Raw genomic sequence first — 72,089 nt, forward strand, 5'->3', positions numbered from 1 at the left:
TATGAGGGACTTCCCTGGTGGTCCAGTAGTTAGGACTCTGTGCTTCCACTGCAGGGGGCATGGGTTTGATCCCTGGTCAGGGAGCTAAGATTCTGCATGCCTCACAGCCAAAAAAAAAAGGAAAGAAAAAATTGATATAACAAAGATGGTTTTCTAAATCAATGAGAGTTTGCTAGTTTGTCCCATAAGTAGTGCTGGAACAATTTCCTAACCACTTGAGGAAAAGTTGTTAGAATACTGTCTCATAAAATAAACGTGAGATGACTTTAAAAATCTAAATGAAATGATAACGTGCTAGAAACATGGGCAGGTGATTATTTTTTATAACCTTGGGGTGGGGGGAACTTTGCCAGTAAAAAATACAGGGTAAGTATGCCCCCACGCAATATTTGGAACATACTTAAAAAGTATTTCTTGTTTATCTGGAATTCATGTTTAACTGGGCGTCCCGTATTTTTATTTGCTGAGTCTAGCAACCTGGGGAGAGGAGACTTTTCTCAGGAAAATAACCAATCAACTGCACTGACAATCAAATAAATGAAAATAAAAATAATGAGAAGGAAGTTTTACCTTATCAGGTAGGTGAAGAGTAGAAAATGGTCAAATCCAGTATTGGCGAAGGTGTGGGGAAATAGGCAGGGCCACTCTAGCCGGCACTTTTACTCTTGCTTCCTCAGTGGTTCCAAACCCACAGACACTTGGCACTTGGCATCTGCTTCCTCACCCTCCATTCCTCAACCCACTGTAGCCCAACTTCTGCCACTGTCACGCCATTAAACTGCTCTTGCTCATCTGGAAAGCTGAACAGGCATGTCTCAGTTTGTCTTATTCAACTCCTCTGACACTGTTCACCACCTTCTCCTTCTTGAAGCACCCTCTTCCCTTGGCTTCTGTGGCCCCTCATGCCCCTGATTTTCCACTTATTTTCCCATCCCTTCTTCCCAGTCATCTTTCTCTGTCCATCTCTTCAGTGTTGGCACGTCTCCTGTTTCTCTAGCAGGTCTCTTCCCTCACGGTCTCCAGGAGCGGAGCAAGGACTCTCCCACTCACATCTGTCTTCAGAGCTCCAGATCTACAAACCCAACTGTTTACTAGCCTTTGATGTTCCACAGGGCACCTCAAACTCAAATGGCCAAAAGGAAAAACATCATCTTCACCCCCAATCTTCCCCATCGCAGGAAAAGCTACCCACCACCTAACCAATTGTTGAAACCAGAAACCTGGATGTCATTGTTAACTGCCTTCTCTCCTCTCCTGCTCTACCCACATCCAGACCATCACCAAAACCACCATGTAAACTTAAACCACTTAAACTTCTCTCATATCCATCTACTACTTGTCATTTCCTCTGCCACCGCATCACCCAAACCAACTTCAGCTCCTCCCTCCATCTCCCTCCCTCACCTCCTATGACCCAACAGAAAAGCAGGCAAAGTGTGAGAACCGGACATTTGCAAAAGAAATTCAAATGACCAACAAACGTGAGAAAGTGATCAACTTGTGAGCCATTAAAAATACATCCAACTTAAAAATTAATAAGAAAAAAGTGAGACACTATTTTTGCCTTAAAAAATCAGCAAAGGTAAGGAAAATGATAATACACTGTACTAATGAAGTTCTGGAGAAATGGGAGATTCTCAGATTGGTATAAACACTTTTGGAGAACAATTTTCAGTATGGTCAAAATTCGAAATGAGCAGAAACTGTAACCCAGAAATTCCTCTTCTAGGAATTTATCCTAAGGAAATTATTAGGTGTGATATGTGTGGACCATAAAGTTCATTACAGCCCTGTCTGTAAGAGCTAATACCTACTGAGCACTTACTCTGGGCATTTTCTCATTTAATCCTTACAGCGATCAACCCTAGGAGGTTGGGAATATTGACCTCATTACACAGATGAGAAAACTGAGAATAAAATGAATAACTTTCCTCAGGACAGTTGTAAGTATCAGGGCTCAAACACAAGCCTAAAAGCCCACACTCTGCTATTTCCTCAACATGAAGGCCTTGACCTATGGAGGGAGCAGGTTCAGGAGAAATATCTTCTGCGTACCTCCTGCTTGGGTGGGTCAGTGGGGAGGGGTAGTGCAGCACGTGCCAGAAGGGACATATATGGAACCACGAGGGCAGGTCCAGAGTCTACATAGGGGCCTGGAGGCAGTCATCAAGTTGTGGGGAGGATGCCTAGGGCTTTTGTACTTGCATGGAAAATATGTTTTTACTTAACTGACTTGGGGAAGGTGATGGATATTATAGAGAAGTGTTTCAGTTAGGAATTGGTCAGGTAGTAGGTAAGCCAGCTAACAGTGGCTTAAGCTAGTCGAGGGATTTTATTTTGTCTCCAGTGTCCTTATGGTGGCTTCTTCTGTCTCCTGTTCTGTCATTCTGCTGCTCTGTCATCACAGCTACAGTAAGGAAGAATGAGGAACGGGTTTGGAAAATACAACTAGCAGAGTCTTCCAAGGGGGCAGGGGGTGGGTGCGTGGTGGGTGGAGATAAAGTCATCAAGCCATGCCTTGTCACCACCACTATGGAGCTTTGATTAAAGAAAAAAAAAGTCTAAGAGCTTTCAAAGTCAGCTGGTAAGAGGAGACACTGAGGGAGGTTTTCAATAAAACTTCAAAGCTCCCCTCCATTTCTGTACCTCCTGGATAAGCAGTCCTAAATTTAACTCTTGGCTCCCTGAGAGTATATGATACAGCCTTAGCAGGTGCGTTGGCCTTGTCTGGATGGGCCGTGGCACTAGGCAGGGCTCTCCAAGAGCCTTCCATGGGGGGGGGGCCTCAGCTGGAGGACAGCTGATACCACTTGGAGATAATAGCTTACTAATTAGTTTGGGGAACCTCCTACTGGTAAACTGGCTCTACAAATTTTTTTTTATTTAAAACACCACCTTGATTTATAGCATTCTCTGATTGCCAGTGTGTAAGTACTTCCACTCTGACCAATTTCAAGCTACCACAGTATGACAATCAACTTACAGAATTCCTGAATATTTAACAATCAGCTCTTGGGAGGCTATACATGCCAACTCTAGTACATCACTCCTGCGAGCCCTTCTGCGGGGACCCCCAGAAATAACTGCGGGGACCTTTGAGGAAAGACTGAGGATTTGCCATCACATGAATGGGACTGAAGTCATTACAAGTTGAATATGAAAAGGCAATCAGGGCCTCCCTGGTGGCGCAGTGGTTGAGAGTCCGCCTGCCGATGCAGGGGATACGGGTTCGTGCCCCGGTCTGGGAGGATCCCATATGCCGCGGGGCGGCTGGGCCCGTGGGCCATGGCCGCTGAGCCTGCGCATCCGGAGCCTGCGCATCCGGAGCCTGTGCTCCGCAACGGGAGAGGCCACAGCAGTGAGAGGCCCGCATACCGCAAAAAGAAAAAAAAAAAAAAGAAAAGGCAATCAGGCAATTAAACCCAACTTTGTAGTAACAAGCTGATGAGGTTAGATACTTGGGCTATATCTGCATTAAAATATTTTAATATGCATTCTCATTATAACACAGACAACTGTGCAGATCCATTTATTCAGCAGGTATTTATTGAAAACCTCCTCTCTGCCAGGGACTATTTGAGACACGAGGGACAAATACAATGAATAAAATAAAGTTATTGTCCTCCTTGAGTTTATACTCTAGTACATATGACATAAGGTCAGGTAGTTATCATTGTTAGGAAGAAAATTAAAGCAGAGTAGAGGATAGAGAATGAGAGAATTTTATTTTAGGGAGTTCGGGGAAACCCTCACTGATGAGTTAACATTTGAGCAGAGGTGGGAATGAAGTGAGGGAGGGAGGCGGGCTCCCTCTGGGGGGAACACTCCAGGCAGAAGCAGGAGCACCTGGGAGGATCCTGAGATAGAAGCAAACTGGGCATGAGTGAGGAACAGCAGGAGTCCAGTGTGGCTGGAGCTCAGTGAACAAGGAGTGTGGTAGGAAATGAAGTGAGAGAGGTAGGGAGAAGCCACAGCATGGACACTATGCACAGAGTTTGAATTTGATGCTAAATATGATGGGAAGACATCGGAGGGTTCTGAGCAGAAAATAACAATATCTCCTTTGCATTATAAAAGGATGTTGTGTCAACATCATGTGGGTGGTAAGAGAGGAAGCAGAGAGACCAATTAGGAAGCTATTGCTACAGTTTGGGTGAGAGATGACAGTAGTTTAAGCTAAGGTAGTAGAAGTGGAGGAAGTAAGAAGCGGTAAGATTGTAATAGAGTTCACAGGACTTAACAGGAAATCAGGATATGAGATGAAGTAAAAAGAAGATGAGTCTTAGATTAGCTCAATATCTTTGTGCTCTCTGCCCAAATTCTTGGGATTGGTAGGGAAGAGCAGGTGGAAAGAACTAAGAGTTCAGTGGAATGATGATATGTCTTTATTTTGTCTTCATTCTTGAAGGATATTTTTGCTGGGTGTAGAATTCTGAATTGACATTTGTTTTCTTCCAACATGTTAGGCATTGAGGAGAAAACCAACCATAAAGGTGACATTTTCAGACAAACAAAACTGAAACAGTTTGCCACTAGAAGATCAAATACACTAAAGACATTCTAAATGTTTTATTACAGGCAGACAAAAAATGATCCCAAGTAAAAATGAATATTGACTGTAAATAATGGTAAGATTATCTTCAGGTTTAAAAAATAAATATTTCATTTGAAAGGCAAAGATTGACAGAGTAGATAATAAAAATCCAACTATATATTGTCTATAAGAAATATACCTAAAGAATAAATATACAAAAAAGGTTGACAGTGGAAAGTTAGAAAAACCATGTTATACAAATACTAAACAAAAGAAAGCTGACATGGCTAGATTCGTTACAGAATAAAATAGACTTTAAAGCCCAAAACATCTCATAATGGAGAGGGGTGGTCATTTCATAATGATAAAAGTCCAATTTACCAGGAAGATACAACAATTCTAAATTTGTATGAACCTAACAACATGCTTTTTAAAAGGTATAAGCAGGGGGAAGCAGGTTCTGTACGGAGACGAGCAGTTGCCCAACTGGGTAGTGGACAAAGAATCACCTCTTAGTGGCTGCTGCTCCCAGGGATGTGTACCCAACGAAGCCATGGGCCTGGACCCACCAGGGCACCTGCGTTGTTTGGCAAAGAAGCACAAGACTCCAGGTTGGACTGGCAACCTCTAAGCCTCAGCTGGAAAGAAAGCTTTGTGGGCCCAGTGTGCTTCTCTTGGGGCTGAGCTGACAACAGGCAAACCTGCAGGTCAAGAGCACGTGACATCAGATAGTGCTGGGCCTACTCTCTTACAGAGATGACCCAGATCTCAGACCTCCTGGACATTCCCCAGGGAAGACTTGGTATTTAGGTTTCAAAAGAGTTATATGAGGGACCTTCCAGGCCCCTTGCCCACAAATCCCTCCCACTCTGTGGCTGCAGGAAAGGGAATTTAAGGAGCCCTATTTCAGGAGTTGGGACACAGCACAATTTAAAGGAAAGAGGATGGGCTGTAGTACCAGGCAGAGCTCCATTCAAATCCCAGTGTTGTCAGTCACTTGCTGGATGATGTTGACAAACAAGCTTTGTGAATTGCAGTTTCCTCACCTATAAAACAGAGATTATAACTGTATTACTTTATAGGATTCTTGTGAGGATTAAATTAAATAATGCTTGTGAAGAGTTTAGCATAGAACCTGGTACATAGGAAAAATGTTGTACCATTATTATTATATTTGCCACAAGCTTGTTTATAATAACAAGAACAAGAAAAAATGAAAACAACCTAAATGTCAATCGATGGGGAGTTGGTTAAATAAAGATGTTACTTCCATATATACAGGTGGTGTCTGTGAAGCCCTTTAAAATTACAGTGCAGGGCTTCCCTAGTGGTGCAGTGGTTGAGAGTCCACCTGCTGATGCAGGGGACACGGGTTCGTGCCCCGGTCCGGGAAGATCCCACATGCCGCGGGGCGGCTGGGCCCGTGAGCCATGGCCACTGAGCCTGCGCGTCCGGAGCCTGTGCTCCGCAACGGGAGAGGCCACAGTAGTGAGAGGCCCGCGTACCGCAAAAAAAAAAAAAACTTACAGTGCAGATCTATACTTGTTAATGTGGAAAACTGTTCATGTTATTTATTATTTTGTAGGGAAAAAAACAGAATTTTATATCAGTATATATAATATGACCTGATTTTATGTTTAAATGAAGTTTGTATAAAGGTATATAGATGTATGTATAATTATATGTATAAGTGCTTAGAAAAATGTTTGGAATGAGATATATCAAACCGTAACCAGTGGTTATTACTGCAGTGTGAGTACATGGGTACATTTCTTTTCTTTCTGCTTATCTGCATTTTAATTTTTTTAATAATGACCATGTGTGATGTGTGTAATAAAAAGAATAATAAAGGAAAAGATAAAAATTTGTGGTCCAGAACAAGAAAGGACTCCAAATGAGGTCGGCCCAACATAAAGCAGAGTAAAAAAAGGAATGAAGGGTTTTTTTGTTTTGTTTTGTTTTGTTTGCGGTACGCGGGCCTCTCACTGTTGTGGCCCCTCCCGTTGTGGAGCAAGGCTCCGGACGCGCAGGCTCAGCGGCCATGGCTCACGGGCCCAGCCGCTCCGCGGCATGTGGGATCTTCCCGGACCAGGGCACGAACCCGTGTCCCCTGCATAGGCAGGCGGACTCTCAACCACTGCGCCACCAGGGAAGCCCGAAGGGGTTTTTTTTTTAAAGGAAAAGGAAGCTTCATCCAGCTTTTAAAAATTGTGATAAAATACTTATATGTGGAATCTAAAATATGACACAAATGAAACTATCTATGAAACAGAAACAGAATCAGAGACATAGAGAACAGACTGGTGGTTGCCAAGGGGGAGGGGTGTGGGGGAGAGATGGAGTGGGAAGTTGGGGTTAGCAGATGTAAGCTTTTATTTATAGAATGAATAAACAACAAGGTCCTACTGTATAGCACAGGGAACTATATTCAATATCCTGTGATAAACCACAATGGAAAAGAATATTTTAAAAAGAATGTATATATATGTATAACTGAATCACTCTGCTGTACAGCAGAAATTAACACAACATTGTAAATCAACTATACTTCAATTAAAAAAATGTTGATTGAAAAAAAGAGTTCAGGTAGAAAAGACAGTACACAGAATGGGAGAAGGTATTTGCAAATCATATATCTGATAAGGGACTTGTAGTAGAATATATAAGGAACTCTACAACTCAATAATAAAAAGACAAATGATCCAATTTTTAAAAATAAATAAAATTGTGATAAAATATACACAACATAGAGTTTACCGTTTTAACCATTTTTAAGTGTACAGGTAAGTGGCATTAAGTACATTCACACTGTGTGCAGCTATCACCACCACCTTCCATCTCCAGAACTTTCATCTTCCCAAACTCAAACTCTATACCCATTAAATCTCCCCATCCCCACTCCAACCAACCCTTGGCAACCTCCACTTTACTTTCTGTCTCTATGAATTTGACTACTCAAGGCACCTCATATAAGGAGAATCCTATATTATTTGTCCTTTTGTGTCTGGCTTATTTCACTTAGCATAATGTCTTCAAGGTTCATCCATGTTGCGGCATGTGTCAGAATGTCCTTCTTTTTTTGGGCCAAATAATATTCCATTGTATGTCTACACCACATTTTGTTTATCCATCCATCCACTGATGGACATTTGGCTTGTTTTCACCTTTTAGAGATTGTGAATAGTGCTACTGTGGACACCGGTGTTTATCCAGCTTTTTAATGGAAGGCCTCCCTTCGTCAGTCTGTGTCTGGCCTCTCTCCAACTGCCAATCAGGTTGAGATTCACCTAGCATTTCACAGGCAGCTACTGAGTTCCAGGAACTAGGCTAAGTGCTTTCAATCCATTGTTTATGAAAATCCCCCCAAAAAAACCCTGTAATTGAAGTAAGCACAGTTATCCCCATTTTACAGATGAGGCTACTCAAGCTCAAAGAAGTCAAGTAACATGCCCAAGGCCACTGTAACAGAGATGCAGGATGGGCTAGATTATGCTATAGTAACAAATGATCTCAAGATCTCAGAGACAGGTGGTTTTTTCTCTGACAAATAATCATTTCTCACTCATGTTACATGTCATCATAGGTCAGCTTGTCCCTACTCTGTATTACTGTCACTCCAGGCTGAAGGAACAGCCCCTCTCAGGGACATTGCTGGATTCATGGTAGAGAGAAAAGAAAAAGATAGCAGACCACAAGCTAGCTGAAAACATCTGCTTAGAAGTGACATGGCCATTGACACCCACATTTTATTGACCAAATCAAATCTTATGGCCACTCCTGAATTCAGTAGGGCAGAGATGTAGTATAACCCTCCCCCAGGATGGACAGTGAATGGTTTAAACAGAAATGTAATCTACTGCAGCTCCACAGCTGGGGATGCTCCTGGAGCTGAGAGAAAGGACAGTAAATCTGCTGGGGAAGCTGTCAGGTGTTCAGGCTGAGTCTACTTTGCAAAAGTAGAAGCCAAAGTCTGTGAGCGCCCCAGAAGTGTTCTATCTCCAGAGGACTGACCCACATTAACCAAAAGCAAGGGAGACTATAGACAAACAGGAGGTCACGACGTTTGTTTACAGTGAGAATTGGAAAGGCCACAGGGATCGGACATGTGGGTCCTTTGGAAACAGTGTCTTTCCCGGAGTGAGGGCTCCTGAGGATCCTGCTGTAACCAGGAGGCTGCTGGTGACCCTGCATCAGCACTGCAGAGTAATAGGTAGGGCTGGAGGCTTCTGTGATAAAACACAAGACAGGTCCAGCCCCCCTAATTCCCTGAAATACTGCCATCTTTTTACTTTCATGTAGAAAAAGCAAATCAGTGTGTGCCTGGCACTGTGCTAGCAAAAATTCCCCCAGGACCTCCTTGGAGCCCTATAAGTGGAGATTATTCAGCCTGTTTAACAGGGGGAAATGGGAGCGAGATGGACAGGGATATATATACATCAATACACACATTTTATATGGGTACATTATATCATATATTATATGTAATGATCTTGCCTGCCTACATTTTATATATATACATAATATATATATGTTATACATAATATATTATATATGTGTGTGTGTGTGTGTGTGTGTGTGTATAGTAGGCAGACAAGATGAGAGAAAGGTCAAAAATGGGCAGAAAAAAATCCAAAAATGGGCAGAAGACCTAAATAGACATTTTTCTGAAGAAGACATACAGATGGCCAAGAAGCACATGAAAAGCTGCTCAACATCACTAATTATTAGAGAAATGCAAATCAAAACTACAATGAGGTATCACCTCACACCAGTTAGAATGGGCATCATCAGAAAATCTACAAACAACAAATGCTGGAGAGGGGATGGAGAAAAGGGAGCCCTCTTGCACTGTTGGTGGGAATGTAAATTGATACAGCCACTATGGAGAATAGTATGGAGGTTCCTTAAAAAACTAGAAATAGAATTACCATATGATCCAGCAATCCACTACTGGGCATATACCCGGAGAAAACCATAATTCAAAAAGACACATGTACCCCAATGTTCATTGCAGCACTATTGACAATAGCCAGGTCATGGAAGCAACCTAAATGCCCATCGACAGATGAATGGATAAAGAAGATGTGGTACATACATACAATGGAATATTACTCAGTCATAAAAAGGAATGAAATTGGGTCATTTGTTGAGACGTGGATGGATCTAGAGACTCATACAGAGTGAAGTAAATCAGAAAGAGAAAAACAAATATTGTATATTAATGCATGTATGTGGAACCTAGAAAAATGGTACAGATGAACCGGTTTGCAGGGCAGAAATTGAGACACAGATGTAGAGAACAAACGTATGGACACCAAAGTGGGAAAGCCGCGAGGTGGTGGGGGGGTGGTGTGATGAATTGGGAGATTGGGATTGACATGTATACACTGGTGTGTATAAAATTGATGACTAATAAGAACCTGCTGTATAAAAAAAAGGGGGGGTTTTCCTGGTGATGTAATTATGTATATTTAGATTTTTAAAAATTATCTTCTGATCTGTATTGAGCACACATCAGTCTATAATTGGGAAACACTTATTAAAAATTAAAACAATTCTAAAATAAATTAGTGGGCTGAAGAATTGCAACAGTTATGGGAATTCACCCTTCCTGGATTTTCCCCAAACCCCATCACAGCAGTCCTTTTTTGGGTGCCTACTGTATGCCCAGATGGCAGGTGTTGCATCTACAGTGAAAAACAAGATGCAGACACGTCCTCACAGAGCTCCCAAGGTGGGAAAGACAACGAATGTGTGGTTTCCATCAAGCGTTATGGAGGCCGGAGAAGTAAGGGTGGTGAAGAGCTTTTCCCCAAATGCCCAGTGACCAAGAGTTTGGTCCTCCAGACAGAGTGTTTCAGAGCAAGGGTTTTAGACCTGAATTCAAAATTCTAGTTTCATTACCTTAGCTGTGTGAGACCCCCACTCCCACCGCAGGCAATAATGAAACCTCTCGGCTTCAGTTTTGCTCTCTGTAAAATGGGTCATTGTAAGATTAACTGAGATAATGCATGTAAAATCCTGAGCTCAATGCCACAGGGAGCTGCTGATTTTTGTGTGTGTGTGTGTGTGTTGGGTTTTCGTTGCTGCGTGTGGGCTTTCTCTAGTTGCAGCGAGTGGGGGCTACTCTTCGTTGTGGTGCGCGGGCTTCTCATTGTGGTGGCTTCTCTTGTTGCAGAGTATGGGCTCTAGGCACGCAGGCTTCAGTAGTTGTGGCACTTGGGCTCAGTAGTTGTGGCTCGCAGGCTCTAGAGCGCAGGTTCAGTAGTTGTGGTGCACGGTCTTAGTTGCTTCACGGCATGTGGGATCTTCCTGGACCAGGGCTTGAACCCGTGTCCCCTGCATTGGCAGGCAGATTCTTAACCACTGCGCCACCAGGGAAGCCCAAGTCGCTGATATTTAAGACATTTGACCCAGGACTCCCAAATCCAAGTTTGTTGCTCTTCTCAGCCCATTGCACTGCCTCTAACTAGGAGCAAGGCGTACTTCCTCAGTCACAATGGTGCTCCCTGCAGTGTGGTAGGGACTTTATGTCCTTGCAAAATAATGACTGGCAAGAAACTGTTGTCTCTAAGAAGACAGAACTGGGAGACAGGGCTGGGGAGACTGCATAGCCTTCTGAACCATTTGAAAAAATCATTTTCTTGTTCATGAATTCTTCTCAGGCTTAAAAATATGGGAATGAAATTATTTTAATAATTTGAATTAATGAACTCTTTAGTAACTCCTTCAGTGGAAAGCTCTTTTCCCTCCGCAGAGCTTGGTTCTCCTCAAAGCTGAGTCTGAGGACCACCTTTATGGGAACCTGTGCTCCGCCCCCGCCCTCCACTGGCTCCAATGAATCAGAATTTCTGGGGCAGTGGAGGAGGGAGAAGCCTGCTTAACCTCACTTTTAATTAGCTCCCCTGGTAATTCTGCAAGACACCAAAGTTAAAGACCCACTGCTTTATGAACCCTTTGGCATATCAAGTGCTTAGAAATGTTACTTTCCCCTCAGTCTCCTTTCACTGAGATGATATCACAGTCCAGCAGGCCAAGAGAATCCACCTGTAACTTTGACATTATTTACTGTGCAAACTAAAATTATTCACCCTGTCATCCGTTGTCATACCAACACCAGTGGTCAAATGCTGCCTCAACGGGTTAAATCAGCATAATGGTATTCTCTGTAAATATATTGTTAAAAAAATGAGCAGGCTCTTTCCACTGTATTGCAGACAAGCTCTAAGATGTGTAAAGTGAAAAAAATCAAAGTGTACAACGATATGCTTCGCCTGCTAGCACTGTAAAGAAGTGCTACACACACAAGATATACACATATGTACTGGTATATGCAAATTTTAGTGTATGCAAATCTCTGGAAGGATAAACAAGGAACTGGGGTGGGAGGAGTTGTGGTTGCCTCCAGGAAGAGGAAGTGGGGATATGGGTAAGAGAAAGACTTTTCACAGTGCTGTGTACCTACCCTAGCTCTTGAATTTTGAACCATCTGAATGCATTCCTTTTTCAGAAATACACTCAAATGTGAAAGCATGCTGCCCGCGTGACGCTGTCTCTAAGCTGCTCTGAATGCATAAGCCTCATTCTCAGCTCATCCCTATGGCTCCCTGTTCTTCAGACTGTCTTTTCATCTAAGGTTCTCCTTCCACGGAGTCAATCACTGACCTTGTCCATCCGCAGACATATTTTGACCAGACTGTTAAGCCAGACAACTCCACTGGCACTTAATATTCCAGTCCGGAGGCAGCACGCTTGCAAAAGATTTCATGATTTTTGATTCTGGCAAGAGGCAAGAGGTCAGCGTGCTTATGTAAGCCAGCATCGCTTCTCCATCGAGACGTGCTCAGGAAGATAAGGTGCCCCTCAGCCTGCCACTGCACCACAGCTCACATAGGACCAGAGGCAGCTCTGAGACCCTTGAGAGGGAGGGAACTGAGTCCCCATCCTGATGAGGGGCCTTGACCAGTCCTAAATTGATTAGTTTCAGCCAAAAAGTGAAACATATTATTAAGAATAACATAAGGGAGGGAATTCCCTGGCGGTCCATTGGTTAGCACTCTGCGCTTCCACTGCTGGGGGCCCGGGTTCGATCCCTGGTCGGGGAGCTAAGATCCGCAAGATGCGTGGCCAAAAAAATAAAATTTAAAAAATTAAAATGCTGTTAATGGACACTTTACAAACGCGTCCAAGTTTAAAAAAAAAAAAAAAAAGAATAACGTAAGGGTAACAGGATCCAGCCATTCCACTCCTAGGTATTTGCCCAAGAGAAAAAGAAATATAATGTCCATATGAAGACCTGTACACGAATGTTCATAGCAACTTTATTTGTAATAATCCCAAACTGGCAACAACCCATGTGTCCAACAAATTGTGGCATATCAATCCAACGGAATACTACTCAGCAATAAAAAAGAATTAACTACTGATACTTGCAACAACATGGATGAATCTAAAAAAAAATTTGCCGAATGAAAAAAGCCTGACCAAAAAGGAGTGCATGATTTCATTTATAAAAATCTCTAGAAAATGCAGGCTGATCTATAGTGACACAAAGCAGATTAGTGGTTGCTCGGGTTGGGGTAAAGGGGGATGAGCGGGAAGGATTACAAAGAAGCAGGAGGAAACTTTCAGGGGTGATGGAGATGTTCACTATCTTGATTACAGTGATGGTTTCATGGGTGTATACATATGTCAAAACTTATCAAATTATACACTTTAAATATGTGCAGCTTATTGTATATAAAACCTCAACAAAGCTGTTTTTTTTTTTGTTTTTTTTTTTTTTTTTTGCGGTACGCGGGCCTCTCACTGTTGTGGCCTCTCCTGTTGCGGACACAGGCTCCGGACGCGCAGGCTCAGTGGCCATGGCTCACGGGCCCAGTCGCTCCGCGGCATGTGGGATCCTCCCGGACCGGGGCACGAACCCGTGTCCCCTGCATCGGCAGGCAGACTCTCAACCACTGCGCCACCAGGGAAGCCCCAAAGTTGTTTTTTACAAAAAGAATCATGGAGTATCATGTGGAACTCAAGTTCCATAGGTTATGCTTTTTGGGTTGAAGGAAATGTTCTATATCTTGATTGTGGTGGTAATTACACGACTGTATACAGCATTAAAGTTCATCAAATTGCGTACTTAAAATCAGTGATTTTTGCAGCATGTAAATTATGCCTCAATGAAACTGATTTTTACAAACAGGACATACACGTGGGCACATCCACCCACACACACAGAGACGAGGTTAGCAACTGGACCCCAGGGACATCTGATGCCCACCAGCCACTGCTGCAAATATACTCTCTTCAGCTTTCTCTCTCTCTTTTCTCTGGCTCTCCATATGCTTACATCATTCTTCTCTCTCTCCAGTTCTTTGGCCTGAAAGGCAGAACATTCAGCAGCCAGTGCTCTCTGAGCTTTATATTCTAAGGCCCAGGTATCAAAAAAAACCAAAAAGGAACTTCTCTCTGAGTCAAGTTGCAAAATTCATGGAGAAGGATTCTGATTGGTCCGTTCTGAGTTGTGTGTTAGGCCTTTGTTCACTTATTCAAAAATTACTGATCAGGGCTTCCCTGGTGGCGCAGTGGTTGGGAGTCCGCCTGCCGATGCAGGAGACACAGGTTCGTGCCCCGGTCCAGGAAGATCCCACATGCCGCAGAGCGGCTGGGACCGTGAGCCATGGCCGCTGAGCCTGCACGTCCGGAGCCTGTGCTCCGCAACGGGAGAGGCCACAACAATGAGAGGCCTGTGTACCACAAAAAAAAAAAATTACTTGTCAGCACTTACAGACACTGTGCTAGGCCCCAGGATCCCTCAGAGAATGAGACTAATGGAGTCTCTGCCCCAGTGGAGCTTACAATCTAGTGAGGAGGCAGGCAGTAAACGAGCCAACAAATAAACACTCCCACTTCAAATCATGGTAAGTGCTTCAAAGAGCAAAACTGAGAGAAAGGGGATAGAGAGTGACGGGGCATGGGGTTATCTTAGATAAGGTGGCCAAGGATGGTTTCTAAGATGGTGACATTTGAATAGACATGAAGGATAAGGGGTCAGCTCTCCAAAGATCTGGCAGAAGAGAAGTTAGAGGGAACAGCATGTGTAAAGACCCTGGGGCAGGTCTGTGAGGCCAGGTGGCTGGAGCATAGTCAGGAGAATGGAAGGAGATGAGGCCAGACCATGTAGGGCCTTGCAGCGCAGGGAGAGGAAGTTGCATTTTACTCCCAGTGTCTTGGGAAGCCTCTGGGGCAGTTGAAGCAGAGGACTGGCTTGATGTGATTTTTTTTCAAAAGCTCCTTTGGCTGCTATGAGGATAGGTTGTAGCAGGGCACCAGTAGAAGGCACATATTGAAGGCACACCAATAGGACTTGCTAACGGGTTGGGTGTTAGGGAAGGAGAGAGAAGGTTAGGGGAAAAAGATGGTGTATAGGCAAAGAAAAGAATAAAGTGGATAAACGTGGCCGAGGTGGAGTCCTGCTTACTATCAAGACATCTCCCACCGTGATCACATGGCTGAAGGTGTGGATGGGGTGAACAAGCAGTCAAAGTAATACACATCTATTTTAAATTCCCTCTCTAAGCCCCAGTAACCTGGTCTGGAAAAGGAGATGGTTGGAATAGCTTCAGTGGTTCTCAGTGAGGAAATATCTATTACAGAATGATGACATTTAGAGGAAGGGGCCAGGGGTTCTAGACATCTGGAAAATGTAGGATATCCCACATAATACAGAATGGTCCCGTGATCCACTTTCAAATGCCCCACTGCACATTTATAAAGATGAAAAACCTATAAAAATATCTGAGCCTAGAATCTATATCCATTTGACATACAAGCATGGTTTTTAAAAATACTTCCCAGGAGTGCAACTCAAATGAAAATCAAGGGATTTGATCTGTATAGAGAATTGCTTTTGGAAGAGCTTGTCACCAATAGCAATACTCATAGTTTTTGAAGTGCAACACATAGCCATCAGCCTACATTTATAGCCGTGGCCTCCAGGGTGATTCTATGTGTAGATGCAAACATCTATTGCAGTCACTTCTAGGGTAATCACGCTTAAGTATTTACAAATTTAAAATACATTTTATTGTACATTACTTTCTTTTATTTCTTTTTTTTTATGGGTAGGAAATTGTAATCCTAAGAATATATATAGGGCTTCCTTGGTGGCACAGTAGTTAAGAATCTGCCTGCCAATGCAGGGGACACAGGTTCGAGCTCTGGCCCAAGAAGATCCCAAATGCCACAGAGCAACTAAGCCCGTGCACCACAACTACTGAGCCTGTGCTGTAGAGCCTGCGAGCCGCAACTACTGAGCCCGCGTGCTACAACTACTGAGCCCACGTTCCCCAACTACTGAAGCCCGTGCACCTAGAGCTCATGCTCCACAACAAGAGAAGCCACTGCAATAAGAAGCCCATGCACCACAACGAAGAGCAACCCCCTCGGGCTTCCCTGGTGGCACAGTGGTTGAGAATCTGCCTGCTAATGCAGGGGACACGGGTTTGAGCCCTGGTCTAGGAAGATCCTACATGCCGCGGAGCAACTAGGCCGTGAGCCACAACTACTGAGCCTGCACGTCTGGAGCCTGTGCTCCACAACAAGAGAGGCCGCGATAGTGAGAGGCCCGCGCACCACGATGAAGAGTGGCCCCCGCTTGCCACAACTAGAGAAAGCCCTCGCACAGAAACGAAGACTCAACACAGCAAAAATAAATAAATAAATAAAAAGAGCAGCCCCTGCTCACCACAACTAGAGAAAGCCCGCGTGCAGCAACAAAGACCCAACGCAGCCAAAAATAAACAAATAAATAAATTTTAATATACATATATATACATATATATCTACACTAATTTAGTCCTCAAACAATCTTATGAGGTAGACACTGTCATTGGCCCCATTTTATAGATGAAAAAACTGAAGCACAAGATAGTACCCCAGTTCACACAGCTAATAAGCAGCAGAGCAGGAATTTGAAGCCAGAATGTTTACTCCAAAAATCATATTGTCTGAAGCACTACATTATATAAACTTTAGGTAGGTTATCTACAAATTTTATTTCAGGATAGTAAGGTTGTTATTAATATTGGTCTGATGAGGATGAGATTCAATGATCTAGATGCTCTAGGTCTCTCCCAGCTCTAAAATTCATTTATTTGGCTATGTTCCTAAACAACTCTTCCTACTCAATTTAGCCTTATAGTTTGAAGCACGAGGAACTTCCCTGAAGAGGAACAGTGCTATGTCAAATTAATGAAATTTTTTGCTTTTTAACACAATACCAAAGTCTAGTGAGGACACAGTACAGACTCTCGCAAACATTGCTGGTGAGAGGGCAATGAGTGACTGCTTCTCAACAGAAATTCAGCAAAATACCATATCCTTTGACTCTGATGTCATTCAGAAAATCTTTCCTAGGGAAATATACTTTTATGGTGGTAAAATACACATAATATAAAATTTACCATTTTAACCATTTTTAAGTATGCAATTCGGTAGCATTTAGTACATTCACAATGTTGTTGTGCAAACATCACCACTAACTAGCTCCAAGATATTTCATCACTCCAAAAGGAAACCTCATATCCATTCAAGTCACCCCTCATTCCCCTCTGCCCCAACCTCTGACAACCACTAATCTGCTTTCTCTATCTATGAATTTATCTATTCTGAATATTTAATATAAATGGAATCATATGATATGTGACCTTCTGTATCTGGCTTCGTTCACTCAAAATATTGTTTTCAAGGTTCATCCATATTGTAACATGTATCAGTACAGTATTCCTTCTTTGTTTTAATTTTTTTAGGTAAAATTCACATAACATGAAATTGAACTTTTCTTATTTTATTTATTTATTTATTTTTGCCTTGTTGGGTCTTCATTGTTGCACGCGGGCTTTCTCTAGTTGTGTCAAGCAGGGGTTACTCTTTGTTGTGGTGTGCGGGCTTCTCATTGCAGCAGCTTCTCTTGTTGCGGGCTCAGTAGTTGTGGTTCGCTGGCTCTAGAGTGCAGGCTCAGTAGTTGTGGTGCATGGGCTTCATTGCTCTGCGGCATGTGGGATCTTCCTGGACCAGGGCTCGAACCTGTGTCCCCTGCATTGGTAGGCGGATTCTTAACCACTGTGCCACCAAGGAAGTCCCGAAATTAAACATTTTAAAGTGTACAATTCAGTGACATTTAGTACAGTCACAATGTTGTGCAATTACCACCCTATCTGGTTCCAAAACATTTTCATCATCCCAAAATTAAACCCATACTCATTAGACCATTAATTCCCATTCTCCCCTCCACCCCTGACACCATCAATCTACTTTCTGTCTCTATGGATTTATCTATTCTGGATATTTCATATAAATAGAATCATATACTATATAACTTTTTGTATCTGGCTTCTTTTTACTGAACATGATGTTTTTTGAGGTTCACCCACATTGTAGTATGTATCAGTACTTCATACCTTTTTATGGTTGAGTAATATTTCACTGTACGGCTATACCACATTTTGTTTATCCATTCACCCATTAATGGACATTTGGATCATTTCCATCTTTTGGTTATTGTGAATAGTGCTGCTATGGACATTTGTGTACAAATTTTTGTTTGAACACATATTTTCAATTCTTTCAGGTATATATATATCTAAGATTGGAATTGCTGGGTCATATGGTAATTCTTAAGAATGTTTTTTTTTTTTTGGTCGCGCTGCATGGCAGGCAGTATCTAGTTCCCAACCAGGAATCGAACCTGTGCCCCCTGCAGTGGAAGCACAGAGCCTTAACCACTGGGCAACCAGGCAAGTCCCAAAGGGTTATATGTTAATTCTAAGTTTAACTTTTGAGGTGTCACCAAACCAAACCATTTCCAAACCATTTTCTACAGTGGCTGCACCATTTTACATTCTTACCAGCAATCTTCCAATTTCTCCATCTTCACATTCTCTTAACGCTATTTTTTTGTTGTTATGGCCATCCTAGTGGGTTTGAAGTCATATCTCATTGTGTGTGTTTTGATTTACATTTTCCTAATGACTAATTACATTGAGCATCTTTTCTTGTGTTTATTGGCCATTTGTATATCTTCTTTGGAAAAATGTCTATTCAGATCTTTTGTCCTTTTATAAAATTGGGTTGTTTGTCTTTTTTGCTGTTGAGTTGTGCCTGAGGAAATAATTTTAAATTGGAAAAACTATTTAAACATAAAGATATTTATCACAGTATTATTTACAATAGTGAAAAAATTGAAAATGACACAAATGTCTAACAATAGGGGAAACAAAAACAGTCCCAGCCCTCAAGGGCATTCTGTCTTGTCAACAAAGCACAAGAAAAACAATAAATTCAGTAAGATCCATGTTTAGGGTGTGTACAGGGTACCAAAGATGCTCAGAAGAGGGGTTGGGAGCATGTCAGGGGCATCTTCCCCAAGCAAGTGAAGAAACGTGAGGGTAAGTTTATGCAAAGCAGAAGAATGGCATGCATCCAGAGTTGCAAAAGAAAATGATACAATTGGGGAACTACAGAGTTTTTTGGTCTGTGCTGTGAGGTTCAGTGTAGGGAAGCAGGAAGGAGCTGGAGCAAGAAAGTTCTTCTGTGCTAAACCTTTACCTGAAAGCTCAGAGAGCTTCAGAAGGAGGCAACATGATGAACTTTATGTTTTGGAAAGATAACTCTGACAGTCACATGAAGAATTGTTGATGGTGGGGCCAGACTAGGGTCTAGTTAGGAAGAGTTACAAGACAGAATGAACTAAAACAGTGGCTGTAGGGAGAGGAGTTAAGAAGGTCAGGGATAAGATATGATCCCTATGTCATAGTTCCTGCCTGTTATGAATTAGATTGTGCCCCCCCCGCAAAATAGATATGCTGAAATCCTAACCCCCCCAATACTTCAGAATGTGACCTTCTTTGGAAATAGGGTCGATGCAGATGTAATTAGTTAAGATGAATGAGGTCATACTGTAGTAGGATGAACCCCTAATCAATATGACTGGTATTCTTATAAGAAGACAGTCATGTAAAGATAGAGGCACACAGGGAGAACTCCATGTGATGATGAAGGCAGAGATTGGAGTGATGCAGGTGCAAGTCGGGGAGTGTCAGAGGTTGCCAGAAAGCCACCCGAAGCTAGGAAAAGGCAAAGAAAGATTCTCCTACAGGTTTCAGAGGGACCGTGGCCCTGCTGACACCCTGACTTTGGTCTTATAACCTCCAGAACTCTGAGACAATAAATATCTCTTGTTTAAGCCACCTGGTCTGTGGTGCTTTGTTACAACAGTCCTGGGAAACTAATACACGCCCACTTATTTAGGATGATGTCCTGGCATAATTATGTAGCTCAGTAAATACAATAGCTAACATTTCCTGAGCAGTTACTCTGTGTCAGGCTGTGTTTTAAGTCCTTTCCTCAGAGCAACCCATTTCAACCTCTCAACTCCCTGTGAGGAAGATTCTATTATTATTTCCACTTTATATTTAAGAAAACTGAAACACAGCATAGTCAAGTCAATTTCCAAAGGTTACAAAGCTAGGTAAATGGCAGAGCCAGTATTTCATGTTTGGCAGGCTGACTCCAAGCTCTAGTGTTCTTACACAATATACTATGCAGCCGTTCTAATAAATATTTGCTGAAAGTTTCGATGGATGGATGAATGAATGAATGATTGAGTAAATCTGGATTTGTTACCAGGGTGATGAAGAAGAGAGAGGAATCAAGCCTGATGCCAATGTGTCTTGCTTGGATGACTTAAATAAGGGATCTCCATTTATTGAGGCAGGAAAAAGAGGGGCAAAGTCAGATTTGGGGGATGGAGGTTGAAAGCTGGAGAAACAATGAATACATTTTTTGAAATGCTTAGTTTGAACCACCGTGAGACAAGCAAGTGAGATGTCCTGTAGACTGTTGGACAAATGGATCTGGAGCTCCAGAGAGAAATGTGGGTTGTAATTATAGATTTAGGAGCCATCAGTGCACTTAATGTCAGGGGTTTGGATGAGATCACCAAAGCAAAATATGTAGGAAGAGAAAAGCAGACCACCTAAGACAGAGCTTTGGGGAAAACTGGAATTCAGGGGGCCAGTGGGGGTAAAGGAGCCTTTACTTACTAGCATAGGGTCTGTCATGTAAAGGACAAAAGTCAGGTTATAGTGGGTTGAGGAGTGAATAGAAAATGAATCAAAGGGTAAGCATACATGCTGCAAGTGAAAAAATGAGAAAGATGGATGATGGGCTGGGGCAGAGAGTAGGTGCAGAGGCAACTATACACAGTGCTGTGCCGGGGCTGCTCATACCAAGTGATTGTTAAATTTCAGGAATTTTGTAAGCTGGTTGCTAAATACAGCCATTATTAAAAATTAAGTTGTGGGGACCTCCCTGGTGGTCCAGTGGTTAAGACTTCGCCTTCCAATGCAGGAGTGTAGGTTTGATCCCTGGTCAGGGAGCTAATTCCACATGCCTCATGGCCAAACAACCAAAACATAAAACAGAAGCAATACTCTAACAAATTCAAGACTTAAAAAAAAAAAACAACTAACTTAAAAAAAAATTAAGTTGTAAACAACAAGGTCCTACTGTATAGTACAAGGAACTATATTCTATATCCTGTGATAAACGGTAATGGAAGAGAATATGAAAAAGTATATATGTACAACTGAATCACTTTGCTGTACAGTAGAAATTAGCACAACATTGTAAATCAACTATCCTCAATAAAATTTTTAAAAATTAAGTTGTACAAACATAATTATATTTAAAAACAAAGGTCATTAATTTTTATAACTCATCACTTTCTAATTATTTTACTACAGTTTACTATTATCTATGGTATCTGTTTGATGGAAATTTTATAATGGTGTGCCACTGCACGTCTCTTCCCAAATCTATGTTCAGTGATGTCTACTGGTAGCTTGAAATTGTTCATGGCAGTACTTATACCATGGAAATTGGAAAACGCTACAGATCAGGGCTTGTTTCATTGTTTTGATGATTGTGTACATTTAAGAAATTAATGGAGGGCTTCCCTGGTGGCACAGTGGTTAAGAATCCACCTGCCAATGCAGGGGACACGGGTTCGAGCCCTGGTCCGGGAAGATCCCACATGCCGCGGAGCAACTAAGCCCGTGCACCACAACTACTGAACCTGCGCTCTAGAGCCTGTGAGCTGCAACTACTGAGCCCACGTGCCACAACTGCTGAAGCCCGCGCGCCTAGAGCCCGTGCTCTGCGACAGGAGAAGCCACCACAATGAGAAACCCGCACACCGCAAGGAAGAGCGGCCCCCTCTCGTGGCAACTAGACAAAGCCCGTGCACAGCAATGAAGACCCAATGCAGCCAAAAATAAAAATAAATAAGTAAATAAATTTTTAAAAAAGGAAATTAATGGAGAAAATGTTAGGAATGCATATTAAACTTAAAAGTGCATCCTGTCTGTAGCCATTACATTGTAAGCAGCACCAAAAAAATTGAAGAAATAGTCCTCCAGCATTCAGAAACTATTTTCCAGTTCCACAAAGAAGTCACATCATTGATGAATGAGTGAAGTTCTAACATAAGTCTTCACTGTTTTACTTTTGTGTCTTTAACAAAAAAAGGGAAAATATCGACCATCATTTATGGTGGGTCTGTCAATTGCAACCATAGGTTGGCTAGGATATAACAGTTTGGCAAAAATCAACAAAAGCATTCTGTGAGAATTAATTGGCTATATGGAATTTACAATAAAGAGTAATGCATATTTTATTACTTTAAAATTGTCGGGCTTCCCTGGTGGTGCAGTGGTTGAGAATCTGCCTGCCAATGCAGGGGACACGGGTTCGAGCCCTGGTCTGGGAAGATCCCACATGCCGCAGAGCAACTAGCCCCGTGAGCCACAATTACTGAGCCTGCGCATCTGGAGCCTGTGCTCCGCAACAAGAGAGGCCGCGATAGTGAGAGGCCCACACACCGCGATGAGGAGTGGCCCCCACTTGCCTCAACTAGAGAAAGCCCTCGCACAGAAACGAAGACCCAACACAGCCAAAAATTAATTAATTAATTAATTAAAAATTGTATGTTACACATCCTTTATACAGTCAAATGTATAGTAAACATATATGTGTATATGTATATACGTACATGTGTAGATATACACACATACACATGTACACACAATTGATTTCCCCCCAGACATTGTTCAACCTCCTGACTACATCAGAGGAAACAGTCTCACTCCTATGGGAATGGACCATTGGATTTAAGGTAGTAAAGGCCTTTGATGCGGAGCGGCTGGAGGAGGCACTGAATCTGCCAAGGACGAGAGAATGACAAGGGTGGGCCTTCAAGGCCCAAGGAACTCCATGCATTGAGTGACGGGGAGGGCAGCAGAGGAGAGCAACAATGAGGGGTAGTGGTTGTAACAGCTTGAACATAACTGTCTCAAGCTGGTATTACCCAAGGGTAGAAGAACAATGGTCTGGACGTGGCCACAGAGAGCCGACCCCCATCTCCCACTGGCCTTTGTAGTACATGGGTCATGGGAGAATGAGTAGCTTCTGTTTTTTGAGGTTGCAGAGAAAACAGTGCCCTCAGGGGACAACTTGGCTTCAGTTAATAGTAACAGCTTCCACTTACTGAATGCAAGGGGAGTATAGCACAGTGATATAATCAGGGTTTCTGAGTTAGACATTTCAGGTTAGAATTCTAGCTCTGCCACTTACTAAATGTGTGATACTGGGCAAGGTACTTACCCTTTCTGAGCTTCCATGTCCTAATCTGTAAAATGAAGGTAGTATTATCTACCACTCAATAGATAATACACTTAAAACACTAAGCACAGTGCCTGGCACATGGCAAACGTTCAATAAATTGTAAATACTATTTTGGCTTTGTAAGTGGAAAAGGAAGATACATAATTATTTAAATACAATTATACATGTGGGTAAGGAGGGGGAAAGACATACGATATAATAATGGTTGTCCCTGGATGTCAGGACAATGAGGGTTTTTTTTCTTCACATTCTCTGTATTTCCCAAAACGCTACAACAAGACAATTTTGACTTTCATTTTTTTAAAAAAAAAATTTTAAAGCAAGGGGTGTGCATAGGAAGAAAAATCATTAAAAAAAAAAAAAGACCAGTGTTATCGCATGGCATGAGAAAATAAAAGTCTTCTGCAGGATACGCAGGCCTAGCATCTGGGCAAATTATTGCAAAGGGCAGAAAAAAACACTTGCAGGGTTTAGTATTTCCAAGTCATCCTTTTTCACCACTAAAAAAAATTGATAAGTTCAAAGGCTGTCTCCTCTTCTCTATTTTCTGTCTCATCCTGTGATTTTTAGATTTCAAGAGGATTTGCAGTAATGAATAAAGGTGCTATAAATTAATCTAAACATGATTCAAATCTCTAATTTATGTATTCATTAAAATTTTACCTGTTATCAATCTTTTTTTTTTTTTTTTTTTTTTTTTTTGTGCTGTACGCGGGCCTCTCACTGTTGTGGCCTCTCCCGTTGCGAAGCACAGGCTCCGGACGCGCAGGCTCAGCGGCCATGGCTCACGGGCCCAGCCGCTCCGCGGCATGTGGGATCCTCCCAGACCGGGGCACGAACCCGTGTCCCCTGCATCGGCAGGCGGACTCTCAACCACTGCGCCACCAGGGAAGCCCCTGTTATCAACCTTAGGGTTCCAGGTGTTAATGGCAACTCTAAGTGAAAGTCAAATATAATCATTTGCATAAAAGCATTAGAAGATGATTGGTATTTTCATGCAGCTGTGATCTGTTCTGCACTTCTAGAGCTGAAAAAAAATGTTTCACGAAAAACATTTACCTATGCTAATCCTCATGAAATTGCAGAACATCCTCCAGTTTTCCATGTACTCAGTTACGTTTATAGCATTTTCATTACTGGAGTCACATTTCATATTTCTGGATTTTAAAAGGCATTACAATTGTGCACGCTTGAAAATTAGGCTGATTTCCACACCATTCCTTGAATATTTCTGTTCTGTTCTGACAGGAAGATAGAGATTAACTCTACTTGTGTTAACAAATTCCTGTTTGTGTGTCTTAGCATGATTTGGGGAATATATTCCAATTTCAAGGGGCCTAAACTTGAGGTGTCCTAAAAAATAAGTCACAGGGCTTAAGCAGAAAAGAGTTTTCAGAAAAGTGATTTATCTATGCTGAATAAAAGCTGTAGCACTGCCAGCTCAGATCCAGTTACAATTGCTAAAGCATGTCCAGGCTGGTTATCTAATGGCTCTGCAAGAATTTAGGCCACGCATTAATGCACTGAAGATAAAATCAATTTGAAAATTTCTTAAATCAAATACCAATCCTGGAGTAATACTCTCTGTGCAGGAGAATCAGCCAACAGTAATAGGAAGCCAATTATAAACTATAAACCACTCTGCTCAAATGTCCTGGTTTGTTAGTGGTGGGGCCCATTACACACAGTTTGCACAAGTTGAAGCCACTGGCTAGACAGAACTGCTGTACACAGACACATGTGCTCCTCTCTCCCCCGCCCCCAACATTTAACATAAAGACGCAGCTCAATTAATAGGGACTCACTGAGTACAAAAACCCACAGCAACATGCTGAACATAAACATCTCGCCATTCTACTACAGCAGTACAGTCAAGCAGTGAGCAAAGAGCAGAAGCCTATGAAGATTAAATGAGATAATGCAAGTGAAATTCTAAGTCCAGTCATACTCAGCAGAAATTGGCTAGTAATATCTCCTTGTTCCTCCATCTTCCTGACTGCCCCAACCCCAAATTAGCGAAGGAGACAGAGGCCCCAACACTAAAAACACCTCTCCTGGCCTACTGCAAGCCATCATCAACCTACTACACATAAATGGTCTCTCAGCTTCTACTCTGTTCAATACATTCTCATTCATTCAACTGTCATTTATTGCATGCATAGTATAAATCAGTCACTGAGTTTATGTAAAAGGTATGGCCTCTAATTTAAGGATTTCTTGAATAAGCTTTTTAAGCATAGATCTGACCGTGCAATTCTTTGTTTACCAACCTCCAGAGGCTCCCCATTGCCCAGAATAGATTCCCAACTCAAGACTGATTCAGAATGACCTTAGTGATGCCTGGACATGGACACTTTGAATAAACCACATAGTTGAGTCTGATGTTTCCTCGATTGAAAACAGTAAATAAACTTAAATTTCTTGTTATGATATGCAATACCCTCTACAATATGACTCCAATGTTCCCAGCCTCCCAAAATCCACACAATTTGGCCTCTGCCTGAATTTCACCTTCATGGGACTTCCCTGGCGGTCCAGTGGTTAAAACTCCACGCTTCCACTGCAGGGGGAGAGGGTTCGCTCCCTGGTGGGAGAACTAAGATCCCACATGCTGCGGGGCGCAGCCAAAATATAGATTTCACCTACACTGCTTGGAAAGTGCTTCCACTGCCTTCACATAGCATTTGCACATAGTAGCCTCCTTCACCTTCCTCAGAGATCTTCCCTGACCATCCCACCTAACTCCACACATAACCCGTCACTAGCCCCTTACCTATTTTACTTTCTTCCTAGCTTCACAGTACGAACCACTATCTGAAAGTTTATTACTTATGTGTACCTATTTATTCTCTATCTTCTCCACTAGAATTTAAACCCTGTAAGGGCAACATCTGTCTTATTTGCCACCATATCCTAAGTGCTTAGAATAGTGTGTAGGATGTGGCAGGTGCTCAAATACCAAGTAAATCATCACTCTTCCTATAGGTGCTATAATCACAGCACTTAACATGATATTTGTATAATCCCTTCTAGTTAAGGCCCTACTGGTTATTAAGAAACTGATTCAGGGGCTTCCCTGGTGGCGCAGTGGTTAAGAATCCACCTGCCAACACAGGGGACACAGGTTCGAGCCCTGGTCCGGGAAGATCCCACATGCCACAGAGCAACCAAGACCATGTGCCACAACTAATGAGCCCGTGTGCCACAACTACTGAAGCCCACGTGCCTAGAGCCCATGCTCCGCAACGAGAAGCCATCGCAATGAGAAGCCCGCGCACCACAACGAAGAGTAGCCCCCGTTCGCCTCAACTAGAGAACGCCAGCGAGCAGCAGAGACCCAACTCAGCCAAAAATAAATTTAAAAAAAAAGTGACTTCAAAGTACTTCCAACAAAGATGCGATGGTAGAAGCCTGTGGAATTTCCTTGTTTCTATTTTCTAAGGTGTTTTTTTTTTTAAAGTCTTAAGTGCAGAGTGAGGATGAGAAAGATGTTAAAATGTAAGCGTTTTCAAGGGGACCAAAAGAGTAAATGGGATAGAGAAACACAATAGGACTGTCAGATGGTACTAAGGTCTACTTGAGATCATAACTTTAAACACAGAAACTGTGCTTCCCTGGTGGCACAGTGGTTGAGAGTCCGCCTGCTGATGCAGGGGACATGGGTTCGTGCCCCGGTCCGGGAATATCCCACATGCCGCGGAGCAACTAGGCCCGTGAGCCATGGCCGCTGAGCCTGCGCGTCCGGAGCCGCAACGGGAGAGGCAACAGTGAGGGGCCCGCGTACCGCCAAAAAAAAAAAAAAAAAAAACATAAACTGTTCCAGCAAGTTCAGTTGCATAAGTGCAGAGAAGGCGGCATACTGAACTTAACCAAAACTGGAGTTCAGCCAGACAAGTATAATGAAGCAAGAGTTGGGGCAAAGGAGTTTACTATGTAGCCAATAGTAACTCTAACACTGGACCACAGAATCTAAGCTGCATAATGAAGAACATGAGGTGAGAGGATCAGTGAATTATAAGTCACATAGTTGTGTAACCACTCACTCTGTTTAAGAGTCTACATATCTGGCTCCTCTTCGGGACTGAGGTCCTCCAAAGTGGGATCAGTGTCTTACCTTTTCATTCTTTGTACCTCACCACATGAATGTGTTATCTGGATGGATGATGTTTTACCCATGGTTTAAAGGGCAATTTCCCACCCCCAAATCCGATATATAAACTTCCTCCTTTCTCACTGTTCTTCAAAGTGTTCAAGTAAAGTTTCAGTGCTTCATCAAAACCCTATGGTGGGCTTCCCTGGTGGCGCAGTGGCTGGGAGTCTGCCTGACGACACAGGGGATACGGGTTCGTGCCCCGGTCCGGGAAGATCCCACATGCCGCGGAGCAACTAAGCCTGTGTGCCACAACTACTGAGCCTGCGCCCTAGAGCCCACGAGCCACAACTACTGAGCCCGCCCGCCACAACTACTGAAGCCCACGTGCCTAGAACCCCTGCTCCGCAATGAGAAGCCACTGCAATGAGAAGCCCCCGCACCACAACGCAAGAGTAGCCCCCGCTCGCTGCAACTAGAGAAAGCCCGTGCGCAGCAACGAAGACCCAACGCAGCTGTAAGTAAGTAAATAAATAAATAAATAACCCTATGGCATAGGACTTCCCTGGTGGCACAGTGGTTAAGAATCCGCCTGCCAATGCAGGGGACACAGGTTCGATCCCTGGTCCGGGAAGATCCCATGTACCGCGGAGCAACTAAGCCCGTGTGCCACAACCGAGCCTGCACTCCAGAGCCTGCGAGCCACAACTACTGAGCCTGCGTGCCACAACTACCAAAGCCTGCACACCTAGAGCCCATGCTCTGCAACGAGAAGCCACTGCAATGAGAAGCCCACGCACCGCAACGGAGTAGCCCCTGCTCGACACAACTAGAGAAAGCCCGCGTGCAGCAACGAAGACCCAACGCAGCCAAAAATAAAATAAAATAATTTTTTAAAAAAACCTGTGGGGGCCTCCCTGGTGGCGCAAGTGGTTGAGAGTCCGCCTGCCGATGCAGGGGATACGGGTTCGTGCCCCGGTCTGGGAGGATCCCATATGCCGCGGAGCGGCTGGGCCCGTGAGCCATGGCCGCTGAGCCTGTGCGTCCGGAGCCTGCGCATCCGGAGCCTGTGCTCCGCAACGGGGGAGGCCACAACAGTGAGAGGCCCGCATACCGCAAAAAAAAAAAAAAAAAAAAAAAAAAAAAAAAAAAAAAAAAAAAAAAAAAAAAAACCTGTGGTATAAACACATCCTTTGAAAAGAGACAAGATGCTGAATTCCTGCAGTGTTGTGTCCAAGAACTGAACCAGAAAATGAACCAGATGTATCCCAACTACTGCTAAGTCTGCCCTTACTGAACACATGGGAGGCATGAAATCTTCGAACTTCCCAACTTCTAATTATTTCACCTCCGAAGTAATTATCAGTGGGATCCAAAACAGGCCTTGAGAATACCAAGTTTTCTAAGGAGACATAAATGAAACTCAACCTGAGGGTGGAGAACAAATGCACAAACAAAGAGCATGTAAAATATGTTTTATTGTTCTTTAAAAGGGCTCAGGGTTTGGTTTTAAATCAGGCTGCACACCTTTCATCAGTCTGACATCTCTCTCACCATGTCAAACTGGCTTCAGCTAGCAATACTTCATTAAATCCAAAAGAAAAAAAATGTTTAATTTTGAAGAAAATCCAGTTCTGAGAACAATTAACATTAGTCTGTAATTTAAAACAAAATGAGGGCTGATGTTTCATGTTGCTTTATATACCCTTCTCCTAATACAGAACCAGGAATGTAATTTTCCTAACTCAGGCAGGCACTGTTACTGGTGGATACTGCTCGCTCACTCTCTCTCTCTCTCACACACACACACACTCTCTCTCTCTCACACGCTCACTCTCCCTTTCTCTCTCTCTCCCCCTCCCTCCTTCCCTCCATCCAAACAACAAAACTCAGAGCATGTCAAAGGAAAAAGGTTTGTTCTGGTATTGATCAAAACCCTTGGAGTCAACAGTCTATCTGAGCTTAGAGGGTATGCTGTTTTGATCTTGAGCCTATGTTAAAGGAATCTACTGTCAGGTTCTGAAATAAAGAATTTTGGATAGTACCATCATTTTTCACTTTAAAATCCTAGAAACAATTTCAAAAAGCATTATTTTGTTTTGTTTTCTGGGATGGGGGAGAAGAGAATCTACAGATTTTCATTTATTTAAAAATCAAAACAATTCGGCATAGGAAATAGGCAGTTCACATAGCCAGCCAACATCTGAGGTATCATCAGTGTGAAACAAGGTCCCGGTCCATTCCTACTGGCCTAGCTGATCCTAACGAAATGGAAAGTTTATGGCTCTGCACAGCAAATTCCAACAGGACAAGATGACCGTAAGATTTTATTCAAATCCTTAGAAGCAGAGCACTATTAATTATGTAATATTCAGCTGGAGAGTGCAAGAGCCCCTGATGGTATCCTCCAACTTGCTTTGTCAATGCAGCCTGGTCACAAATGCAAAGGAGCAGCAAAACAGCTTTTCTAGATCAGTACATTGAACCCAGCAAAGAATCTGCAGAAATGATACTACACCACTGCACTAGCCACACAGTCCCTTTGCTACACAATGAGCTGCTCTATGTCTCTCTTCTACCCTATTATGGCCTGTGGACACATACTCACTAGGCATTGTTGGTTTTGAACCAGCAAAAAAAAATTTTTTTTAATCTCACAAAGGACCTAGTAAGAAAATAACAAGGCAATCAGTGGTTAAACTGAACTGTACATATAGGGGGCAGTTTGGGAAATACCCATTACAGGCATTTCTCAAGTCTAAAATATTGTGTCTTTGCTGCTACTCCTTTGACTGTTCCTGAAAATTCAGAGTACAAATAAGTCCTAAAATAAAAACTTTACACTAACAGCATTCTCTGACATCATCAGACAGAAAATCAGAGTAATGCTACAGCCCACAATTCTACAAGGTGTAGAAAGTGTGCTAATTCTCAGCCTGGACATATCTTTAGTGACGGCCTGGAGTACCCCCCTTTCGAAAACAACAATCTCTGGGACATCCACTTAGCTTCATTGGTTGGAAAAGAGATGAATTTGACTCTCAGCTAAGTTCTTTGAGAGACTCCTCTTAAAATGCCATTTCCCCACAAATTTATCAAAACAAAAAAGGCTCCTGGCTACTTTGCCTAATGTTGAATAGGGTTTTCAAGAAAAGAAACTAACATGAATACCCCATCATCAGTAAAGACTAAAAAACACCTGGATCATATACTATATACGCCACTGCCTTTTTTTTTTTTTCTTTTTTTTTTTGGTGTTTTTTTGTTTTGTTTTTTTTCCTAAAAGTGCCCAGGTGGGCTTAAGGCTGCCAGACTGCACGCACATCTATAGCAACATGGGCTTCTCCTATTTCACCTACAACTTGTATCAGGGGAAAAAAGAGGGATAGAACAAAGTGAGAAGAAGGGAAAAATACACCGTGCTTCCCCCCCACCCCCGCCGCCCCCAAGAAAGAAAGAAATCCACAAAAGGGAGATCTATGTGCCAAGCATAATGGAAGAGTGTGCTCCCCAAACAGATGGTTCTGCAGAGGCTAATGTTCTGCTGGTTTTCCTTAGAGACCTATTTTGAGAAAGTTTAAAAAGACAGGAGATTTTGAAATAATTCAATCCTGGCAGAAATTCAAACTCCAACACTAGGAGCAAAATCATCCTTCACTAAATTAATCCTTTTTTTTCTTTCTCTTTTTCTTTTCTTAAACATTTTATTCACGTTATAGAGGGATTTCTTTTTTGTTTGTTTTTTTTCCAATCATTAGGAGTGGTTGAGGAGTACTGAATCCATCACTACTTTGATGACACAGTTAAGATTCCAGATTCACATTTCCAGGTACCAAGAGTTCCCTCTAAATGCCACGATCAAGTCAGCCTTCGTATACATTTCTTTCTACTGAACGCAGCAATGCCCATTGGTATCTCTGAAGCGTAATCGCATCTTAGGTCGGTATTTCTCCAGGTAAAGCAGCTGTTTGGAATTGAATGCTCCCCTTCTTTTTCTGAAAATACAAGAATGGCACACTTTATCATGTAAAAAAAGAGCTGCCTGATTCACTGAAATGTGTATTTATGGCCTATGGCCTTTCTAACTCTACACGGCTGAAAACCAGCATATTTCCCATACAACATCACTTCTTAAGTGAAAGGGCTGAACTGAAACATGAACTTTCTGTGTGCCTTCCTAAAAGAATAGACAAATTTTCTTCTTTAATTCTCATTAGAGTCTATTAATCGTCTAATAAAGATCAGAATGGTTAATCCAGAGACATCTGACTATACTCTTTCCAATTAATATATTCTTCATATTAGAAATGGCAGCAAGTATTTAGGATAAATAAGGAAGTATTTATATGAAGCAGCAGACACAGATGGCATTCCTTGAAATATGTTATCTTCCTAGAGCTACCATACATTTCATGCCCTTTGTCACAAACAGTCATTTTTTTATTTCTTTCTCTCTTTTTTTTTTTTTTTTTAAGAAGAGGTTAGAAAGGGAAAGGGCAAGACAATAATTGCCAAAGAATTCTGGACAAAAAAATAGCATGGCCTGTTATTCCAGACTGCTGTCAAGATTCTGTCTGGGCACTACCATCCTGATTTTGTGACTGAACAGGTCACTTAAGAATCCTAGGTGATTAACTGCTCCTCTATAGTTTCTTCCTTTCCTCTTTGTCACAGAGAGTTACATTTGGAAGGCATTTTGGACAGCCATTAAAAGAGGCACCAGATCACTGAGACTCAGCTACCTAGCTATTCATTTTAAAGACTCCTAGATGTTCAAGTCATATACTGGACATATTCTACAATGCCCAAATCTGCCACCTAAATTAGAAAATCTTTAAATCTGGGAGCCAGTAGTGTTATTGTGAGTCTCTTTATCACTTGCCATTTTTGATATCTTCAAATAATATTTTAAGCCACAGATAGCAAATTACCCTGTACTATGAATGGGTATTTTTTATAATTTCTTTCTCTTGTATGATTTTGCTTTGTGTGTTTTTTTTTTTTTTTTTTTTTTTTTTTTTTTTTTTTTTTTGCTGTACGCGGGCCTCTCACTGCTGTGGCCTCTCCCGTTGCGGAGCACAGGCTCCGGACACACAGGCTCCGCGGCCATGGCTCGCGGGCCCAGCCGCTCCGCGGCATGTGGGATCTTCCGGGATCGGGGCACGAACCCGTGTCCCCTGCATCGGCAGGCGGACTCTCAACCACTGCGCCACCAGGGAAGCCCTGTGTGTTTTTTTTTTAAATTAATTTATTTATTCATTTATTTGGCTGTGCCGGGTCTTAGTTGTGGCATGCAGGATCTTTGCTGAGGCATTCAGGATCTTTAGTTGAGGCATGAGAACTCTTAGTTATGGCCTGTGGGATATCTAGTTCCCTGACCAGGGATCAAACCCGGGCCCCCTGCATTGGGAGCTCAGAGTCTTAGCCACTGGACCACCAGGGAGGTCCTGTTTTATGTGTTTCTGAACATAAAACTTCATACTCACTGTCTTATAAACTGAACTGCATCTTCGTACTTCATTCCACATTCAATCAAAGCAAGTGCGACCAGCACAGGTGCCCTGCAGAGATAAACTCATTTGTAAATAACCACAGGTCTTTGGAATTAAAGGATTTTTTAAAACTCAGGATTACTTATTACCAAAATTATGTAAAGCTTGAGCTTTCATTGTTCCTGTATACTAAAATATCTGATATTTTTCTACATAATAAAAATATCTAAATCATTACAGCTTCTATGGTATTTTCTATTTTTAGTAAAGTGCAAAATTCTAAACCTTTATTAAGAGATCTTTACTCTTCAAAACATCATCACATTATATCTCAAATTTTCACGTCATTTTATGTCACCAAAAATCCACTGATCTTTAACCGTTATCATAGTAAATGACCAAATGGATTATCTTGAGTGTCTCAGAATTTTCGTTACACATCAATTTTAATATCATCTCTTCATCAAATAGTAAAGAGGTGCTGGACTTCCTCAACAAAATCCTTTCCATGAGCTAGGAGAGTGGCAGAGAATTCGTAATTAGGAATTGCTTTCTATATATATATATATATATTAATATAACAAAGGAAATGATGTTTTTAATAAGCCCATTATAAGGCACTAACTTTGGACTGACTACCTAACTAGGATAGCTATTAACTTAAAAAACTGCCCCAAATCAGGATAAGGACTGGAGATGTCTGACCCTGAAGAACTGTACAACACTAAACTGCAAAAAAGGAAAATAGCAAACGAAAGGGTTAAGCAGAGGTAACAGCCTGAGTCATCACCACCTTGAGGCAACAGCAGCTTGCATTAATGTTTGGAGTCAAAGTGCACATTATAAATTGACATTTAATCTACTGGTGATGAGTGTTGCAACACCATTCCATGCAGTGCTCAAGGAAAAAGATTTTAAAATCAAAGTCAACTTTCATTCTCCATACATTTCCTTTCAAGAATTTAAGGTTCAACCAACTGCTCTTCATCTATTAACTTCCATTCATCTCAATCTAAAATTAACCACATACAGATTCTTCAAATCTAAAGTTATTTTAACTTTGTTGCCCATTTCAAACACCTAAACCTTTGATTACTGGAAATGGAGAAACTGAATTAAGACTGTATTTTTGGCTCAAAGATAAGATAATTACATTAAACCAGTTTCAAAACAACTTATGAACCACCCACTAAACCCAGACTCAGACAAACAATGAAACATAAAAAGTTATTTTGAGAAATCATTACACCAGCTTTTGCTCTCATTTCCTTTCCTTTCAGGCAACTTAATATTTAGCATAATAAATGCAGTTTCTATCAAAGTGAAATTTTTGATAATGAATTCACAGACAAAAGGGGAAGAGCTTACCTTCCCAGTCCTGCAACACAATGCACTGCAACACAGCAACCTGGTTCTTCACGAAATTTGGTTTTTAGTAGGTTTAGCCAATCGTCAACTATCTGATTAGGGGGTGGCGCTCCATCGTCAAAAGGCCAATCCTGTGAGGAAAAGGTCTTTTACATTAAATTGATATTTTCCAGAATTAACATCCTAATGCACAACAGCTGTATACACAGGGCAGGCCTACTTGCACTAACTGTTCTACATGTACCTATTTTTTTAAAAAACATGTATGTATGTATGTATGTATATATGTATGTATGTATGTATGTATTTAGTGCTGCATTGGGTCTTTGTTGCTGCGCACGGGCTCTCTCTAGTTGCGGCAAGTGGGGGCTACTCTTCGTTGCGGTGCGTGGGCTTCTTGTTGCCGTGGCCTCTCCCGTTGCAGTGCATGGGCTCTAGGCTCACAGGCTTCAGTAGCTGTGGTGCGTGGGCTCAGTAGTTGTGGTTCACGGGCTTAGTGCTCCACGGCATGTGGGATCTTCTCGGACCAGGGCTCAAACCTGTGTCCCCTGCACTGGCAGGCAGATTCTCAACCACTGTACCACCAGGGAAGCCCCGTGTACCTATACTTAACCACACAATTCTGATCACTTCTGAAAAATGATCCAAGATCAAAATTCAAGTGTGCCAACCTAGCCTTCTCAATGAAGCATACATAACCAGCATCATAAGCATCAAACTTTTTCTTTGGAAATATCTCTTATCAGAGTGATAAGAGGTTAGCATTCTTCAAATATTTTATCTGAATAGAGCAGTAATTAGACATAATAGAGAAAACTAAAATTAAAACCAAGACGAAGTAAGAGAGGACACACCATCTGTCAATAAGATTTAGAAGTCCATTTTGGCGAAGTGTACCAACTGGTATCTCATTGGTCTCTACGAATACAAATATTTTTGAGGATTATCCCCAAACAGCTCTAAGTTATGATGTCTTTTCTTTAAAGACTCTCTGATAAGTAATTTCCAACAGCAGATCATAATAAAAACATACTACCATCTTTGTGCTTACATATGTGTTTTTTTTAAAGTCAAGCAGCAAATATTTTTAAGGCTCTGCCTAAATTATACACATCCCATTTTACAAGTACAGTGCCACATGATATGATCCTGAGGAAATGAAAACCATTTTCTCAAGTATTCCCTTCTCTTTTTATATTCATTTATTTGGGTTGTTTTTCAATTAAGACCAACCCCATGTACATTCACAATACAGGCAGGGATTTATCTTCCTTGTTACCTCGCACAAGGTCCTGAGAAACCAACACAAGTCATTTTGAAGAAAAAAGGGAAGGGACATTCACATGTTGCATCATACACTCTGTCCCATCTAACTTCAAGGACAGAAATGCAAAGACACTGGGAATTTTTTTTTTAACAATACTATTCTAGTGAGACTGGATAAGGACACTTTAAAATATTAGAGAAGGAAAAAGGGAAAAGTGACAGAGCACTAAACTGACTCTTCACTCATTACTGGCACCACTAGAACACTTCATGGAGCCCATTAGCCAGGACAGCACATTATGTTTGTCAACTACGCCCCATCATTAAAGGGCTGTCAATGTTATCATTATCAATGTCACTACAGAGTTTAACTGTAAATAGTAGTAAAACTAGTAAGTACCTTAGTCAAGAGCTTACTTCCTCTAAGACTCCCTAAAATGCATCTAGTTAAGAAACAATAATATGAAACATGATTTACTTATTCATACAAGCAGTTTCTATCCAAAAAAATCACTAAAGCAGTAATTTAGAAGCATCTGAACTTCAAACTGACATGGCTGAAACCATTAATCTTTTCCAATGTGCCTCTGATTTACAAGAACATTGGTCAAAGGGTTGAAAGGTCTCACTTTGGGAATATCCTCTTATAAAGTGTTCCAAACCCTCTTCACCTAGCAAAAGTAAATTAGCAGTCCAACTTAAACTAAAATTTCTGCCTAGGCATTAGGGAGAAGGGAGGGATGAATAGGTGGAACACAGAGGATTTCTAGGGTCATGAAACGACTCTGTATGATACTATAGTGGTGGATACATGTCATTATGTATTAGTCAAAACCCCTAGAATATACAACACCAAGAGCAAACCCTAATGTAAATTATAGACTTTGGGTGATGATGATGTATCAGTGTAGGTTCATCAGTTGTAACAAGTGTACCACTCTGGCAGGGGATGTTGATTATGGGGGAAGCTATGCATGGGTAGGGTCAGGGCATATATGGGAAATCTCTGTACCTTCTGTTCAGTTGTGCTGTGAACCTAAAATTGCTCTAAAAAATAAAGTTTATTTTAAAAATTTAAAAAAAAATTCTGCCTAGAGAAAAAAGAAATTCCAAGCTTAATTCTAAATATCCTTGTTTTTTTTCAAGCTTTAGTTAGACCTTTAATTTTATCTGATCACAGCTCTTTAAAACAAAACAAAAGCCTAGATTTAAAGGCCTGGAATAAATCCCAGATCTACCATTATCTTCTACAACCTACTGCAAGTTCCTTAGTCATTTCTATTTCATAAAGGTGTTTACCAACACTACTGATTCAAACAGACTATGGTCAATCTGCAGTTCATTTTCTCACCCTGCCAACTGTCAAGACAAACTGATTTCTCATCTACCCACTAAAGAACATACAATACAGGAAAAGGATCTTGTATTTGGTTTAATTTCAGAACTTAAAATTCTGTTTTTACTTTTTTAAACACAGGGCTACATTTTATACATATTTATACTTAAACCCCAGTGATTTCCAGCCAGGAGACCTTAAAGTCATTTAGAAATAGGAATGCAAGCAAAGTATTATTACCATGCCATACTATTAAAATACATTTAAAAAAACATAATGTTTGGCTATTTGATTTTTGTGTTTTCACCAATGTGGAAGTGAGGAAACTTTATGTATCAGATGTGAGACAACTGCCTTACCAACAGGACATTTATTTTCTTTGCATCAACTGCCTTCTCAACTACTAACCAATGCAGTAAAGACTACAGAGCTAACTCTCAATAAAAAATAGGCACATAGGGGCTTCCCTGGTGGCGCAGTGGTTAAGAGTCCGCCTGCCGATACAGGGGACACGGGTTCATACCCCGGTCTGGGAAGATCCCACATGCCGCGGAGTGGCTAGGCCCATGAGCCATGGCCGCTGAGCCTGCGCATCCGGAGCCTGTGCTCCACAACGGGAGAGGCCACAACAGTGAGAGGCCCGCGTATCGCAAAAAAAAAAAAAAAAAAAAAAGTCACATAACCTTGTACCATCATCTTCCTTATTACTTTCTTCCTACCCAACTACTTCAAAACTCTTCAGTTCTCTTCGCACTACAATGCCCTCCCACAACCATGTCAAATAGCTCTAAGACGCTAAGACTACAAGGTCATTTCAATACATGCTACTGTAATTTAAACAACTTTTTAGGGAATAAAGTATAAAATTTTACCTAATCCGAAGTTCCTGTTTCCAATAATGAAATAGCATATTTAGGGGCCAAGGAGAAATTTAATTCAAAATAATCCCAATCACTATATTCAAACTGAATTATGAAAGAAATCTAATCATAAAATGCTTCTTAGAAACCTACCAAAAAGTATCAGAAGCTATGCTAATTACTCTGGAGCAAGGTGCCTTCTCCCTCTCCCTATATGCTCTTCTCCCACCTTTTTGTCCCCTACAAGTTATCCACAAAATATTAAGTAACCAATTTGTACTTGCAAAGCAAGAGAGAATATTTCCATGTGATTTAAGAATGTCTGATGGGGGCTTCCCTGGTGGCGCAGTGGATGAGAGTCCGCCTGCCGATGCAGGGGACACGGGTTCGTGCCCTGGTCTGGGAGGATCCCACATGCCGCGGAGCAGCTAGGCCCATGAGCCATGGCCGCTGAGCCTGCGCGTCCGGAGCCTGTGCTCCACAACGGGAGAGACCAGAACAGTGAGAAGCCCGCGTACAGGAAAAAAAAAAAAAAAAAGAATGTCTGATGGAAACTACTTTCAGTTAGCTTCAAACCAGTAGCCTAGAAACAAAAGCTAAATATCACATTAATTTCCTAGAGAAAAAAAATGAAATTTCCATTTTCTTGAAATAAGTGTGCACTAAATTTTGCCTTTTTTGTTGAAAATACTCTGCATCTGTAGACTTCAAGGGCATAAATGAACAAAACTGCCAATCCAAAGGAATTTTAACAGATTGCTATGATTATTGTATCTCCTGTAAGTTTAAAAAGCAAACTATGAGTGCCAAGTTTTAAAAATATCTATGTTTCAAAGGTACAACTTGTTTGTAGTGAAAAATTAAAACACTACACACTCACTAGAACGTGGATTCCTTCTTTTTCAACTGGTGCTTTATCATATGTAGCATCACAAACTCGAACCAAAGTTGTCACTCCATACTTCTTAAGTTCCTTTAAAGAAAAACAAATATAAGGAAACTTGTTTTTAGAATCTGCAATGCAAGCTTTAAAAATATACTCTTATAAACTGAAACGAGACCTCATTCTCAGACAAAGATCAAAATCGTTCTTGTTGTAACAACATATACAATAGACATTCTTGCATTCAAAGCGGAAGCATCAATAATGCCCATCTTTGTAAGGGGCAATTTCATAGCATTAATGCAAAAACTTTAAAAACACACATACACTTTGACCTAGAAATTCTACTTCTGGGAATTTATACTAAAGAAATAATTAAAGATATACACAAAGATTTAGGTACCAGCATGTTCAGCACAGGTTGTTTGGGATGGTATAAAGACAGAAACATTAATGGTCCAAAAACAGGTGAATGGTTAAAGAAAGTATAGCACATCCATACAGAATACTATGACAGCTATAAAAATAATACTAAGGAGGTTGGGGGAAACTTTTCTAAAATACACAGTGTGATCCTATCTATATGTATATTTATAAATATATACATAAATACAGAAAAAAATCTAGACGCCAGGTATTAACAGTATTTTTAAATTGTCTTTTGCTTATCTGTATCTTCTCATTTTTATGTACTAAGTACATATTGCTTTTTAAAGAAACAAAAGCAATTTTGAAATTAAGATTAAAAAGTGGTATTATATTACAAAGTCAAGTAACACACAATTACAGCCAGAAGTCTTGCTCCTTTAAAAGTTTTCCTACAGTAATGCCTAATCCAGTCACTAACTAACTTCAAGAGGCCATCGACATCTTTTTATAGCTGCAGGAGTCTATGACCAAGGAATCCACAGGCTGAAAATAGTATCATGTAACTCAGCCAGGCTTAAAGGTGACTGAACAACCTGAGGGCATACCGGCCTGGAATTAACTTGTACGCTGTGTACACAAAGTTAAGAAGCTCAGAGAATTAAAAATATAAATAAGCAGGACAGTGATATCCTACAAGAAGTGTCCATCATCTGGGTATCTAAAGAGAAAAGTTATTTTAATTACTAAAGGACTTTATTATTCACAGAAATGCCTTCTCATAAAACAGACTCAGGAAAGTTGTTAATGTTATATAATGAGTCAAATTTTTAAAAATTTCAAAATACAAATAAAATCCCATTAAAATGAACTCCACAGTAGCTGTTCATTGAAAGTTTCCAGTAGAAATTTTTTATGGTAAATATTTGTGACCTTCAGCAAGTCAAAACCTCTTCTGAACTCAGTTTTGCCATCTGTAAAGTGAGAGAGGTAGATTTAGAATCCCTAGGAGTTCATCTAGCTCTCTAAGTCTACTCCATAAATACATCAACAGAAATCACTGAGACTGAACAATCTGAGAATGATTAAAAAGCTTACATTCAAATGCCTGTTGAATGAAGTACAAAATGTTTCTCTACTACCACCAATAGAAAAAATGCAGGATCTGACATAAAAATGCTACCTATAATACCTTTCCTTCCCCTAAATTTCTGGACCCTTGAATAATGTGGTTCCTACTGCTAAGTAGTTGTAGGGTAGCTTTTCATCAAAAGTGGTTAGGGCATTTTAGGAAGAAATGGGTTTTAGTGTCAGAGATAGTTCTATCACATACTGTGTGCCTTCAGGCAAATTACTAAACCACTCTGAACCTCAGTTTCCTCATCTGTAAGGGAAATAATGGTACCTATACCTCATAGGGTTATTGTGAGGAGTAAATGATATAATGCATAAAATTGCTAATTGTAATGCTGGGTACGTACTAAGTATTCAATAAATGTTAATTAGCTTTATTACTGAAACTGTAAGAAAAGAACTGCTAATAATGTTCAAAGGAAAAAACACAGTACTAGGGAGATGCAAGAGGGAAGGGATATGGGAACAGATGTATATGTATAACTGATTCACTTTGTTATAAAGCAGAAACTAACACACACACACACACAAAAAAAACAAAACAAAACAAAAGTACAGTTCTAGACAATCTCTAAGATCTCCTCAAATTCCATAAATGTTCTTTTAAAAATCTGTTTTAACTAATTCAACTCAATTCAAACAAAGACTGGTAAGATCCACAGGATCCATATCATCCATACTCCAATCACAGAAATAAATGGCTTTGTGGTATAAGATTTCTTTACAGTGGTGTTAATTTTTAACAGGATTTTACCTATAAATCAATCCAAAAAGTAGACCATGCTACAATCTTACCTCTGTGAATTTGTTGAGGGTAGCATTGGTAGGGTTGTGGGTTATCAGAAAACGCATGTTCTCATAAGAGATCTCCACAGGGGCTGGACGGTTCATTATGGCAAATAAAAAGTGTGAGCGTGCGTGTGTGAGTGTGATGGGGAAAATGAAAAAAAAAAAAAATCAATAAATCTTGAAATGTTTCACAGCAGAAAACATTAAAAAGACCACTAAAATGCCTATTATAGATCAGTGTTTTCTCTATTCAACTTGTTTATTCTTTAAGAAGCTTCTCCCTTCAAGATAAGCAGAAGTATTTAGAATCCACTTGAATCCAAATTCAATTTGGGCCTCAATGTCTGCTGATGGATACCTTCGGACTCCAAAACAATCCAACTACATACGAAACTTAAGCAGCCTTTACTACATTTAGGCACTAGTGAGACAAGTTAAAAGAGTAGGTCGCTTTCCACTTTTGTTTACTTGATGCTTAATTTTACTGGAGTCATTAAAAGATATATGCTTGCAATAAAAAAAAAAAAAAAGCCAACTATTTCTGAGGCCAGTCTCGGTGTCCAGAGTCTTCAAGGCAATGTTAATTATGGCACATAGAACCTCCAAGCTCACTTGTCAGCGGAAACGCTGTGCTGAGCCTGGCAGAAGTCTGCCCTCACGCTCAGAATCGCCATAAATGTGCAACGTATATTCCAACGAAAAACCTGGAAGAGACAATCATAAAGAAAATGAACTGGAGGTTGACAGCAAACACAATGCCCAAAGTCAAGAATACATTCTTTATGAGCCCAAAGACATCTGAAATGGTGCCACTTCTAAACTACTGCTATCTACCAAGAATAGGACAGAAGTACATACCCAGAGATTTAAGTTAAGTATATCTTGGGACTTCCCTGGCAATCCAGTGGTTAAAACTCCGAGCTCTCAATGCAGGGGGCCTGGGTTCCATCCCTGGTCAGGGAACTAGATCCCACAAGCATGCTGCAACTAAGAGTTTGCATGCCACGACTAAGGAGCCCTCGAGCCACAACTAAGGAGCCTGCCTGCCGCAACTAAGGAGCCCATGTGCCGCAACTAAGGAGACTGCCCACCACAACTAAGACCCAGCACAACCAAATAAATAAATAAAATAAAATAAATACTAAAATAAATAAATAAAAGACACCACGCAGGGGGTGCAGGTTTGATCCCCGGTAAGGAAATTAAGATCCCACACGCCGCATGGTGCAGCCAAAAAAAAGTTAAATATGTCTTCCTTTTTTCAAAACGAGGCTGAATAAAGTTCTGTACTAATAATATTATTTCTAACTCAAGTCATTTTAAAATGAATTTTTAAAATCATTTTAAATCATTTTTAAATGATTAAAAGATACTTAAAACTTCACTCCATGGACTCTTTTATAAAGTTCACATCAAATGATCTTCTTATTTTTCTGCTTTGATGTTAACTATCTTTGGTTAAAATTATATCTGTAAATGGATGAAGGATATTTACCAAAATTCCACTTGGAGGATTTAATTCTTTCAATCCAAAATATATGCATTGGCCCCATTTATGATACCAGTTCACAAAGTTCATATGATACCAGTTATCTTCTTTTCCTCACAACTCTAAGTAGTTTTTAACTACCTATGATGAATGAGGAAAGAGGATCAGAAAAGTGACTTGTCTAAGGTGAATGAATTAGCTGAGCCCAAATTCAGACTCTTCTGAAAAGTCCTGTATTTTTTTCCAAGGTACCACAATTCCAGCTGACTCAGCTAATACACAAATCCCATTCTCTCATTTCTAGTCCAATTTATCTTTTTATTATTTCTCACATCACTACCTCAAGACTACAAAAGCATCCAAAGGTTAATGATTCACACAGCAGTCTCCTGCCCAAACATTAATTCCTACCAAAACAAGGCAAGAAGAGAAGTGGCAGAATTTTTGAAACACAGTAATCTGTATAGCTGGCTCAGTCAGAGTGTCAACATAATCATAAATCATTTCCTCTGGAAATAGGGACATGGTCTAAGTTCTTCTACTTGCCTCTTCCCTAAGCCACCAATAAATGCTTATTTAGAACTCTAAAAAAGATGACTGTGACCAGACAAATGAAAGATAATGACTACAGAGGCACCTGCAGGAAGAAACTGAAAGAAGTAAGAACAAACCTAAGCCTCAAACTTTCAAGCCTAATCTTCTATCTTGAAGTCTTCTTTTTATGATGTTCTTAATGGCATTTTATTTTGTAAATTATATACTTCTGATTATATTACCATAGACACAAGCGCTAAACTAAAACATTCCTAAAATATGAGAGACACAAGAAATTCAAAATGGCATTGTAAGAACTTCAATACCTCAGCATAATGAGTTATCCACTACAGTAAAAACACAAAACTTCTACATTCAAACTAACAAAAACATAATACACACCATCATCCTTCCTAACTCATAATCTAACTCATAATTCTAACTTTAACCCTAAAACACAGCCACTTTAGATCACACATTTCACAGAGTACTCCTTGTACAGTCAAGGAATTTTAAAGCTGGCAGAAACTTAAGAGATCAAATACACTGACCTTTAAAAAAAAAAGATGCTGTTTGGGATCCAGAGAGATTACAAAGACTTAAGTAAGACCACACTAATTAGCAGCAGATCAAGGACAAGAACCTAGGTCTTATTTTCCCTCCAATTTTGACTAATGGAGGTATCCACATATTTTTCAAGTCATAATCTTATTCATGACAGTGTAACTTTTCTTCAAATATTTGGTTGGATGTTCATTTGCAACTCTGTGATCTTATAATAAGGGGAGAAAAGACTATTAAAATAACTACTCAAAGAACAATGGTTTGCGTGCAATGCAGAGCAAAACACAAGGAAATTCTAACCTGTTTGAATCCCTTTGGTTTAATGCTGTTATGGCAGCTAATATGTGTGTCAGCTGAGAAAGGCACTGAAAGACCAGCATTGTAGTGACAGCCAGGCTTAAAAGGTTACAGCTCTAGCATTAAGTTTTCTACCCAGTCATCAGTGTTTGTCTTCTCAGAAAACAGAACAACCTTTATCCCATCTTATTCCTCCAAGCTCAATTTGGAAGGACCACTCCCAGGGATAAGGATAACTTATTATTAAATTTTCAATTCCTTTTTTTTTGGCTGCACGGCTTACAGTATCTTAGCTCCCTGACCACGGATCGAACACAGACCCCGGCAGTGAAAGCACAGAGTCCTAACCACTGGACCGCCAGGGAATTTCCAGATTTTCAATTCTTAATACCATACTGAGATCTCCAGCAAAGGAACTTCTGCCAAATGAAACACTATGTTCTATCAGTGTTAACAGATGCATGATAAAAGCAAGCTTCTGTTCCTTCCCCCTCCCCCAGGAGTTCAACTACACATTAACAGTTAAATGTTCTTGCACCTGTCAATTCAGATAAACTAATGTTAGTTTCTGTGACACCCATAAGAATGCAAAGCAAACAGTCTGTAAAAAAAATCATAAACAACCTACCACAGCTGGAAAGTACTCAACAGTTACAGAGCCATACATTTTAGCATAAACTCAGCACCTGTATACCTTACTGGAAAACTTTTCTCTGAAGTTTTCTCTCTGGCATTGATTCTGCTCTACCTACTTAAGTAAAATTTGATTTTTACTTTAATTTACCAGATGATGGAAGAGGCTGGTTTACTTGACACATAACAGTGATCAAATTCAAATATGCATCCAAATATTCTCTCCACCCTTTATCTTTTATAGAATCTAACTTTTAAAATGTTGAACTTGGGAATTTCCATTTCCTAGGCAACATTTCCATTTTTAACAAAAGAATATGACTTCACTGAAGGATTAGAAGCGATGGTCTGTGACAGAGAAATCCTTTTAAATTAAAGAGGGAAGGGGAAAAGATCAAGAAGAATGAAGAAAGGGGGCTGCAAGAACAAGCAAGCAAAGGTCTACCAAGCTAAGACAGTGCACTGCCAGTAAGACTAAGTCAATAACACAACAGAGACTACTTAAAACTCTGAAGAGGGGTATGTTACAAGTTTAAATATCCAGTGTCAATGCTCTACTGCTAACATCTACCTAGATGAGAACCAAAAGCCAAAATGCATGAAATAATACAATATCCATCACTTAACCATGGCACAGTGTTAAAACAGAAAACCGTGGAGAGGTTAAAAAGAATAAAACACCTATATAAACTGATGTGGGAAGATGGCCAAGAGATACTAATAAGTGAAAAAAGCAAAGTACATGATAATATAAACAGTATATATAGAAATATTTGTGAGTACTTAGTATGTTTTCACTCAGACCAGGAGCATGATTTACAATATATACCTTCTAAACAGTTACTGTTTTTTTCCCATGTACACTTATTACCTTAATTTCTTTAATTTTTTTTTAATCTTTTTTTTGGGCTGCGCCATGTGGCATGCAGGATCTTAGTTCCCCGACCAGGGATCAAACCCACACCCCCGGCATTGGAAATGCAGAGTCTTAACCACTGGACAGCCAGAGAAGTCCCTTTAATTTTTAATTCTAGGGTGATAAAGAACCTACAATGATTTACAATTTAATTACATCCTTAACAGAGCTATAACCACTGAATTACAAAGAGCCTCAAAAGGGCTAGTCCCTCTGTCCCTGGCAAGCCTGTACCTACACATTTCCAGAAAGACAGTTTTCTTCTTTGTTAAAGATACTAAATTATGGAGTAAAATTCAGATCCTGCTTTGGCAACTGTAATTCTAAGTTCAAATATAAATATAGAGAATTCAAGGACATGAACGAACTTTACAAAATCAGCCCCATTTAATGTAACCCACACTTACTGGGCATCCTTTTAAAAATCCTGTCAAGCCACTCACAACAAGCTTTCCACTGAAATCACCTCTATTTACAAGTTAAAGTGATGATGCAATAACCCTCTAATTTGATAGGTTATGCCAGTATTCACCAAATTAAAAACAGTACATTATAAGTAAATGTACAAAAGAACTCTAGATCTTAGAAAATAAAATCTAAAAGCAAAGGTCTGAGGAACGAGTATACATTTACTGTTTACTTTCTTGCCAGAAATTCTACAGGAAGTCATACAAATTTAAGTCAGCGTGGTTTCTCCAAGCAGACAACATGAAAGCATAATATGGTATACAAGACTAACACCTTGCAACAATTTTTTCCTAAAACAAATTCATTTCACCTCATTGAAGACACCTGCATTTCCCTTAAGTATGAATAATCTGTCAACAGTAAAGAATTCATTCTCATGAAGGACTAGACACTGCAATTTGGCCAGTTAAGAATGTATAAATTCAAATATTTACTGGATACATAATATGTACCATATATTCTTATAGGGGCAGCAAGAGCAGTAAACAAACAAAAATTCCTGTCAGGATGGACCTTATATTTTAGCAGGCAGAAAAAGATAAATAAAACATGCCACTGCTATGGAGAAAAATGCAAAGCAGGGGAATCTGCAGTGTCAGAAGGGAGAGGGGATTCCACTTTTAAATAAGGCTAGCAGGGAACGCCTCAATGAAAAAAGTGACCTTTTATCCTAGGCCTGGGGTTTTGAGCCAAACAGATATTTGAGGAAGCATTCTAGGCAGAGGGATTAGCTCTTGCAAAGGTTATGAGGTGGGGCTATGCTTGGAGTGTTCTAGGAACAGTAAGGGGGCCAGTGCTACTGGAGCAGATAAGGCAAGGGAATGAAGGGTCAGAGAAATAAAAGGAGAGGCTTACAGGCCAACAGAAGTATTTGGCTTTTATTCAGAGAAAAATAAGAGGTTTCAAGCAAGAGTGACAACCTATGTTTAAAAGGATCACTCTAGATGCTATATGGAGACAGATTATGAGTAATAAGGGTGGAAGCAGGGAGATCCGGTAGGAACTTGATGCTATAATCCAGGAGACAGATAATGGTAGCTTGGGCCAAAGCAGTAGCAGTAAAGAGGATATGAATCAGTTTCAAGATATACCTTGAGGTGGAACCCAAAAAGATTTGTCCACAGACTGGATATGGGGTCTGTGGGGAAAAAAAAGTCAAGGCCCTGAGTAACTGTTAAGAACTCGCAGAAGGCTGACCCAATATTCACAGACTATTCAGACAACAGACCATAAAATCTTCACAACCATCAAGAAAGAAAAGCAAGGAAATTCCTCTGTAAAGTACTACTGTATCTACTGCATTTTGACCATTTGAGGTTAAGACTTGTAAACTAAAGAAAACTCAACATTGCTAATTAAACACTCATCTTCTGGGGCTTCTCTGGTGGCATAGTGGTTAAGAGTCCGCCTGCCAAAGCAGGGGACACGGGTTCACGCCCTGGGCCGGGAAGATCCCACATGCCGTGGAGCAACTAAGCCCATGCACCACAACTACTGAGCCTGCGCTCTAGAGCCCGCGAGCCACAACTACTGAAGCCTGCGCACCTAGAGCCCGTGCTCCACAACGAGAAGCCACCGCAATGAGAAGCCCCCACATGACAACGAAGAGTAGCCTCCGCTCGCCACAACTAGAGAAAACCGACAGGCAACAATGAAGACCCAAGGCAGCCATAAATAAATAAATAAATGAACGAATGAACGAATGAATGAATGAATGAATGAATGAATTTTTAAAAAAACCATTCATCTTCTGGGTGGGGGACTGGGCCAAGTAGGTGAAGGGGATTAAAAGGTACAAACTTCCAGTTATAAAATAAGTCATAGGGATGTAATATACAGCATAAGGAATATAGTTGATAATATCATAATAACTTTTTACGGTGACAGATGGTTACTAGACTTATAGACGTGGTCATTTCACAATGTACTTAAATGCCTAGTCACTATGTTGTACACCTGAAACTAACATATTATACCGACTAAATTTCAATTAAAAAAAAAAAAAAAAAAAAAAAAGGGCTTCCCTGGTTGAGAGTCTGCCTGCCGATGCAGGGGACACGGGTTCGTGCGCTGGTCTGGGAAGATCCCACATGCCGCGGAGCGGCTCGGCCCGTGAACCATGGCCGCCGAGCCTGCGCATCTGGAGCCTGTGCTCCACAACAGGAGAGGCCACAATAGTGAGAGGCCCACGTACCAAAAAAAACAAAAACAAAAACCTCACTTCCTGGTTAACTGATCTCAAACTGGAAATTTTTACTTTCATACCTACTCCCAGCTCATCAGAGCCCTGTAGAAATAAGAGCTCTACTCTCTGTACTACTTATCCTTGTTCATCCTCTCTACTGTTGCATTTATCAAACTAAAAGTGAATACATCTGGCTCCTTGAAATTAGACCATTCAAATTAATGTTAGTTCTCTTCCCCTACTGACTACAGTCCTGGGGAATTGATAAGGAAAGAGGTATCATTAAATTCTACAGAAATTATGATATAAAATATCTGTAAACAAGCTAAAAATAGCAACACGCTTCTTACTGCTAAAAAAAAGTTTCAGAGTTACTCCCTTGGTTATTCCCACTTTTCCACTTCCTCTTTAAGGAGGGAACTTGAGAATCAAGTTCCAGTACACAAATCAATAATCAGTTCTATAAAAAGAAAGTATGACCTTGATAGTGGGAAAATATCTGAACACTTCAGAACCAGCAGGACATACATGGCCTGCCACTCAGAAAGGAAAGGAAAGCAATTAACCAACAGATCACACCTGCTTCTGAGAACAGTGACAGTTATTTTCTGAAGTCCCGTGGGCTCTGTTCCCACACAAATGAAAAGGGAGTGGTTTTCAAATTTGTATGTGCCCTGGCGATTAGAAGTAGCTGTCATTTTCTGGTAATTCCTACCTCTACAAATAACTGTAAGACAAAAATTGCATTAAATATTTTCACGCCACACTTGAAAATATTTACTTTTCAATTTTGTACTCCATTGTTCCTCTAAAGATTAGCAATTCTACAGCTGGAACTCTTTGTCCAAAAATGTTATTTTTCCTTTCTGAAATAAAATTTAAATGAAGATAACAGCACTATGGCCAATTTTCACTTTTTCTAAAAAATTATTTCAATACCAGTAAAAACATTAAAAATCCTAACACCATTCTAGTATGGAACATTATCTTACTGTTTTCAGTGAACCTTTTAAAAATTAAGTTTAATAGCTCTATTAAATTGATTCTATTCATTCATATTTCCATTCCCAAGGAAAGGTATCATCAGGACTACCCTCTCCACGTGCTTTTTGTTTAAAGACTTCAGTTTATGTACCTTTCAAGACTCCCAAGCCTCTTTATTATAAAGTGTAAGCACCTTCTTTTCCTAAAAAAGTGTGGTACCTCCTTCATACTATAGAGAACTATCTCAAATTCAGCTGCATTCCCATAAAATTAAATCCTAATATTTGTTTTCTTCTTTCCCTCCATCCTTCTTTCTTTAATCTCAAAAGGATAAATAATTTTCCTGGAGAACAATTTAAGTCTTAATCATTTTACTTTAGTTTCCAACATCACTATACATACACTAACTCAAGAACCACTGAATTATTTCATTAATAAAGAAATGTATTTGAGATTCTTAATTTCAATTGAAATAAAGCAAACTCAGTAGTAAAAATCCAAAAGGATACCCGAATTCACCCTGTCAACACCACCCTGAAATGTTTTCTGAGCTATATCAGGACAGTTAGAATGACTGTAACAGCTGCAAGTTCCCTCAGGTTGCAAAATACATACTTGGGAAAAGGTTATTTGAATCACCTTTCAAAATAACCTACAGCACAGGAGCAGCATGCAAAGCAAAAACTTCCAGGCTATTGTTAGCATTATTTAAAATGTATGTTTCAGAACTTAGCAGTTTATGGGTCAGCTTAACTCTTTCGTTTCCCCATTTTGTCTAACATATTGAGCATATTTAAAGGTCCTGTTCAAGTATCCACCACCAAAAGGGGGGAAGGAAGCTCTCTATGTACAGGATACGGAATAAAAACATTCCAAATTACATCTTGTCAGCATAAATTCTTTTGTTTGAGCCCCAGAAATTTTTCTGCTGTTAGGGCATTTTGGTCCAAGTTTCCCCTAAGTAAGTTACGCTTCACTTCCTCTCCTAAACTTGTTTCTTATAAATCACATTATACTTCACAGCCATCTGTGCACTGAGTATTAGTACAAAATAAACAGACAAGAACCCAAATAATTCAATTTGGAGCTGCTGGTGGCCTTTTAAAATATACTGTCTACCCACTAACTGAATTGCCCAATAATGACTTGATGTTTATTTTCATAAAATACAACATTCAAAAGTCTTTAGAAACCATACAGTGAAAGCAGTTGTTTCACATTACATATGAATGTGAAGTAAAAATGGTGAAATACCTCTATAATTCCATGTCAAGGGGTTATAATTCTTTGCTTACCAGCTTAGTTCAACATGGATTCACTTTCCTTCTCTTCTCACTTAAAGAATGAAAAATTTAGGGGCTTCCCTGGTGGCGCAGTGGTTGAGAATCTGCCTGCCAATGCAGGGGACACGGGTTCGAGCCCTGGTCTGGGAAGATCCCACATGCCACGGAGCAACTAGTCCCGTGAGCACAATACTGAGCCTGCGCGTCTGGAGCCTGTGCTCCGCAACAAGAGAGGCCGCGATAGTAAGAGGCCACACACCGCGATGAAGAGTGGCCCCCGCTTGCCACAACTAGAGAAAGCCCTCGCACAGAAACGAAGACCCAACACAGCCAAAAATAAATAAATCAATAATAATTTTTTAGAAAAACGGAAAAAAAAAGAAAGGAAAATTTAATCTTTCATGTCCTCTTCCTCCAAATGCTTACTGAGATGAGGGACAATATACCAGCTCTGAATGATACTAAAACTCAGCCCATCTAATCTTAAAACAAGCATTTGTGGAGCTCTCTTTGCATACCGTATAATCACCATCCAGGATCAAGAACCTAGAAGAATCAATGTGGGTGAAAAATATTTGATGATGAGCATTAAAATTTCATTATTAACTACATTCTTGGAAGACACAAAATAAGCATGAGTAGAATGGAGTAGGATTAATTAAGACTTCTGAGGAAGGTAGAATTTTTATGACAAGACTGATAGAAATAGAGACAGGCCATGGTAGCATGACTTGAGAAAGGAGCTAAGTCTTCAGTTAGATAGCTCTGAGGAGGCCTTGACCATGCTGAGAATTTTAGACCAATTCAAATGTAATAAAAGCTCTTAGGGGGGCTTCCCTTCCCTGGTGGCACAGTGGTTGAGAGTCCGCCTGCCGATACAGGGGACACGGGTTCATGCCCCGGTCCGGGAGGATCCCACATGCCGCGGAGCGGCTGGGCCCGTGAGCCATGGCCGCTGAGCCTGCGTGTCCGGAGCCTGTGCTCCGCAACGGGAGAGGCCACAACAGTAAGAGGCCCGCGTACCGCAAAAATAAATAAATAAATTAAAAAAAAAAAAAAAAGCTCAGGAATTTTAAAAGTAGAGTAGTAGTAACTCTTTGCTCACTGAGAGAAAACAAGTATTGTCATATTGGTGGGCATCTTCTGATCTACTGAGCTGCTCCATAATTACCAGCAAGCTTCACAAAAATAGCCTCTCAGCTTACTAAAACCTACCTGATTGCTGAATTGTTTTTCCTAGTAAATGGATACAAGTTTAACTAAATTCTGCTTGGTGATGACCTCCAAATGAATATCTCATCTCACCAGAAAAACAATTCAGAGTTTAGGCTATGACTTAAATTTGATGTGCTCTTCATCCAGAAAGATCTAAATTATTTGAATAATTTAAACCAATCACCAAAAGGAAACTTGTTTGTAACCACACATGCAGAATGAAGAATGTCACTAGAATCTATTGTTTCTCCATCATATCCTTCTCAATTTGCTGACAAATCCTGATGACTCATATCCTTCTGTACTAACCAGTCACTCTGTTCCCTCATGACAGGCTTTTCACCAATAATGGAAAGAAGGAAACACACCAATTTGTTTTGCTATTAAAAACAGTAAATATCAACAGATGTATATAAATTCAATCTACAAAAGACTGTGGTGGTACAACCTAGTGAATGTTTCCAGTAAAAGAATGAAAAAAAAAAAAAAAACCTACACTCAAATCTCAGAACGAAAAGACTAGAAGAAAGCAGACTTGATTGTGAATTTGAATTCTTGTCAAACAATACATTAGTTAAGAGCCAACATTTTTGACCACTGCAGAAATAAAAATATAAAGTAATTTATCTGATCTGCTAAAGCAAATATATCATGTGCGCATTTTATGCCAAAAGAATTAACATTTTCTGAGAAGAATGAAATTTCAACCCAAAAATACATGAAAGGAATTAAATTCTCTAAAAGGTAAAGAGGGTTCTAATGGTCAAAGTATTTTTTCAAAACAGGCTCAACTAGCAAAGAAAGGGTCACAGAAACGCTTAATCTAAAAATTCTCTACAGTTTAAAAAAGAATGCTGTAAAATGTAAATTTATATTTAAACAATGAAATTTAGTTTCTAGATCACTTAAAATGGAGTAGATGCTGTGTTACAGAACTCACAGGTAAGAAATCAGTGCAGGCCAACAAAAAACATTTGTATTCAAATCACATAAAAACAGTTGGTATAATCTGTCAACCCCTCATAGCCATTTTTCTGGCAGAGTTTATGCCCTGTAAATCTATACTGATTGATCAGGGAAAACCACCTCAACATGTGCAGGAGAAAGGTTATTTTCTCATCTGGGTCCTAGTAACTCCACAGGGTAACTGTGGAAAGTGGACAGAGCCTGCAGTGCTGTGCAGCTTCTCTCATGGAGGTGTCAGAGTAGTGACAGTTTCTGGTTTAGCCTAGACCCCTACAACTCCATGGAGCAAAAGATTCAGATACAATATCCACTTGAGCTCTACGCCAAGCAATCCTGTAAGGTTTCAAGTCCCAACAGAGTGGCCAGGAAGTCAAAGGAGCTAGAGAATGTGGTTCAGTCAGTACAATGAAGGATAACCAGAGAAAGCTATCAGACACCTCTGTATATATATACTAGTTCTGAAGTTGAAAATGGATAAAAGGCTCTTCTAATACTCCAGATTAACAGACTCAAATCACCATTTCCCAAGTAATTTTAATCGGTGGCATCCATTGTTCATTTAACAAACCCAAGATACAAAATTATCAAAACTGTAACATCAAGGACTCTTGCTTTACAAACTTCGAGAATAATCATCATTTTCTATATAACCCAACTAGTATCTTGAGAAATATCTCAAAGCAGCAACATCCCCCAAAGAGCAAAAAAAGTAACTGAGGTATCCTTTAAAAAAAAAACTAAAAACTAAATTTCAAGCAAAAAAAAGGCGATTTCTTTAACATATACTAATTCCTACATAATCCCCTGTAAAATGACTACAGTTAACTGGGGAGGAAAAGAAAAATGGTTAGAGACTTAAGTACTTTAAGCCCCAAGGGGAAATTTTTTTTTTAATCCACTGCCATCTATTTACTGATACTCTTTAACTAGGATTCAACAACTGATCTCTAAACCAATTTTCTTATCTGTAAAATTGGAAGAATGCCACTTACTCACTCCCAAGGTTATTATGAATTTAAAATGATACGATTCGTGATTCAGCACACAGAAAATTCTTAAGACGGTAATGTTGAAACCTAAAGCATAATGTTGGGCTTCATAAGTACTCCAAGACCTCAAAATCTCTAACTACTACCCTAATACAATAAACATAACTAAGTCTTCTATGTTAAAACTACGGGTCCTGATTTCCAGTTGCTCAAAATTTTTAAAGATCACCAACTTCTACAAGTAGTATACCTGATGAGATCTCACTCGAAGAAATCAACCTAACTTAGGCTTCCCTCTAACTTAAGTTTCACTCTTCCAAGAGCAACAGCTAAAAATTTATGTACTGCTCATCTGCATCTTATTCGTAAATGCTTTTTCTACAGGCTTCACTGATTACCAATCCCACATTCCAACAAAAAAGGAACAGTACAGTCAAACCCTATAAAATAAATCTCCCTTCAATTTCAACTGTCTCAAAACCATAAAGTGTTCTGTAACTACCTCATATAGAAATGCCATCTTTAAAGACAAAGTGAATAAAAAGTTACATCTTAAGAAAAGTAAATGTTTTTCCTTGTTCACACAAATGTCTTTTCAAGTAAAACATAAATATGGGCTTTCAACTACGTGCAAAAACATTCAAACATTTACTCTTCCCTAGTGCCACCAAAGTTCAATGATGTTGTAAATGGTTTCTGCCTATAAATTTGGTTCGTTCAAATTAAATATTACTTGCCTGACTCATGGAGGGAGTGGTTTGACTTTTGCTGTTCTGAGTCAGAATATACCAGGTTCAGCAGTTCTAAAAAATTTTTCATTTATATAGGTGGTCTAAAATGCTAGTAGCCTTTTCCAGCTACTAAATATAAGAAACTGTTGCATTAGTAGAAGTCTTAGTGATAATACTTTGAGTCTGTAGTTCAATTTATAATTAACAAAATGCTTTCATATATATTTTCTCACTTGATCTTCAAAATCTCCTGAGGTAAAAATCCCACAAAGCTAAAGAGAAAGACTTCACAAAGAAGTGACAACTTCTGGTTGACTCTTAGCCCCATTAATACATTCTTCTTTCCCCCAAAATAAAAAAACATTTAAAAGGCTGCTGGGTTTCTTTAATCTGACTTTCCTCTCCCAGACATATCCCAGGTGCCTCATAAGACTCTTGTTTCAAAGCACCCTAAGGCCCCAAGAGAGTTCCAAGGCAGAATCTCCACCCACATAAAAGCCTAGCCTAACTTAGGCCCCAAAGAGCCTCAAGTCAGCATCTCCTAAATGATCTCCTTGCCTCGAGCCATTCAGTCTTCTGCATTACCTTCAACATCTCTCATCTGTACAAGCTGCTAGGTCACTGTGTGGATGAGAAACCTCAAAGAGAGACAACCTAGGGAGGGTAGTTGACGGTATAGTGGAAAAATCAAAGACTTTGGAGTCAGACTGACCTGGGTTTTTAATCCAGCTGGGACAAGTTACTTCACCTCTTTGAGTCTCTATATCTTCTCATCTCATCACTGTAAGTCAATGAGGGCTCATCACTGTATCCCTAACGTCTGGCAAATAGAAACCACTCAACATGTGCCAAATGAATGCAAATGAGGACACCTACCACCTTTTAATAGTAGCTGTGAGAACTGAATGAGAGTATAAAAAGCACCTGGTACACAGGAGGAACTTAATACTAATTAATCTGGTCCCCCACCAAACAGTATCAATACTATTTACTGATTCTGAAAGCAGAGAGCATGCTAGTGATGCAGAAAAGGACACTGTAAGAAAAATATAATTTCTGACTTCTAATTACACACCAATGCTTTTGCTTATAATTCTATCACGTCTAGTACCAAAAGGACCACGCTACTCTTTGCTTGTATTGAAAAGACTCCCAACTTCTAAGAGACTTCCCATCATTACAGTATAAAATCCATATCAAGGTACTCTTCATTAAGAACCCCTACTTTGGGCTTCCCTGGTGGCACAGTGGTTGAGAGTCCACCTGCCAATGCAGAGGATGCGGGTTCGTGCCCCGGTCCGGGAGGATCCCACATGCCGCGGAGCGGCTGGGCCCGTGAGCCATGTCCGCTGAGCCTGCATGTCCGGAGCCTGTGCTCCGCAACGGGCGAGGCCACAGCAGTGAGAGGCCCGCGTACCGAAAAAACATGAGAATCTGGGAAAACTCCATGACAGGGATTAGTCCATTCACTATCCACTATGAAACAACCTTTAAAATGAATACCAGCAATCAGCTTCTATCTTTACCAACATAATGGTATACTGGCAAGTGATGATGAAGCCTTAATAATGTGCCATTCTGGGGACTTGCCCTGGTGGCGCAGTGGTTAAGAATCCGCCTGCCAATGCAGAGACCATAGGTTCGAGCCCTGGTCTAAGAAGATTCCACACGCATCAGAGCAACTAAGCCCATGTGCCACAACTACTGAGCCTGCGCTCTAGAGCCCACGAGCCACAACTACTGAGCCCACGTGCTGCAACTACCGAAGCCCACGCACCTAGAGCCCATGCTCCACAAGAGAAACCACCGCAATGAGAAGCCCGCGCACTGCAACAAAAAGTAGCCCACACTCTCCGCAACTAGAGAAAAGCCCGCGTGCAGCAACGAAGAATGCAGCCAAAAATAAATAAGTAAATGTATTAAAAAAAATAATGTGTCATTCTGAAGCCTTAATTTCCTTCTACACCTTGAATAAGGCATAATTTCAGTCACTTCCTGTCTGAAACTACTCTGTAATACAGAGGAAGGGAGCCAGTAACCACCATATTTAATCCAGCAATGGCTACAGTTTGGTGACTCCATACAGACAAGCATTTGCTGAATGCCTACAATGATGCTAGAACTACTAGATACTTTATACATTTCTTGAAAAATTCCAGAAAATAATAAACTAGCCTATGGTTCTTCTTCATCATCAACATATTACACCATTATTATTATCATTATTATTACTTCTTAAAATCTTATCTCCAGAAGGGTAGGAAAGAGCTAAAACCTAAAAAAAATTCTTAAATTTACCTAACGATAGAATACCTCTCACCTGAAAAACTAGCAGTACTTTACAAAAGAGTCTGTGCAATACACAAATTTGTTTTAGTTAGCTCTCAGAACCCCAGACTAGGATGGGATGCCAATCATATGCTTGACAAATTTGGAAATTCATGTCCATGTCATGAAATATGGAGGGGGGGGTCACAGAGCCAGAAGATGGTAGTGCTACTGGAATAGACTTCTGTACCCTCTCCTCCTACTTGAACCCAAGGACCCAGGGACAAGATGCTCCTGGAAAGAACTCCCTAACCCAGGACACCCGGGTTCACTATGGCCCTAGAAAACGATCCGGGAAGCCGGCTCACAGACTGGACAGTCGCAGGCACACACCTCCACACTCCCTCATCTGCCGTTCACCTTCTCCCCAACCTCTCTCACTCTGCACTCAGGTTCTCCCCCCTCCACCACTCTACCTCAGGCACGCGAAACTCTCTCTCCCCCACTTACTCTCCCCATTTACCCCACTCTCCCATGCACACTCCTACTCCCCACACTCACTCGTTCCCACACGCTCCCCCCACTCTCCCCTACACTCAGCCACACTCGCTCTCCTCCCACCCTCCTGACACTGTCCCCCCTACCGCCCCCCACTCGCACTCCCCCTCATTCTCCTCTACACACACACACACATAGAGACTGTCCCCAACTCCCCCCACCCACTTTCTCCCCCCCACGCTCTCTCTCCCCCCACATGCACACTAGCCCTGTCCCCAACTCACACTCTCGCCCTCACGCACGCACATCGCCCCCCCACTCAACATTCTTGCACACAGCACTAGTCCCTCCCCCTCCCACACGCGCGATCCCCCCCCCTGCCCCGCTCACCCAACCTCGCTCTCCACGCTTCCCGGCGGCGCTCCCCCCGCCCCCGGCCCCGGCCCGGCCCTCCTTCCGGGGACGTGTCTCGGGCCTGCACTAATGGCTGCGGCGCCTCCCGCCCTCCCCTGCCCCGAGGCCCCGGGAGCCAGAGCGGGGGCCGCCCGGGAGCAGCGCACTCACGCTGGCGAGCTGGGGACTGGGCATTGAAGTCCGGCGGCGGCGGGAGCGAGGAGGCGCCTCTCTCCTCAGTCACCTCGGCGGCGGCGGCGGCGGCGGTAGCGGTGGCGGCGACGGCTCCCCCCCAGCCTCGGCGCGCGACACCCGGCCCGGCCCGGCGGCGGCGGCGGCGGCGGCGCGTGTCCACGAGTCCGTCTTGCTGCTGCTGCTGCTGCGGCCGCCGCTGCGTCTCCGGCTGCCGCCGCTGTCCCCGCTGCCGCCGCTGCTCTGTGGCGTCGCCTCGCGCCGTACCCGGCCGCCGCTGCCGCTCCAGCCGCTACCGGACGGACGACGGTTACAGCCCAGTCGATCGCGCCGCCGCCACCACCGCTGCGCGCGCAGCCGGAACCAGCTCCCGCCGCCGCCCCTCAGGGGGCGCTGCGGGGCGCGGCGCGCGCGCCCTCCGGCCCGCCCCCCGCGCCCGCTGACTGGCTGGCGGGCCGGCTCGGGGCGGTGGGGCCCGCCCACCTGCCCCGCGGGGCGCTGACCCACTGCCCTCGGCGCCTCCCCCGCTCCTCCTCGTGGTTCGTTCCACTCAGCACTCCTGGCTGCGGAAGGCGCGTCCATGTGACCGGGGAAGGGGGGCAGAACCTGGCCTGGGTGTCCTTCGCCCACGCCGCGGCCCGCCCATCCGCACCTGGACTGGGCCAGAGCCCGAGGCCGTGGGGTGACCCTCAAGGTCGAAGGGCCTTTTCCCGCGGCCGGGCCGTGAGGCCTGAGGCCAGATCCTGATGGGACAAGGCGGCGACCGAGCCCTTTGCTCGGGGATTTCCAGCCCAGAAGTGAGAACCCGGGCAGTTCAGTTCTTGGCTGCCCTTTCCCCAGGCCCCAGATAAATGGCGTGTGCGTCTGCAATAGCGAAGGATATTTCTGCGTCCCCCTATCCTTACTCCCCGACCGCGCGCCACACACACACACACCCAGACCTAGGAACAGCGAGCAGCAGATCAAAATTCAAACTTCCGGGATGTAGTATCTTGGGCAAGTTATTTCCTCTCTCTGCGTATTTTCAACTATTAAATGGAAATAGTTATCCGCTACCTCATGGGGCTGTTTTCATTACGTATGAAAATTTCCTGATAAAAAGGAGACCCTGAATTTAACGACAGGGATTATCCAAGAGATCTCAGTATTCTCTCTTGTATTTAGAAGGTGGCCAGAAATTCTTTCTTTGTCAGACCATGCGTTCTGAGTTTTGGTTTGGAAAATGTGGTCACAGGTGAGTTGGGAGATTGGTCTGGGCCACTGCCAGATGGCAGCAGGAAAGACACTAGAGGCTGGCTTGAGAGGAAGGAGGGAGGCTTACCCATGAGAGTTGGAGGAGGCGGGCAGGGGCTCTGTCCTCCCTCGCCACCCTGGGAAGCCTCACCTGCTCAGAGTTGGCACCTATCTAGAAGGGACTCCTGCCCCTTGGGCTGCCTTTCACCCGCCCCCCAGCACCACCACACACAAGTTCGCTTGGCCCTGTGGGGAGAAGCAATGGTCAGTAGTCATCATTAAGCCTTCCCCACAAGGTAGACCTGGGGCTTTGCTCCTGACCAGAAGGCCTCCATTAGAGCTTAGTGGTGAAAAGAAAGGTCTTATGACTCAGCCACATCACGCCACAGCACAGAACCCAGGATGTTCACCTCCAGCAGGTGGCCCGGGAGGAGGTAGGTATTCCAGGGCTAGTCTGGGTGGCAGAGCTGTGTAGGAGCTGAGAGGCCTTGAAGCAAGAAGGGCTGCAGATCAGAATCAAGGCCCTTTGGGTGAGGAGCACAGACTCAGCTGCCGCTCTTACGTTCTACCTGCCTCCAGCAGGCAGTGTTTTCCACTTCCTCGAAGCACAGGCTTGAGACAGAGAACTACCTGCTCTGCAAAACTTTGGTTGAGTCTCCTGCTTATTGAATATTCGTCTGCTAAAGTTTCAAAACACCTTATGCAATCCCCTATCATAGCATGTATCACGTATATTATAAATGCCTATTTCACGTTCTCCCCTATTTAGACTGTCTTACTTGAGGCAGTGTAGTAGATTGTTGAGAAATGGATTTAGCCCAGCCCTAAAATGTCAGTAAATAGTATAATAACAACACGGGACTTCACTGGCAGTCCAGTGGTTAGGAGTTTGTGCTTTCACTGCAGGGGCCACGGGTTCGATCCCTGGTTGGGGAACTAAGATCCCACATACCCTGAGGCATGGCTGAAAACACACACACCACACACACACACACAACAACATAAGGATAACAAAAATAGCTATCATAACAGGTACCATTTATTAAGCATCTATTCTAAGCCCTGGGCAGATGTTTTTAAATATATTATCAAGTTTATGCTTCAAAATAACCCTGTGAGGAAGTTGTTACCATCCTCGTTTTAAGAGGGTTGGAGGGAATTCCCTGGCAGTCCAGTGGTTAGGACTCCATGCCTTCACTGCCAAGGGCCTGGGTTCAATCCCTGGTCAGGAACTAAGATCCTGCAAGCTGCATGGTGTGGCCAAAAACATTAAAATAAAAGGGACTGGAGGCTCTGAGAGACGAAGTGACAGAAGTAGGATTCAGCCCAGGTGTCTGCCTCTGAAGCCCACATAAGCATGAGGTTAGTCTCTGACTCCAGTCAATAACTGGTGTACATCATAGTAAGCTGGAATCCCTTCTGAGATATTGGAAACACCCCCCTCTGGGAGCAAAAGCCCTGAGACCATGACACCACCAACTCCCCGCACTCCCAGGACAGCAGGGAAATGCTCTAACCCCTGACGTGAATGACTTCACCCAAATGGTTTCCCAAGGAAAACTGCACACCTCGAACAGATCAGGAACTGGGCTGCAGGCACCTTAATACAGCGTGAACCACCCTTGGCAGTGAGTTTTACACATAATAACTGCCCTGAGTTTATCCAGCGCCTTTGCTGAAGCATTCCAAGTGCCATTAGCTTATTAATCCTTCCAGCGCCCCTGTGAGGCAAAGCTGGCGGCCTTCTTGACTGATTTTATGGAGCATTAGCTCCTTGAGAGCGGGAGCTGTGTGGGCCTGCCACACACAGGGGTTAGAGAAAGAAGTAACGGTGGTGTGGCAAAGAAACCGAGACCCTCAGGGAAGTGGTTTTAGACAGAAGTGGGGACACAACCCAGGTGCCTTGTTGCTACGCCGGGACCCTAGACTGTTTCATCAGGCATCCTTGCATTGCCATTATATTGCTGTGTAACTTCGGGAAGTTATTTCATCTAGTCTTAATTTTTCCATCTGTAAGATGGAAAAGGAAACAGTACTTACCTCATGACATAGTTTTGAGCATTACAGGAGTTAGTGTATATAACTCAGGTAGCACCATACAGGACACATAGTAAGTGTTCAATAAATGTTGGCTATTATTACAATTATTAGAACAGTACTTGGCACTGTGGAATTAGTAAATGGAATGAGCTTTGCTACTACTGGCTCTACAGAGTTTATTTCGAAACTGCAGGCTCTTGTTCTCACTGTTAGCTTTGTGACCTTGGACAGATGGCTTAACTTCAGGACTGAACCTCTATCCTCATCTGTGAAATGGGGTAGCTCTGAAATGAAGATTTTTTTTTAAACAGGATTTATTTATTTATTTATTAAATCTTATTTATTTTTGGCTGTATTGGGTCTTTGTTGCTGTGCGTGGGCTTTCTCTAGTTGCGGAGAGCGGGGGCTACTCTTCGTTGCAGTGCGTGGGTTTCTCATTGCGGTGGCTTCTCTTGCTGTGGATTCTCATTGTGGTGGCTTCTCGTTGTGGAGCACGGGCTGTAGGCACACGGGCTTCAGTAGTTGCAGCGCTCAAGCTCAGTAGTTGTGGCTTTCAGGATCTAGAGCACAGGCTCAGTAGTTGTGGTGCACCGGCTTAGTGGCTCCGTGGCATGTGGGATCTTCCTGGACCAGGGCTCGAACCTGTGTCCTCTGCATTGGCAGGCGGATTCTTAACCACTGCGCCACCAGGGAAGTTCCCAAAATGAAGATCTTGAACGTGTTTTGTAAACTGTCAAGCACTACACGGACATTAACTGTGGTTTTGTACTGTGACTCTACAGGAACCCCAGCTCTACCCTTCAAATTCCCAACTTCTAAAGTTGCCTGGTGGCACAATGGTTAAGAATCTGCCTGACAATGCAAGGGACATGGGTTTGAGCCCTGGGCTGGGAAGATCCCACATGCCGTGGAGCCACTAAGCCGGTGCACCACAACTACTGAGCCTGCGCTCTAGAGCCCACAAGCCACAACTACTGAGACCGCATGCCACAACTACTGAAGCCCACGTGCCTACAGCCCATGCTCCACAACAAGAGAAGCCACTGCAAATAAGAAGCCCCTGTACCACAACGACACTTGCCACAACTAGAGAAAAGCCCGTGCGCAGCAACAAAGACCCAACGCAGCCAAATAAATTTATTAAAGTTGCCTGGTGTGTAATATGGTGGTGATGATCACATCTATCTCAGGGGGTTGTTGTGAAAAAATAAATCATAAAAGACAATATATTTAAACTACACAGTACGGTAGGAGGTAGTCCATACATGTTACTTCCCTACCCCCTAATAAGTGTTGCCTTTCAAGTCCTAAAGTAAAGGAAGCTGCAGGGTGTGATGGGAAATCTATGGAACTGATAGAGCTGGGATTATTCCTGGCTCTGCCACTTTTTGACCTTGGGCAAGTTACCTAACCTCTCTGAGCTTTCCGATTTCCTAGCTAACTCGAGATAAGGTATGCCTACGCTGCAAAGTTTTAGGAAGAAAAGACAGAGCCAGGACTTGCCCAATAAATGGGAACTACTGACAAATGCACAGGCAGGCCTGTGAACTACTCAATGCAAAGGACCCAGTTGGAAGCAACGACCAAAATTCCCCAACCCGAAACCAAATGGGGTCATGAGCTGCAAAATGAGCGATCTGGGCTCCAGAAAGTTCAGCTGACCCTGGGAGGTTCCCGCCCAGCACTGCTTAGCTTGTCTGGACCCTGGCAGTGGACCGGTCAGGAGAAGGCCAAGAGAGGACTCAACCCCCCCCCAAAGTGATAACCGGGGAGGGGGAGGCAGGGGGAGGAAGGAATGTACTGATTCACCGCCCCACCCATCCCCTGCCTCTAATCTCTCTTCCGGAATTTTACAGCCCTCTTTACAGGGGCGGAGGCCGAGGGGGCAGGGCGCCGGTCACTAAGGGCTGCAGGAACCTTCCACCGCCCACCCCCACCCCCCGGCCCCGTGCTTGTCAATCAGCTTCTGCGGGAAGCCCCGGGGAGTTGTGCAGACCCCTGCAGTTTGCCCTCGGCGGCAGCCTCCAAAAGAGCCTGGGTGCGTGCTGCCTGGGGAAGCCCAGCGGGGAGGGAGAGGAGCTGTAAATTCCGGGAGACGTCAAGGCTTGCTTCGCGGGTGGGTCCGCGGGTCAGGAGTTCCCTCCCCTGGTGCCGGTAGGAGCTGGAAAGCTGCTGCTGAATCAAGGCTGGGCCTGGGTGCACTGGAAGGCCGCGGCCTCCTTCTGGATCCTTCCCTCGGCCAATCAGCTATCAGGATACCCCTCTCCACAGCTGTCAGGTGTTACTGGATTTCAGCCAGAGATCCAAAAGGAAAACGACTTAAGGAACTGACAGCGAGGGAGAGGGAAAAGTTTAGAAACATGGCGCAACCTCCTCATTTTATCTTACTAAAGATGGGGCAACTGAAGCCCCCAGGGGGCGGGGATCAGCTCAAGGCGGTGCTGAGAAACAGCAGCGGACTCCAGGCCAGTACTTTTAACCTCTGGCGCTGCCCTGACTGCTCCTTTCAGTTCACAGCATTCCCTGACACCTCGAGACTTAGTTTCCCCGTTTGGCAGTTGGAAAATACCAAAGAATTTATTAATAAGTGAAACAAGTGCTGTTGGAAGTGAAGCAGCGAATTTCCCTACACAACGAATGAAGTGATTAGGAGGTAATGGTTCTCAGAGCTAACACTTATTGAGCACTTAATATGTGCCAGGCACTGTTGTTGTAAGCCCTTTATAGCTATTAACGAGTTTAATTTCACAACAATCCTAGGAGGTGGAAATTATTATTCCCATTTTACATATGGGGAAACTGAGGTGAATAACAGAGAAGCCACTTGACCAAGGTCACCCAGCTAGTATGTGATAGAGGCAGGATTTGAACCCAGAGAGTATTTGTCCTGAGCCTCACACCCTCAACCTCTATACAGTCTGCTTCCCGAATGAGAATGTGGCTACGATCTTACCTACATTACAGGTGTTGGTTTAACCATGTAAGCTCTTTTCATTATGGCAACTTCTTTTGGAGTGACATAGATTATCTGCTTGTGTATAAATGTTTAATATACGCTCTCTGACCATGATAATGTTTCTACACACTGAGACTTCAAAGCACCAGGTTAAATGGGGCAATCAAGGTCACATTGTGAAATCGAGAGGATTCCTTCGCTGATGGTGCACAGTTGTCTTAATTCTGTCAGGTGCTATGGCCAGAATCCTGACTTTTCCCCCCCACAGTGGCTCCCTGCCCTGCTACCCTCAACATATCCCCTACCCTATTCTCAACTTGTATACATATAAACTGCACAACTGAAGGTTTCTTTCTTGGCTTAAAGCCAAAATGATAGTTCTTCTTTTGTTAAAATGTGAACATCACAAGAGTGAAAAACTGGGCCTTTCCAGCCATTTTCATGTAATGAGAATGAGATTTATCAGCTCCTCCCTAAAAATGAATTTCAGTAGGAGAGAGCAGAAGGGCTACAAATTCACCGGAATTAATGTTTGAAAGAACTTCAGAAGTCATCTAGTGTAGCCTCTCCTTTCATAGGCCCAGATAAAGAAAAGGAGTTTCCCAGGCCACTCAGAGATATTGAGGGCCCGAGGAGGGTGGGAGGACCCATTGTGGGGAAGGGAACAGAAGGGCAGGCAAAAGGACAAAAGATTAGATTAGCCTCAATGTCAGAAGCTTTTCCTTCTAGTTGTGTTCTAACCCTCAGACCCAGCCTTAAAAATTATATGTGCATTTTATAGTATATAAATTATACTTTAATAAGACTATTAAGTGAATTCCCTGGCGGTCCAGCATTTAAGAGTCAGTGCTTTCACTGCCGGGGCCTGGGTTCGATCCCTAGTCAGGGAACTAAGATCCCACAGGCCACGTGGTGTGGCCAAATATAATAATAATAATAATGCTGTTAAAAACTAAGACATGAGGGCTTCCCTGGTGGCGCAGTGGTTGAGAGTCCGCCTGCCGATGCAGGGGACGTGGGTTCGTGCCCTGGTCTGGGAAGATCCCACATGCCGCGGAGCAGCTCGGCCCATGAGCCATGGCCGCTGAGCCTGCGCGTCTGGAGCCTGTGCTCCGCAACGGGAGAGGCCGCAGCAGTGAGAGGCCCGCATACCGCAAAAAAAAAAAAAAAAAAAACACAAAACTAAGAAATGCTTCCTATAAAAAAAATTTTTAATTACAGAGATGAATGCTTAATAAAGTAAAAGTCCCCCATAATCATATGCAAAGAAAGAACCGCTATTAACAATTTGTATTATATTGTTCCTCCCGAGTTTTCTCTGTACATTCATATTTTTTCCATGTATTCATATATGCATACACATGTGTGCGTGTTTATAATAGAGTTGGGATTGTTTCTCTTAACAATATATCTTGGACGGTTTTCCACGTCAATACATTTAGATCTACCTCATTCTTTTAAAGGCTGCGGACATAGTATGGCTGAACTATAATTTATTTAACAGATTCCCTAATGATAGATACTTGGATTGTTTCCTTTTTTTGCTAATACAAGCAGTACTACAATGGACATTTCTGCACATACATTTTTGAGCCCTTTTAGAGGAATTCTGTAGGATAAATTTCCAGAGAAACTGTTCCTTTTAAAGCAACATGCCTCATAGATTATCATTTTCATCTTACTCCAAATGCCCTGACATAAAAGCCTGACCCTGATCAAAATCACACTAAGTGCTCAGGCTATAGTACACATTAAATAATGTGTTATTTTCATGATTATTATTACTATTATTTCATGATATCATTAGTCTGGTGGGTAGAAGTTCATTCCTTCAGTTAACAATTATTGATGAGCTTCTGCCAGGTGATGGGCCGGAGGGTCCAGCAGTAAACAGATGTAGACCCTGCCCTCAGGAAGGTGACAGTCTAGTTGTTGATGGATGTATCAACCAGTGATTACAACACTGTGAGATAAATGCTGCAAAAGTGGTAACTGTAGGGGAGATAAGGGAGCATACATGAGGGACAATAACCAACCTGAAGAAGGGCAGGCAAGAGAGGGGAGATGAAAAAGAAGTGACAGCTTGAATTATCCAAAGAGGGAAGGTAATGAGCGCCCCAGCCACCAGAGGTATCTGAGCAGAGGCCAAGACACCATCTCCAAGAACTACTGGTAGGAACAGTAAACCAAACCAGTGGTTTCTCAAATGTCCACACTCAGACTGGTGCTAGTGGATGGAGATAGCAGAAAACTAAGGATAAAAAGGTAAATTTCATATGCTAAATCTATTCAATTTAAGGGACAGGTTTTCATTCTGAAAGTATAGCCTTCCTATCTTTTTTGGTATTAAAATGTCCTTCCTTTCATGAAGCAGTGGTTGTAGTAAATGATAGTTGTTTTTCCTTAATGTTTTTTTTTGGCCAAACTAAAAGCTAGCTACCATGTCTGGATTTTCTTCCTTACTTTTTAAACTTCTGGGACCTCTGAGCCAGGCGACTTCTAAGGCTCTTTCCATCCTTGTGATTATAAGATTCTCTGCTCAACAGTGATCATGACCTGAAGCTAAATTAAGTTTTCTCTCTGTGAGCCAAATCTTTTTCAACAGACCCAAGGAAAAAAAAAAAAAAAACATAAGTATGTGAATAAGTAAAAGAAAGAAAAAAATTTGGTACTCTCTTAAACACTTTTATTTTTGGGTTCCCAAACCACATCAGAGTACCTCAAGTTTCCATATAGACTTGCTCTCTTGCTCCCAGAAAATGCAGCACTGAAGAAGAGAAACCACAGAAATACAGATAGAAGTGATACGGGAAAAATCAATTTGGTGCAGTTTTCACAAACCTTTAAAATAGAGCAATTTAAGTGATGATGGGGTTTCACGACCAGCAGCAGCAGAGCCTCTGATGGGACTGCTGGTGTTTTTCTAGCGTTTCTCTGAGCAGGTGGGGAGAGGGATTTTTTTCCTCCCCTTTCACTTAGAAGAAAATGGAAGCAATGAAAGGCAAAAGTCTCCTGTCACATCAAGAGGAACAAATGAAATGCGGCTCCCCTGTAGCCAGAAGCAGTAAACCCTCAGACAGGCACCAGGCAGTACTTCCCTGCAGGAACTGAGTATTTGCCAGCACACCTGGCTCTGCTGTTACCATGGCAACTCCTCACCTTTACATTCCTTGACTTGGGGGTTGAGACTGGTTCAGGGCACATTTGAGTTTTCATGTTTCTCCTTGGCTTCTAGAAAAGGAAAGGGGAGGAGAGGGAAAGGATTCAAATCAGCTGACCTCCTGCCTTGGCTATTTGCTTTGCAGCTTGTGTAACTAGGCCTCACTGGTGAGAGGGGCCTGCAGCAGGGTGAGGGAGCCCAAAAGGCCTAGGTTCAAATCCCAGCTCCTCAAGTGAATCCATTTATTCTTTCCAACAAGCCCTCCTCTGGGCCAGGCACTAGCAGTACAGAGAGATGCCTGAATAGCCAGAGTTGGCCGTCAGAGAGCTGGCAGTCCAGAGGGAAAGCTGGGTCAGCAGCCACAAGCCAGTGTGACAAGTGACTTCACAGAGGCAGGTGTCGATTCTATCACTGCCCAGAGAGGTGACCTTGCAGGGAGGGGAGAAACAATATGTGACTCACACTGCATTGAAAAGGACTCTTAGCAGCACTCTAGCAAGAGTTCCTTCCTCTTGGGCCCAAAGAATTCAGCATGAGAGCCTCAAATTAAGGGTGACAAGAGTTGAGATTTGCACTGTGACCTCAGGCATGTCAACTCACTTTCCTGAGCCTCAGTTTCCCCATCTATAAACCAAAGCTAATAATAACTACCCTACTCCTGTTGAGAAAAATTACATTAATTAATATAGAATGATGAATCAAAGAACATTTAGACTTGGATCCAAACACTGACTCTTCAATGATCAACTGAGAGATAATTCTGGACTTTAACCCCTCTGAGTCTCATTTTCCTCACCTGTAAAAGAATCAACATAATCATACAACTCATAAGTGTTGCTAGAATTAGATGGGATAACACAGGTGAACCACATAGCACCAGCACACAATAAAGTGCTAGTTACTTCTTATTACAGAATCTCCTGATCTAGTGCCTGATGTGTCCCTAAGTCAGATGGTATTGTTATTATTGTCGCATGGCACCTGGTAGGCACTCTGTAAATGTTACTTTCCCAGCCTCTTCAGACGCTCTCCTCCAATGACTCACCTTTGCTTCATCTCCAGCTTTCAAATCTGTTGGCTGTTTCTTTCCCAAGCCAAGGAGAGTGCAATTTAATCTGCATCCCTCCCCAGCATCCCCTTCTTCACGTTGGCCTGAGCCTCTCTCCTGGGCTGGGCCTGGCCCCAAGGAGCTCCTCTGGAGACTGAGGTGGGGGAAAAGGCAGGGAGTGCGTCAGCCCTGATGCAATCGCAGGCTCATTGCTTGGCCCACTTCCTCCTCTTTGGGTGTTTACTGGAGCCTGGATTCCACAGGAACCCTTGGAAGAGTGCACTGACAGTGGGGGCGGGCAGCACACAAAATTGTGCCTGCTTTGGGGACAGTTTAGGGAGAAAGAGATACCATGCCCGCCTGGGCCTCACGCGCCCTGGGCTCGTGGACACGAGAAAGAGATACCAGGTGTCAAGTCCAGAGGGAGGGGCAGGGAAGACAGGCTCGAGGAGGGGGGACTAACCACTGGCTGCTGCCAGACCACTTCCAGACCAGCTCTGGGAGGCCTGATGAATAGGCCCTTTATCCCTGAGCTTAGAAGCTCGGGGGAGGGATCCCTGGAAGAGGGTCTCAGGTGACAAGGAGCCTCAGAACAAGCTGAGAGGATCCTGTCCCTTCCTTCTCAGTAGAAATCCGAGCTGGAGAGAAGCTTGTTTTCCAGGTATTTGCTGAGGATCTTCATTTGGGAGGCCCCTCGCCAATCCCACAGCCTTGCTGTGTCACCTAGAGACATCCTCAGAAGTGCAGAGCTGCACAGGGCAAAGAACACAGGCTTCTGGCAGTCACTTCTCAGAACTTCCCGTTACTGGCTGGATGCCCCAGGCAAGTGACTTCACCTCTCTAACTCTCAACTTCCTCATGTCAAACCGGATAGCCAGAGTAGTAGACTTCAGAGATAAAGCCTGTAGGCCCTTAGAACAGTGCCTGGCGAGGGTGAAAGCACTCAGTAACTGTTACATATTGTTATTTTTATTAAGACACAGCAGGAGGCAGAGAGGCAAAGGATCCCAGCATCAGCTGTTTGCTTCCAGATCCAGGCACTAAAATTCTTTCCTGCTTAGAGAGCCTTCTTTTTTTTTTTTTTTCCTTTCTTCTTTTCCCTCTCCCTCTCCCTCCCTCCCTCCCCCGTCTCTCTCTTATTTTCCTGAAGCTGAGGCCTAATTGTCCTTCTTTCAGTATCTAATGACTGTTTCCCAGTTATCAGGAAAGCATCCGACTGCCCCTCCCCCAGAGCTGTGAAACCGAGTAAGCAGAGCTTGCTTCAGCTCCTGAGTCATTCAGCAAAGCCAGCCTGAGATAATCAGTGGATCAAGGAAACTAGATGCAGAGTGGGGAAAACCCAGCAAAACCCAGCCACAAAGCCCGGGCCTACTCTTAGGTCAATTTCCCACTCCTAGCTCCTAGGATGAGCTTTCATTCAGGCTCCACAAACACGACAGCACCCGGCACCTGAGTCCTTCCCAGGCCCTCCTGTACCCAGAATAAGACATCAGCTACACCTGGGTTTCTAGCTTGCAGCCAGGCCTTCCCATGGAATCTTGTTAGACACAAACTCTTTGCCCATGGACAAACTCTCTCCTTCCGGCTGCACCCTAGTCCTAGGCAGAGTCGACACCCTGCCTCCCATCCTCCCTGCCCAATCATTTCTCAGCCCCTGTGCCTTGCCTTCCGCCCAGCCACTCCACTCCCATCACACTCATCAATGGCCTCTTAGTTGCCAAACCCAAAATACTGTCTCCGGACCTTTCCTTCTTGCCCTCTCTAAACACTCTGACCACTCCCTTCTTGAAACTCTCCCTCCTGGCCTTCTGTGAGGCCACAGCCCCCTGGTTCTCCTCCTCCCTCTGCGACCAGCACTGGTTGCTGGCTGCTCTCCCTGCTCAGCGTTGCTTCTTGTAGTTCTGCTCTTAGCTCTCTCCCCTTCCTATCTTCTTGCCCCTTCCCAAGTTTAATCTGTGCCCAGGTCTTTAACTTCCACCTCTTTGCTGGTCACTTTCCAGACCATATCTCCAGCACAGATCTTCCCCCCAAATGCCACGAAGCAGCTCTATTTGCATGACCCCAGGCACAGCCAGCTCAACATGCCCCAAACCCAACTCTTTACTTCCTCCCAAACCTGCCCCTCCTCCTGGGTTCCCTATCTTGATGAATGACACCACCTTTTACCCTGTTACCCAGAGGCTCAAATGTCTACTTTGCCATCTCCCTGCCCTGCCCACAAGTCACCATGCTCTTGGCATCTTATAAATCTCCTCCTTTCTCCTCCATTCCCACTGTTTCTGGTTCAGTTCAGACCTTCATCATGACCTGAAGCCTAGATTATTACATGTCTTATAAGTAGGCTCTCAGCCTTAATTTCTTCCCCCTTTGTACTAGACTTGTCTGGGAGTGTCTATCCAACTGCAGTCCTTTTCCTGAGACCCACTGTTGCCTACAGACCTCACTGAAGAGGTGCCCTTAGACTCATGTTGACCTCACCAAAGCCTGCCTTGTGATCATCACAGCGTTTGAACCAGAGTTGTACATTTGACGCAAGCTGAGCTGAACTCTGTATTCTGGGACTCTGAGATTGGGACGTAGTGACTGTAGTCCAAATGCCCCCCAGGGTCACATCAGTAATGACAATGAGTGGAAAAGCCCAAGGAGAGACAATGGGGAACAGGCGATGGTGGCAAATGGAGAGTGCGGCCCTAGTCTCATGACAGCGGCTGCGACTCTGCTCTGGCAGATGGTTGCCATGGGAATATAGGCCCAGACTTGTCAGATATTCTGATTTTCCATATTTTTATGTGAAATTTCCCAATTTTCAAATATTGGGCACTAATTCATTTTTTTAATGCCACAGGCTAAGAATATCTTGTGCATCATATTTGACCTACAGGACTGTCAGTTTGTAATTGGCACCAGGGAGTGAGGGTTAGGAACTGGACCCAAAGCTGGGGACGGCCACTTTCTGCCATGTGTATGGGGAAGCAAAGAAAGCCCTCTGTGTAGACAGAAGAACAAAGCCTGTTCCTCCCGGCTCCTTGCCCTCTGTGCCCCCATCCCCACCCCAGGTACACTATAGGCCCACCTGTCCTGGCCCCAAACCTCCTGCCCCTCTTTCCAGGCCCAGAACTATGTGAGAATTAAAGTTATGGATGCTGAAGTCAAAGAGACCTGGGTTCAAGCGCTGACTCTGACCCCTGGCTGTGTGCTCTCGGGCAATTGACTTCACCTTTCTGAGCCCTGGTTCATTCCTCTGTAAAATGGGGTACTTTCTTCATAGGGTTGTTACTGGGGTTAAAGGAGATATTGGTCAGAAAGCTCTTAGCACAGTGCCTGGTACCCAGTAAGCACTGAATGAGTGGTAACCATTATTATTATTATTGCCATTAGTAGCAGTAGTATTCCTCCTTAGCACAGCCCTGTCTCAGAGCATTTTCTTGTTTGTATAACTCTGGGCACTTACCATTTGTTCTTATTACTTATCACTATTTTATCTGCCTTTGTATATTGTAGACTGCTAGAGGGAAAGGCCACATTTTCTCTCTCTTTATATGGAAGGGAGGGGAGAGGAAGTAGAGTTGGAACACAGTGTTCTGTACATAGTAAATGCTCAAGAAACATTTATTTGTTGGTACACTACTGGAATTTAAGCTCCATGACAGCAAGGACTTGTCCATCTCATTCACTATTTTATCCCCTGAGCCTAGTACACTGTTGCACACATATAGAACCCTCAATAAACATATACTGAATAAAAAAGTGAACGGCATTTCCTCATCCTCCACCAGGATTCTTGTTTTAATATATAAATTTTATTTATTGATTTATTTATTTTGGCTGCATTGGTTGGGTCTTCGTTCCTGTACACAGGCTTTCCCTAGTTGCGGAGAGCGGGGATTACCTTTCGTTGTGGTGCGCGGACATCTCACTGCGGTGGCTTCTCTTGTTACGGAGCACGGGCTCTAGGCGCGCGGGCTTCAGTAGTGGCACACAGGCTCAGCAGTTGTGGCTCGCAGGCTCTAGAGCACAGGCTCAGTAGCTGTGGCTCATGGGCTTAGTTACTCCGCGGTATGTAGGATCTTCCCAGACCAGGGCTCAAACCCATGTCCCCGGCACTGGCAGGCAGATTCTTAACCGCCAGGATGTCCCTCCACCAGGATTCTTTAACATATGTAGGACGTCACTGGTGCAAATCCAATTCAC

General features: G+C 42.5%; 2 protein-coding genes across 5 annotated transcripts; both read right to left on the reverse strand.

Moving 5' to 3' along the window:
- Positions 1 to 4,763: 4,763 nt before the first annotated feature.
- On the reverse strand, positions 4,764 to 40,967 carry PTP4A2 (protein tyrosine phosphatase 4A2). Of its 4 annotated transcripts, XR_009531105.1 has the most exons (6): positions 40,863 to 40,967; positions 38,565 to 38,657; positions 34,223 to 34,368; positions 32,849 to 32,923; positions 5,493 to 5,580; positions 4,764 to 5,235 (listed from the first exon to the last, which is right to left on the reverse strand). XR_009531105.1 is itself a non-coding variant. In XM_060089376.1 (5 exons), exons 1-5 carry the CDS (start codon positions 40,956 to 40,958, stop codon positions 5,577 to 5,579), a joined length of 414 nt encoding a protein of 137 aa, XP_059945359.1. In that variant the 5' UTR covers positions 40,959 to 40,967; the 3' UTR covers positions 4,764 to 5,576. The 4 variants fall into 4 exon arrangements, 3 of the variants coding, with proteins under 3 accessions (XP_059945359.1, XP_059945357.1, XP_059945356.1); XM_060089376.1 differs by having other exon boundaries at positions 4,764 to 5,580; XM_060089374.1 differs by lacking the exons at positions 4,764 to 5,235; positions 5,493 to 5,580 and adding an exon at positions 28,821 to 31,357 and having other exon boundaries at positions 34,223 to 34,353.
- Positions 40,968 to 40,998: 31 nt separating this feature from the next.
- LOC132502701 (uncharacterized) lies at positions 40,999 to 58,043 on the reverse strand. Its single transcript, XM_060118760.1, has 3 exons — positions 57,813 to 58,043; positions 57,441 to 57,753; positions 40,999 to 41,560 (listed from the first exon to the last, which is right to left on the reverse strand). The coding sequence occupies exons 1-3, from the start codon at positions 58,041 to 58,043 to the stop codon at positions 41,472 to 41,474; spliced, it is 633 nt and encodes a 210-aa protein (XP_059974743.1). The 3' UTR covers positions 40,999 to 41,471.
- Positions 58,044 to 72,089: the final 14,046 nt, after the last annotated feature.

The sequence above is a fragment of the Mesoplodon densirostris genome, chromosome 2 (genome assembly GCF_025265405.1).
Source record: "Mesoplodon densirostris isolate mMesDen1 chromosome 2, mMesDen1 primary haplotype, whole genome shotgun sequence".
Lineage (NCBI taxonomy): Eukaryota > Metazoa > Chordata > Mammalia > Artiodactyla > Ziphiidae > Mesoplodon > Mesoplodon densirostris.

What these genes read in the sequence shown, in the direction of transcription:
- PTP4A2 (XM_060089373.1), bottom strand. Translation starts at nt 40,958, where the DNA reads ATGAACCGTCCAGCCCCTGTGGAGATCTCTTATGAGAACATGCGTTTT. An exon ending in AAGAAGGAATCCACGTTCTA is followed by an intron (nt 34,369 to 38,564) that starts GTGAGTGTGTAG and finishes TTAATGTAAAAG; the next exon opens with ACCTTTTCCTCACAGGATTG. An exon ending in TGTGTTGCAGGACTGGGAAG is followed by an intron (nt 32,924 to 34,222) that starts GTAAGCTCTTCC and finishes TTATCTCTGCAG; the next exon opens with GGCACCTGTGCTGGTCGCAC.
- LOC132502701 (XM_060118760.1), bottom strand. Translation starts at nt 58,043, where the DNA reads ATGGACGCGCCTTCCGCAGCCAGGAGTGCTGAGTGGAACGAACCACGA. An exon ending in GGAGCTGGTTCCGGCTGCGC is followed by an intron (nt 57,754 to 57,812) that starts GCGCAGCGGTGG and finishes TCCGTCCGGTAG; the next exon opens with CGGCTGGAGCGGCAGCGGCG. An exon ending in CCAGTCCCCAGCTCGCCAGC is followed by an intron (nt 41,561 to 57,440) that starts GTGAGTGCGCTG and finishes TGTCTCTTCCAG; the next exon opens with GTTTTTCGTTGGAATATACG.